At 48.5% G+C, this 72,089-nt stretch overlaps 1 long non-coding RNA gene across 1 annotated transcript; it reads right to left on the reverse strand.

Annotated features, from left to right (window-relative positions):
- Positions 1-28,947: 28,947 nt before the first annotated feature.
- Positions 28,948-45,836, reverse strand: LOC149371020 (uncharacterized). Its single transcript, XR_016286522.1, has 3 exons — positions 45,395-45,836; positions 39,485-39,575; positions 28,948-29,399 (listed from the first exon to the last, which is right to left on the reverse strand). It is a non-coding gene; the product is annotated as an uncharacterized LOC149371020 (long non-coding RNA).
- Between the last annotated feature and the right edge of the window lie 26,253 nt (positions 45,837-72,089).

The following is a 72,089-nucleotide window of genomic DNA, read 5'->3' on the forward strand; positions in this document are numbered from 1 at the left end:
TCGGGTTCAGTTCCAAGATGGCGAAGAAAATATGGGTTCGGTTCGGTTCCGGTTCCGGGCGAAAATTCGGGTTCGGTTCCGGTTTCGGGTTCAGGTTCGGTTCCGGTTCGACACCCTGGTTAGGACCATAATGTTTGATGATTGTAGGACAGAGTAGAGTACCTGTCTACAGGTGCCTTAAAGTTCGCTCCTCCGTCTTACCCAGCCCCTTTAAAGGGGCTGGGAAAAGGCTGTGGTTGTCGCTATAATGCGTTATTTCCCTGAGCCGCAGCAGCGGCTGGTCAGTCTCCGAGCCAAAAGAGCTGCGATGAGTAGCCCGGTGAGTAAGCGCTCGGGCAGCCGCGTCAGCGGCCTCAATACCTCGTAAGCCCTGGTGGCCAGGAGACCAAATGATTCTTTTTGGTGTTGGATCCGTGGCAGTCCGTCATAGAATACAAGCAGCTAAGGGGGAGAACTCCCCTGCCAAGTAATAATCACATGCTTTTCGCGAGTCAGTGATGATTATTCTCGAATTAGCGTGGGCGGCAGCAAGCGCTATCACTACTTCCTCAGCTATATAGAATGGAATTCGGGGCTCGAAAGGAGAGTCAATCAACGTGAATTTCCTGGCGAACGACAGCGGCCGTATAAAATCCCGTGGGCGATGGCCCTGCTACGTCTACATAATATACGCCGGGTCGGGAGCCGTGTTGTCTCTCAAGGGCCCGACCCCGCGTTTGTCTGTTTTCGTGCATGCCGGTGTCCATGTAACGGGGGAGTAGGGAGACCCAGAGCATATGGCGCCTTAGTTCTGGGATACGCTCAGCCTCTTCTGGAGTGCAGTCGTGTTGGATGTGTAAGCGGTTTAGCAGGCGGCGCCCGGGGGCCGTCTGCATGAGCCGCGTGTACTGGTTCACGAGGTAAGCCTCCCGAAGCTCCTGGTAGGAGTGTAGCATCCCCAATGCCTTGAGTTTGGCATGTAGAGGTAGCCACCGGGAGATCCAGGGCTCACTTAGTTGCCTTGCGGGTGATGGCGTCCACTCGCGCCTTGTCTTGCTTAATAGTGCGGAGATATGGCACGGCGTAGAGGATCCGGCTAGCCACGAAGGCGTAGCAGAACATCCCGTTCCTCTCGTTCGTAACGGCTCCCACAGCTGTGAGAACCTCGCGAAATACTTGCGCAGACCTCGTCTTTGAGAACCAGGCATTGGAGCAGCAAGTCGAGCACATATCCATGTATTTCTCCGTCCACAAAGCTTCCTTGATGACAATCAAGAACATTTAGTGGAGTGTTTCTTGAAGAAGGAATGTGTGTTAAAAATAACAAGTTGTCTGTAATTGTACATACATGTCTTGCTCCTGAATATATCGAAAAGCTAGAACAGCTGACGAGCTGAGCTCAAATTTCGCATTAGGAAGTAACGTAATCATCGGCAATTTTTTCCGTCCAGTTTAAAGCTAAGCTACGTAATCTTCGTCGAGAAGTCGCTTCTTGATTGGTGGAGGAAGTGTCGCGAGAATGCTGCCGAGTAATTTTTAAGCACAGATGTAAGGATTTCGAGCGGTAGAGGGACGGCTACCGTCCTTTAGTTGCCAGTGACCTCTGCTCCGGAGATCATCAGTATAACTGATCATCAGTATGTTATCTTCTTAACTGAGTATCAGTATGTTATATGTTTTAATCTTGTGTAGGTAATATTTCGTACCACCTTACGGTAATAAACCGAGTAATCCCCGAAGCCCTTCTTCTATCCGGCGGAGCCACAACTGCGCCCGGAACTTGAACTTCGCTACAAGTGATGAAGACCGCGTGACAAAGACGACCCCGCTCTGCTGGCGATGCAGCCCACTCTGACGAGCGAGGTATCCCAAACGTTCGCTGAGGTTGCCACAATGATGAGCCATCAACAGAGACCGTCTCATTCGCCCCGCCTGCACTCAAGGGAACCCAGGACTAGACCGTGGTGGAATGTCTTACCTGCTGCGTGAACGTCACCTCATTAAACGCCTGGAACAGTGATACCAAGGTAAAGTCCCTGTACCTTGCTCTTGACAACGATGCGAAAAAGTGGCATATAACTACACCAGTTACTGGTTGGCAAATTTATTGGGGTGAGAAGCTCATGGCCAGCTTCAGTAGCCGCCACGTAGCGGAGATCACCCATCTGCGAGTCCGAAATCGTGTCCAGCTGTCTTCACAGTATTCAGAGTGGTATTTTTATGACGTGTTGCAGTTACGGACTGAGGTCAACCCCAAGATGCCGGAATATGATCAGTTGCGCCCCCTTGCTCTGAGGTCTTCGCCTGGACACTACGGAGAAAATAATCATCTCCAACCCGAGCAGCTGCGCCTATCTCCTGTAGATTATCCAACGCCTGAGCCAGGCTGTGCTAATGGTCTTTACAGCCAGGAGGCTGCTGACCCCAGCGAGCAGCATCTACCCGATAACTGGGCATTGCGTTTGGGGCTCGCCCACTTGGCCCTACGACATCCAAGACAGGGCAGAAGAGACGGCCACACCCTTGTACTTGAAGCACGACACAGAGAAATGCGCATAATATAACCAGCCCCTACATACAGCGTTCATTGATTACGAGAAAGCATTCGACTCAGTAGAAACCTCAGCAGTCATGCAGGCATTGGGGAATCAGGGTGTAGAAGAGTGTTATGTGAAATTATTACAAGATATTGATAACGATTGCACAGCTACCATAGTTCTCCATAAAGTCAGCAATAAAATTCCAATATGAAAGGTGTCAGGCAGGGAGACACGATCTCGCCTATGCTATTGACTGCCTGTTTACAGGAGGTATTCGGGGGTCGGAAATGGGAACAGTTGGGGATAAGAGTTAATGGAGAATACCTAAGTAATCTGTGATTCGCTGATGGCATTGCTGTGCTTATTCACTCAGGACATGAACTGCAAAGCATGAACAAAGAATTGGTTTGGTTTGGTTTGGTTTGGTTTATGGGGTTTAACGTCCAAAAGCGACTAAGGCTATGAGAGACGCCGTAGTGGAGGGCTCCGGAAATTTCGACCACCTGGGGTTCTTTAACGTGCACTGACATCGCACAGTACACGGGCCTCTAGAATTTCTCCTCCAAAGAAATTCTAGCCGCCGCGGCCGGGATCGAACCCGCGTCTTTTGGGTCAGCAGCCGAGCACCATAGCCGCTGAGCCACCGCGGCGGCTGAACAAAGTATTAGGCAGAGAAGAACAGTGGGGCTAAAAATTAACATGCAAAAAACTAAAGTAATATTCAACAGTCTAGCAAGAGAACAGCAGTTCGCAATTGCTAGCTCGGCGCTGCAAGTAGTAAGAGAATATGTCTATTTAGGGCAGGTAGTGACAGCTGATCCGGATCATGAGAGGGAAATAACTAGAAGAATAATAATGGGGTGGAGCGCATGTGGCAGGTTGTCTCAGATCATGAATGGCAGTTTACCAATATCCGTCAAGAGAAAAGTATCTTAGAGGAAGTATCTTAGAGGAAAGTAACGGCTGTATCTTACCGGTACACACCTATGGGGCAGAAACGTGGAGGCTAACAAAGAGGGTTAAGCTTAAGTTAAGGACAACGCAGCGAGCTATGGAAAGAAAAAGGATAGGTGTAACGTTAAGAGATCGGAAGCAGGCGGAGTGGGTGAGAGAACAAACGCGGTTTACGACATCCTAGTCGAAATCGAGCGGAAGAAGTGGGCTTCGTCAGGGCATGTAATTTGAAGGCAAGATAACCGCTGGTCCTTAAGGGCAACGGAGGGGATTCCAAGAGAAGGCAAGCGTAGCAGGGGGCGACAGAAAGTTAGGTGGGCAGATGAGATTTAGAAATTTGCGGGAATACAGTGGCCGCAACTGGCGAAGGAAAGGGTTAATTGGAGAGACATGGAAGAGGACTTTGCCCTGCAGTGGGCGTAGCCAGGCTGATGAAGATGATGATGAAGTGGAAGGGGTAATGAACTATTGGTGACAATATCTATTCAGCCCATTACACTAATCGTAAACGTTGTTAATGTCACACTGAAGAAAGGGTATATATCATCATTTTTCACGGTAAATAAAACCGCCATGAGCAAATAGACTAATAGGAGATATGTAGCCCATAAGTATAAACTTTATGTAAATGGGCCATACGACGGATCTCAATCATGCGCAGACCGGCTCCACGCGTACGCTTAGGAAGTGTCCATCGAGTCAGGGCTGTAGTCACACAGCCACCACTCCCGGTCGGAAACGACATATACGTTTTGGCACAGAGGCCAGCATGTCGTGGTACATAGTATCGTTGTCCTTCAAGCAAGAGAGTGATTGTCGACTGTACACTCCAACATCTGGGGGTCGTGTTTTCCAAAAATCTATTTTATTTAAGATTTTATTTGGCCGTGATGTCAATCGTCACGGAAGCAAGGACAGGTGGGTAAGCAAACGGCCAGTCAGAGCTGCAGCTGCTCTGGTAGCTGCAGCGCCGCTGGTCCGGTGCCTCTTAAGTGGAAAACACCTCGGCACTTATCCTGTGACGCCATGCGCCTTGTCCGGTTGACCATACCATGCAATGATTTTAGAACACAAAGCTCAAGAAGCGAGGGCCGCCAAGCCGTTGGCAGCCGTGTAAATTCATGCCGTGGCATGGTGAAGCGGGAAAGGTGCCTTACGTCACAAGATGAAAGCACAGGCCCTGAGAGCTGAGAGCTAAGCATCAAGGGTGTGTTTCTGTCACGATCCACGTGGCGTCTTATCAATCAGTCCACGTCATTCAGAGCAGGCACCAACAGTAGAAGCCTAAAGGAATGGAAAATGAAATGTATTGCTAGAAAAACAAGTTACAGACGTCTTCCTACAAATGGTTTCTGTTCCTTCGGTGGGTCGGCAGCCATTGACGGTCGCCGTCACTCCACTTCTCAACTGCACCTATCATACGAAGTGCCTCGCGTACCTTGGCGGCGTCCTGCATCAGGTCAGGGTCACGTGTAACCTTGGGAGCGGTTGACACGACTGCCGACTGGGGGGCAGCCGCCTCAATGTTCGCCATCACGCCAGGTACATCAACAGCAGTTGCCGCCATGGCGACCAGCAGTGTGCCTCGTCGGAGCACTGGGAGCCATCAGAATGGAGGCGGAACGGTGAAAGCGTAAGTTAGACACCTCGTTGGGAACTTTGAGAAGGCCCACCTAACTAAATAAGGCGCATGTGGTCCACTAGTCTCTTACAAAGACAAGGACACGTCGGCAAGAATGGCACTCCGTAAAAAGACAAAGCGCAAAGCGAAGAACTATGCTGAAACAAGCAATTCTATTGTTCAAATACTATATGGTCGTTCTTTTCTGCGATGGATAAAGATGTTAATGAGGCACGCGTACAAAAAAGGGCACAAAGCATTCAGCAGCAGCTGCAAATTAACAGTAGCTATGAAATTAAGCAAGGTACGTTTATCTCATATTGGCTAAAGCCATTTGGCATTGCTGTCATATAGTGAAGGCGCGTTTTTAAGTTCACTATGAACGCAAATGCATCATCGAGGCCAAATTCATCCCGTAAGATGGCACAATGAAAGACGAACAAAGAAGAAAAGGATGTTATAGTTGAATATTGAACACTTCCGTGCATATTAATCAGTTAAAGAGTGCGACCACCACTCTTCTAATGTGGCAGCGAACCACGTTTGCGCAACATCCTTCGGTTTTTATGTTTTGATGATAGTGTTCTCGGTCATTTTGCCTTTCTCTGTTTGAGACAATTTGCTGCACAAGGATGCAAGGAAACGTTTGAAAAAGAAAAAAAGCAGCCAATGTGCTTGTCGAGGTGGCGGCTCTTGGATGCTGCGGACACACGACCAAATAATAATGCAACACTCAGAACGCACGTTACACAAGGAGCGAATAATTTAGCAGTTATTGCACCTAGCTTGCAGCAAAAATTTGATTTGCAGATATCGGAGTAGGAGCTGAGAGATTTTTAGTATTATACTGTCTTAATGTTAAAGGATGGTATGGTACGCGATATGGCTTCAATTACCCCAAGGTACTCATATGTTATGGGAGAGGTCGAAGTATCAAACAGAAATTGAAGAAATCAAATACGTGTACTGTTCTTAACCTGTATGGAGAGAGAGTTAGGCGGTCTCGATTTTAAATTTTTCTTTCGTGGTGGCATTAGTGAACAGTCCATAATAGTGAAATGTTGACGTAACAAATCTGGCATCCACACGCTCTTTTTGCAAGACATACATAATGCGGGAACCAGATTTTGGTAAAGAAATTTGCAGTGAACCTATTAGCGAGTTTTTGATTAAAATTAGTTTCAAATGCGCTAGCTGTACTCCACTGACGCAAATACACATGAAAATTTTGTAATAATGACATTCGATGAAGTTTAAAGTCAAGCATAATGATTTCAAAGACCTCTTTTCTGGAGAAAGTAGGTGACTTCAGTTAGGTCAAGTCGATATGCACCGTAAAAAAGATAGTTATCTCAAACACGGATGCTCCAGTCGAAAGTTTATGGTTAACGGGGGTTTAACGTCCCAAAGCAACTCCGATTGTGAAGAACGCCGCAGTGAAGGGCTCCGGAAATTTAGGCCACCCGGGGTTTCTTAATGTGCTTACATCCCATAGTACAGGGGCCTCAAGAATTTCGCGTCCATGGAAATCCGACCGCTGCTGCCGGGATCGAACCCATGTCTTTCAGGTCAGCGGCCGAATGCCTTAATCCCCGAGCCACCGCGGGGTTGCAGTTTAAAGTAAATTATGCTTAGCGGTGTCAGGCATACGATACAGGGACTTCCACATATTTATAATGCCGATACCTCGACCCTCCCAGATAGCACGTTTCATTTTCCTGTTAGTGAACGTGTCACTTTTACCGTCGGGTACATCAGATGACAACATTTCTCCGCACACTTTCCGCACTGGTCGCTTAGTATAAGATCATGTATCCTTACTCGCATAGCAGTGGGTGGAAGCAGCTGGCGAGCAGTCGAGGTGCCGCATTTTGTGCATCCGCCATGCGTTGTAACAACGCACGCATAACCGCACTCTGGAGCTACTGCGCACGCCATTTAAGCATGAAATGCTTTTGGCTTCCATTCCGGCATTTTTTGACTTGCCTCTCGCTGCCAGATCAACTCCGAGACATACATCGAGACTTATGCCGATGCCAAGCCGAAGCAGGCGCCGAAATTTCTACGGCATATGCTTTGAGATTCAGGACAGGATATATCCGGTGTGCCGAGATGGGTTCAATCAGGCACGGAGAAAGGAGCCATCGAAGGAGTCATTCCAACAAAGATGTTAGACGGGTCTATGCAATAGGTTTCACGGATAGTAATAGAGAACTGATTGAAGTATATCCAGGAATAAATTAACTAGGAAACGTTTCGCAAACGCAAGAGTTTGTGTACTTAGTGGGTTCCAAGAGAAGGCAAGCGTATACCAAGTGGCGGCAGAAAGTTAGGGGTGCGGATGAATACGATGGAATGGACTGTGGGAATGCGGTGGCCCCAACTGACAAAGGACAGGGAGAGAACTTTCACCTGCAGGGGGCGCAGTCAGGCTGATGATGCTGATGATTGGAAACATGCATTAAAATAGGCTTCAAAACGTGCGCTTTCTTAATCTGGAGAGGGTGTAGGCGGGAGGGAGGCCGAATGAGAACACGCTCACATCAGAAGATATATAATAAGTATGAGCGAGTAAAGATACCAAGAGTCACGTGAGAAATCACACTATGTGCCTGCAGTATTCCGCTACGTGGCGCCACACTGTACCCTCGTACTTCACTGTCAGGAGAACAAGGCAGATACGTTGGTTATAAAGTTACACGGCACAAAGAAGGCGAGTTGTCTCGGAGAATGGAGAAGAAGTGCGACGCGGCTGCGCGAAGAATGCCCTCAGGACCCGAAGCGAACTCGCGACGCCCCACGTTTTGCATCCAGCGCTCCTACAGCCGACGCTGTACGTCTTGTGCTCACCGGGCCGGGACAGAGCCGAGACCATGGATATCATCTCGGACTTCATTTCTCCGCCCTCCGGCGGACCCTGTCCAGGGGGCTCAAAACCGAAAGCCCCGTCGCTGGGTTACTCGCCTACGCAGGCGCCTGTCACCGCTGTAGAGGCTGGCGGCGTTGCTTCCTGCGCTGGCTTGTTGTCTGGGGTGTTGCTGTCAGCACGGGCGCCACCTCGAGTCGCGAGGTCGACAGCGTCGGATGTCTGTGGCTCGTCCTGACGAGGTCTTCGAGGTCTGAAAGAGAGTATTTCAGGAAGGGAACGCGATATGAGTGCTGCGTTAGTGAAGCGAAGGGTTCAGCACTGCAGTTGGCTAAATACTCAAGCAGTCAGTTTTGAAGTATCACCAATTGCCGGCTAACGGCATGCGTCCCCAGTAATGCCAGCGCAGTACAGAAGGACGGAAATTACGCGCGCAAGCGGCGTGCTTGAGCACAAAGCCCTTCACACTTTGCCGCCCGACAGAAAGTCATGAGGCTGGTCTCTCGCACGGTGTGATTGAACCCGCCAGTGCAATCGAAGTTCACGTATCGGACTGCGCATATTATTGTGTATATTTGGTGCAGTGGCCAGGGTTGCGTCCTAACGGCGCAGAGTGGCAGCGCCCGTAGAGCTAATGTTCAGTGGTCTGCAAGAGTGATGGCACAGACGACAGCTCACCTGACCGGCGTACTGGAGGCGTCGAGTTCCTTTCTACGTTGCCTCCGGCGTCGGCTGCCGGCCTCGGTGGTCGTGTTCGCAGTGCTGTCGGCCTCCGCGTTCTCCCCGGCCTGGGATGTGCCGGACCTGGAGGAGGACGACGACCGGGAGGAGCTGCTGCGGCGGCCGTTGCTTCGGTGGCGGCGACGCTTCGATGGCTTTTCGGACGGCCCCGTCGCCGAAAGCGATGGCGGCTGGAATGCGGCCGTGGCAGCGGCATCAGGCGCAGCGGGTTCGCTCTGCGAGCCAACCTGAGTCTCTGCGGGTAATAGGGCTCGCCTTTCATCCCTCAGCTTCGCAGCCTTGTCTGAGGACCCGTCGTCGCTGGGCCGCATGTCGCTTTTCCCGCCGCTGGAGCGAAGATGCAAAGAAAGACGCAACTCCCTGGGTTCAGTGGAGTGGCTGTGAGCAGAGACGTTTTGGCTGTGCCAAGGCTCAGACGAACTGCTTCACGAGCGCCGAGCGGGTGGCACGTGCTACTCTTTTTTTCGTCACTTCATGGCCCGCGGCAACCTTTAGATTAAAGGACAATATGAAATAAACCTCGCTTGTCCTGCCTTTTCTCTAAATGAAGTGTACATGTTATGAGCAATATTTATTCTAATCTTCGGGGCCGATAACGCAGATTAGGACTAAACGCGACTCAACTTTACAAAACTTCGCCTTCTTTTAATTTCAATAAATATTAGCCAAAAGTGTACGGAAGTTTGCTACATTCCTGTCATTGCGCTTGGTGAATACAAACAGGCCAGCTGAAGCGGTACAAAGAAAATTTCATATTTTAATATTAGAAATGCCGCAAATGCGATACTGCACGCCCAATTATAAATGTAGCTGCAGGTTTAATTATACATGCAGTAATTCCTTCAAGACCAGGAATGCATGTGTTTCTAATGGAATTTATGAACGAAATAATATCAGGGTCAGATTTGAGATTTCAAGTGGTGGTGTCACATAAGACTCAGCTGATTTTACTGGTTAGTTATAAGGGACAAAAGTTTAAGTTAAGAGACAAAGTTTAAAGTTATAAAAGACAAAATTTAAGAAATTGGAACTAATCTTGCTAGCGAGTGTAATTCCGCTTTAGTGAGTTACATTGACTATCAAATCAAAAGAGAGGATGTGCTGTATATTTTCTATAATATATTCATACATTGCCGAAAGGATTTAACGCTGCGAATTGATCAAAAATTTAAACCTTAAAAGAGTGACATAGCTCTTTTTATGCACATGTTTAATTTTTTGCAAAATTTCTTAAATTCCGCAAAATGCTCTTGATTTTGTGATAATATGAAGCGTGAAATTAAGTTTTTTGTTTAATCCGTTTTAGAAGGTCACCAGAGATCCCCTCTTTTCTGGCCTTCCTGTGTTTTCTAACTTCTACGAGTGGAAATGTCCTGTTAAATACATGTGGTGTTTCCTCAATAAATATCTCATGTGTTGCACTTTTAAACGCATCAAGCAGCTAACTGTAGACATAAGTGAACAGAATTTCGTAGTGTTTTCATGCTCGTTAGCTCTGCGTGTGTGACCAGAAATATGAGATTGCCTTTTGAAAGAAAACAATGTTAAAGAAAGGATGATCGATTATTCTGAAATAAGAGACACCGGATGTGACACTGCTTATTAAAAAGTTCGTAAAGCATCAACGAAGTATTGTTTCCGTCTTCTGACTTATTCGAGTCGGCATGCCAATGAAGTTTTCGCAAATATACGAATCTGATCTGTACTGGGTTGGTGTTCAAAATATTAATATCCAGATCACCACGTACTACAACATGCAATTTGTTTCGTTCTTGAATTCAAGAAAGACTCAACAAATTAAAAAAGTAAGGATACATTGCCATGATGGGGCGGTAAATAACCATTATATATATCTGTATTTTTATGCGGGATGCTTAGACATTCAATGCGTTCTTTTACGAGGAAATAGTTGAACGAGGGATAAAAATGTAAGCCTTCTATGACGACCTGCTAACGGTCTAATATGCTGATTTGAACTGAACCAATTTTCAGTAAATTCCAGAAAATAAAAGTTAAATGGCAGCAACTTCATATCAGTTTCAATTTCTTTTTTTTTAAGCTTTGAGCATTTAAATGATAAACATACGAAGGCTTCTCAGCCGAGTAATTTATATTAGTGAAGAACTCTTTAAATGAGTCAGCATTAAAATAATTCAAGGTAAGAAACGAACAAAGCCTACCTGAAAATATGCTTTTACGGTGGTAGTGAAAATATTTCAATGAAATAGTTTAGGAGGTTGTAGCGCCGGTTGGAGCTCTCAGTCCGGAACCCCATTGGCGCAGGGTGCTGTCCGGGCTCTTTCGATGAGTTGCTTTTGACTGCATTCGTCCGAGCTGGTCAGAGCTGCCTCCCACCCCTTCTGCGTTGGCTGGTTATTAACAGTGATCGCCTGATTTCATTGGCAGGCCCATATACCATATGGTACAGGTCCGCCTTCTCCCCGCAGAATACGCATTGTGAGTCAAATGACTCCGGGTCTATTGCGTGCAGTCTTCGTGAATTGTTGTAAGTGTTGGTCTGAAGCTTTTGGAGGTGCTTTTCCTCCCCTTTGTCCAGTGCTTTAGCCGGCGGAGGGTAGACCCGACGGGATAATCTTAAGTGCTAAAGTATGTCGGTGTAAGTTAGTAGCGGGGTAGGAGGTTCCACGGCATCCGTACTGGGTGCCCGGGGGAGAAATGCTCGGGCTGAGGCATGTGCGCTCTCGTTCCCTGGGATGCCCTGATGACTTGGTAGCCATATTAAGTGTTTTTGTGTGGGTTGGTAGCCACTGGTGTAGCTATCTTGCGGCATTTTAACTGCTAGCGGTGCGACCCTGCCCCTAGGTAATGGCGACACGCTGTTTGTGAATCTGTGAGAATGTATGCCTCATACTGTCGTGACCAAGACATGTTAGCAAATGTGTCCGCGTTTCAGATTGGTCTAAATGGTCCTGACGTCACTGCGCGCGAAATTCAAACGGGCCCAATCGTACTTTGGCTAGTAATTATGCGATCAATTAAAGGGATGGTATAGTGAGGCTCCAAGTAAGTGGGACTGTGTTTAGTTAATTAGTTAATTAACCAATTCGCCTAACTAGCCTTTCTAGTAGGACCAGAATAAATATTAAATAAATAAATAAAACCGAGTAGGAAATTGGTCGAGTTGGCCAATCGGACCAGGGTCTCCGGAGTGCGAGACGATGCCGCTAACCACTCCGCCATGCCAGCTCGATGGTTTGGAACGAACAAAGGCGCGTCTAGTGAATACGCTGCCTTCGTTCACCCCCATCTTCCTCCCTTCCCTTACTGCGAGGTTCAGGTGTCCACCGAGATATGCGAGACAGATACATTTCCTTTCCTCAAAAACCAATTTACCGTCGAGCAAGGCGTAGAGCCGAACGGGCGATGGTGTTCTGTGGTCTCCCTGGCAGCGTTGCAAGACGCTGTCGCGTTCCACTCTTACAGGCGAAACTTAACGTTTTAACCACACGTCGGTGACACAAGCAGCAACACTGCGCTTAAGGCTTTCGCCTCACCGCACTTTAGGTCAGCAAAGTGCCCCCCTAAATTTTTTCTGAGCTAGTGTGTGTTGCAGCTATAGAGCAATCGCCACTTCTTCCGCAGCCAGTATGTACTGGCTAGCCAGTACTAGTCCATAAACTGTTTTATTTTGGTGCACTATCGCGACGACCGTCATTCCCTGCGCTCGGGCCCCGCACCATCGACATAGAACACTCCCTCACGCCCGCCGTAGTGCCTTTTCATGGCTTCGGCTCGTGCTTGTCGTCTTGACTGCACTGTAAAAAATAAAACACGTTTATAGGCGTTTTCAGGTGTCTATAACTCGCACCCTTCCACCCGACCCACAAAGGAGTTTTATGCGTTCATACCACCGTACAAAGGGTACTTAATGAAAACGGTACACCCAAAGATGATGAAACTGAAACAAAAGGTGTTAGGGTGCACATGTTGCATTAACCTCCCACCTACAGGCATTTTTGCGTTCTTAGCACCCTTACACCCATGGTATAAAAATGCATGCATTGGGTCCAGTACTTATTGCTATTACAAGCAAATAACCATGTTTATACAGCTTTTTATGTATACATAATGTAGCTTAATTATGTGCCCACCAATTTTCATAGCAGTGGAGCCGGCATGCACTTGCAGAAAGGATGCATTCAATGTGAAACAACACCATGGTAGAAACATTCAGAACATTTATTGGCATACATAGTAAGTGCAAAAAACACACCCATAAAGTGCCGGTTGGAGTTTCTTCTCTATGCAGCAGTAACAACATTTACTGGCGTACACAAGTGCAAAAGTAGCAGTTTCCCCCATCTGCAAGTAGCCATAACTGTGGCTGTTAGGATAACACCATCCCCCTTCAAGCAAGCAAAGTTTAAAAGTCTTTTTTGTGCATAGCTATGAAGCGCTTTGCACTGCGATTAGGCTTCGATACTGCCACTCCAAGCAACAAATGCTCAATGACACACAGCAAACTAAAAGCCCCGTTAGGATAACTTATATTAAAAAGCCAGAAAGCTGCCCTGATGGCAGTTACGGCAGTTGGAGTATCAATGACTCTCATGAGCTTGCGTCCTTCAACATAGAGGAACATATCATCTGCCTGCTCCAGATCCCCTCCAGAGAATGCCTGCCACACATGGGGTGAAACACGGTACATGGGGTGACACACGGTACACACGTACCACAGAACGCGCGATGTACCGCAGGGAGCTTGTACTGGCCCCCGAAGCAGCATCCAGGGGGTGTAGAGCTGAGATAGGGTTTAGCTGCCGGTCGTAGAAATTGTACCGCTGCTGGAGCGCCGTCTCCATAAGCACAGCCTCGGAGAGGAACTCGGCGATTGTTCTGGGCGGGCTTCGCACAAGACCACAGAACAACTGCTCTTTCACGCCGCTAATCAGGTGTCTCAGCTTTTTCTTCTCAGTCATGGTCGGGTCTGCTCGGTTGCAGACGCGCGTCACTTCCTCCACGTACATCGCTACGTTCTCGTTTGGTAGCTCAATGCGAGCAGTCAATTCACGCTCGGCCCGTTCACGGCGATCGCTGCTGGTGTAAGCCTCCAACACCTGGAGACGAAAGTCCTGCCACGTCGAAACGTCTCGCAGTTTTCGTACCAGATCCGAGCGGCATCTTCTAAGCTGAAGTAAACGTTCCGGATCTTAGCACTGTCGTCCCAGCCGTTGAAACGCGCAACGCGCTCGAACTGATCCAGCCAGCCTTGGGCGTCCTCCTAGTATCCGCCGTGAAAGGGGTTCGGGATCCGGGGATTTTGCAGGCTCACGAAAGAAGCAAGAATGAACAGGGCGCTGTCTGACCTTGCTGCCATGGGCATAGCCATGGGTGCGCTCTCTTGAGGCAGCAGTCCGAATTCCAGAGACAAGCCGTGGAGCCTACGGCTGACACGATGGACGGGTGTTCGCACAAGATGAGGCACCGGGCTGGTGCTTCGGCTCTCCGAGAAAGGATGGAGCATCAGCCGAGAATACCCAGCACCTCCACCAGATGTCACAGGCCAGACGGAGCACAGTCGTAGACGTAGAGGGGGACCGTAGAACGTTTAATCGCCCAGACCAGAGCCAGCTCGAGCACGCCTCGTGCGAACGCGACCGCTTCGTCCTCGTCACGGCTTAGTGCGCAGGTAGCTCTAGCCAGGTCCGTGGCAATATAAACCTTATTCTTGCATACGGAGATAGGTCATTAGGTCTCTCAAAACAAAACTTAAAGCGTGCTCCCTCCCAACTATGAGAACGTGCTTGCACCACTCTAATTCGACCTAAAGTTGAAATTGCTTTAGCTCTTTGGAACCCTCCTCTGCCATACTTAACAAATAACATCAAACATTGCAGATCGTATTATTTACTCTGATTATTCCCGTTATACCAGCATCGAAGCCTTGAATTAAAGGGACCAAGAAAAGAATTAAAAGCCGCTTGCAAATGTTAGAAGTGATGCTCAGAAGCATTGACACCAAGTATGAGTCTTCGGAACTCAGCCGGCAATTTATTATGAATTTTTAAAAACCGTGTTTTTCAAAATTCGCGGGCCGCTTGGTGTCTTCGTAGGGAGCAATTCTGAAACCAAAACCGGGAAGATAGACGTCACTAGTCCCATGACGTCGGCAGGCCACCACACGCTGTCATTCGCTAGAGCCGCCGCAGCTTCGACGTCACGGGCACACTTCCGGTAGCGGTGAAAATCGTCTGCTCGAGCTGCCGCGCGACCCCCTGGGGCAAGCGCGAGCGAGGGCATTGCCTTCGCGCATATGGTTTTAATTTACCTCTGCCGCCTCTTTCTGTCGCGAGTTCGGGAGCCACTAGCAGTGCCTTTTTCGACCGCCCAAGATGAATACGCCTTGCTGTGTCGTCGGCTGCAAACCCAGTGACTGGCGAGGTGTTGAACTCAGGCATGTTACTCGTAGAGACGTGCGTGAGCGAGCAGCCTGGATGGAGCGCATAGGACTGCCAGCGTCGCACGCACGCCGAAGACTCTGCGTTTGCGGTCGACACTTCACACCTGACGCTTACTACTATAACCCAGCGCTCGTTCGACAGTCAGGCATGAATGTCAAGCACCTGAAACTTCGACCGAAGTCGCTGCCGACACTGTTTCTTCCCGCCGGGAAGGTGAGTTTCCAGCTTACAGCGATCGGTATGAACGTTTACACGATATGATCTGCGATGGAAGACAATTTTATCTACGAGAACTTAAGAAAAGGTGCCGCATTTACTTAGGGCACAGAACGAATTCGAAGCGTTAGCTGTCGCGGAGGGCCTTGGCCTGACGGCTACGTACTGCTGCGGTTCACATTCGGCTGCTGCTTCGACATGCAGACTCGGTCCCGACCTTCTTTGACTCTCCCGTCCGTTTTACGACCGTAATACCGTATGTTCCTTGTGTTCTAAGTCGGGCGGCGCGATTTTGCGATCCCGCAGCCGGGTGTCCAACATCATTCGAGAGCTAGGCTCAGTATATGCACGGTGTTTCACACCAAGACTTGGCAGCATCGGTGTGACGGCCGAACCAGCGCACAAAAAAATAAAACATTGTGTGAGCCGGGAACAGGTCCGGGTCCATTCTGCCAACTAGCAAAGAAACCCGACGCGCGCCGCAATCCAAGAAAGTGCCGAGACCGGAGAGACGCTGCCGACGCACGCTGCTCCTCGCGAGTGCGACAACCGGAAGTTGTAAACCGAACGTCAGCGAATGACGTTTTCATGGGCGGAGCCCAGTCCCGGAGCTGTTTTCTTTATTTTTTTATGGTGCCCCGCGCGTACGAGTTGAGGGGGGAGAGGAGGAGGGTGATTTTTAATCGCCTATAACTTCGTTGTTATTGATGCTAGCTCAAAAATTCTTGCGCTGGAGTGACGAGTGATGGATTGCCTATCTTTACATAATCTCAATAAATTTGTTTCATAGTCCCTTTAAGGAATTACGCCTCCGTCGAGAAGTTGCACGATTATCACTTTTTCATAACTGTATGGTCCCTGTGCACTTCATAACGGCATTTTTTTGCTTAGTTTTCATTTTCACCTACGCGACCACCCTATTAAAGCTAAGCGTTTCCGTGTCGTACATTTGTCATGTGGCACATTCAACTATGCGCATTCATTCATACCATGAACAATAACTGACTGCAGCGCTCTTGTAGCTACTGCCACTGATCCTAATAAATTTTTCACTCTCATGTCTACCATAATTATTGCTTTACTTCTTCGCGAACGTTATTATATCATTGCACTGTGTTCTGTATGCATTGTATGTCAACGAAATTTCTTGTTGTTTGATTTGAAAGCTGTTGTATGTATTAATTTGTAATTAACTTTTGACTGACTGCAGCTCCTTTCATGGTTTTGTTCCTCTTTATTTTGTTTCACCTTTTTACTTTGAGGGACAAAGTCCAGCTACCTATAATCTTTAATGCAATATCACGCCATGTGATTTCTTTTTTTCTGTTGTATTTGTGGTTTCATAGTTAGATATTACGATTCATTTCCTGTACCTCCCCCCCCCCCCGTCCTTATGTAATACCCTAAGTCGTGAGTTCCTTTATGGGTGTTTAGCATAAAGAAATAAAAAAAAGGAAAACTTTATTTTTCCCAGTTCCCGATGTTAGGGTGAAGAATAGATCCAGTTTAGGAGTGAATATGGTCTTAAAGTTGGAATGATACTAGTCTGAATTGTAGAACACATGCACAAGGTGCAAATTCACACTAGTCATTTGCATGCTTGTTTCCTTTGTTTTACTAAAAAATTCTTAATTTCTTCTTTTACGTTGTAGGTTGATGTGGTGATGGCGACCAACTTTTATTATCGGTCACGCTATGCTGGAAATACGTGCTGGAACGAAAAGAGGTAAATGGCACAGCGAGTAGTGCGTGGCAGAGTGCTGCACTTTGTCCTTAATTAATCTCGATGAGCGACAGTGATTAATGAAAAAATGCTTTTAAAGAACCAAGGGAAAGAGCAGGGTTTTTCATAATGGATCAGGCGACTCAGGTAAAGGAATTTTTGTAGAGAATTCTCGGTGGCGGCGTAAATATTACTTGCAATCGATCGAACCAACAAGTGCTCAGTACAAGCCTCTGCATTTGCCTAAGGAAAGCAGACGCCATCTCTTCGAGTCATTCGAAAATCGCAAGCCAATCGTTCACAGGTCCGTGCCGTGGGCCTCAACTGTATGCGGTGTGGACCTGTCGTTATGCTCTGCCCACTGCCATTCACTACAGAATTTCTTGAGTGGCAAAAAGATTTTATGTCTGATGGCTTACCTTAGCCCGGAAACGGTCGATCGGTCCTTCGGATTTCGCAGTGGGCGCAGGTATCGTAGAACCCGTTGAGGACATTCGTTGTAATATTGGGCCACCGGCATGGCTCAATATAGGGGTGGCAGCGGCGGCAGCAATGGCATAGGAATAAGATGCAAAGAAAGAGAGTTAAGCTACTACAGTAAAGGCCGCCGCGGTAGCTCAGTGGTTATGGTGGTTGGCTGTCTACCCCAAAGACGCGGGTTCGATCGCGGCCGCGGCGGTCGCATTTCGATGGAGGCGAAATGCTAAAGGCCCGTGTACTGCGCTGTGCCAGCGCGAGTTAAAGAACCCTAGGTGGTCAAAACATCCGGTTCCCATCACTTCGGCGTTCCTCATAGCCTGACTCATTTTTGGACGCTGAAACTGGTTTTGGTTTTTTAGGAAAGGAAATGACGCGGTAACTGTCTCACACATCGCCGCGTGGGCCTGCGTGGTTTCGCGCCATACGAACCGTGCCCACAGAACGGGGAACGACCGCTTGAGATAGCATATCATCTGTCGTCGCGCCAGAACCACATCACGTCAGACCACCGGGAGGCTCGAGCCACGTCGCCGAGGCGCTACCGTTCTCCAAGCCCCCGTCAAGCCGCAGGCTACTCCGGACGCCGTTCTCCCAATCCCCGCCAGGAAAACTGATTCCAGCGGCCTCTGGAGGCAAAGCCGCTGATGCCGGGACTTGTGAAGGTCCTCCTGCGCCACTACCACGCGACGATGTTTCTCTGGGAGCGAGCAGCGACAGCATCCGACGCGCTACCTCCGATTTGTGCGTTAAAATTGATCGTGTCGACGTCACCGCCTTGCTGGATACTGGTGCCGATTGTTCTGTCATGTGCCTTGCCCTTGCCCTAGAACTGAAGAATGTTTTGACCGTGTGGTCGGGGCCTAGCATTCGCACTGCTTAGGGTCACCTGATTATCCCCACCGGCAGATGCACAACTGGTGTCGATATCCGTTCGTTTGTGTAAATCGGTGAATTCGTAGTCGTCCGTGAGTGTTCGATGGACTTGATCCTCGGTCTCGACTTTCTGCAGACGAACGATGCTGTCATTGACCTGTACGAAGCACGGGTCACGTTCTGGACAAAACGGGCCGTGTTGCGCACTGACACACACGATTCACGCTTCAATGCTCTGCGATTTGTTGACGACGACGTAATGGTAACCCCCCGGCCCAGTGTGCTAGTTCTCGTGAGGAATGATTTATTCTACGACTACGATAGCCACGTACCCCTGCTGATAGCCACGTACCCCTGATAGCCACGTACCCCTGCTGCTCGATAAGGGAGTAGCCGTCGCTCGTGGGCTCGTCCAACTACAAGACGGTTGTGCTAGTGTGCTCCTTACAAATTTTGCCAACGAGTTGCAGCACCTCGCCAAGGGCACGGCTGTCGCCATCCTGCATGACTTCGCCGTGTTGCCTCAAGTGTGCGCCCTGGAGACAAGCCCTCAAGACCAGGCCCCACCATTACCTGCCCTTCCGTCCGTCAGAATCAATCCGGACTTGGAGCCTGAGCAGAAGACTCTTCTCTCGGCGCTTCTTCCCGACTTCGCGGGTTGTTTTCCCACAAGTTTTAGGGTCGGTTGCACGCCTGTTGCAAAGCATTGAATCATCACCGACGAGACTACACCACCTGTATGCCAGAACCCATACCGCGTTTTCTCGACGGAACGCGAAGCCGTTAAAAGGTAAGTGCACGAAATGCTCGCTGACGATGTCATTCAACCGTCGACAGACCCATGGACGTCACCGGTGGTCCTCGTGAAAAAGAAAGACAACACCTTGAGGTTTTTTGTCGATTACCGTAAACTGAACAACGGGACCAAAAAGGACGTTTACCCGCTCCCCAGTATATATGATGCACTCGACAGACTATAGACCAGATTTTTTTACCCTCGCACGAAGGCTGCGGGCGCGCTCCTACTCTCGACACCAGTCGCCATCTGTCGGCGCGCGCGGCCCGAGGGACTGCGGGTCGCGCCGGCGCCGCGCGTAGAACGCATGTTTACGTGTTCGCTTCTGCCGTTGTTGCTCCATCAGCTAACGTATGAGGGTGTGTGCTGTGCGTCACTACTCACATTTTCCCTCTTCCAGACATTACTGCGGTTATCTTGTGCGCAGTTACTCTTTACCGTGACATCCGAGGGTAGTCGACCAGGTAGTGTACGGACTGGAAACCGGCACTTCTATGCAGATTTCTGCGCTGTCGTGTCGTTTGTTGTTGCCTTTTACGTGCGATATCATCTATGATAATTCTATGCATCAGAATGTAGATCTATTGATTTGACTCAGTGGAGTAGTAACTGGATAGGCGAGCTACAGACTAGGTTGTCCGGACGGAGCGCGTGTTTTCGATCACCAGTACGTGTTCGGCATCCTTGCGCTGAGCTTGCTCTTGTTCCCATTAAACACATTTCATGCACAGGATTGTAAGCACGACCGCTACCGATTTCAGTTGCTTTTTCCGCACGCATGTCAGCGGGATCTGGGGGGTAAAGGTTTATCTATAGTATCTTTCTGCTGTTGGTATCTACACTAGTGTGGTTTGGTTTATTAAGTTTTTACGTCCCAAAACGACTCAGGCTATGAGGGACGCCGTAGTGAAGAGCTCCGCAAAATTTCGACCACCTGGAGTTCTTTAACGTGCACTGACATCGCACAGTACACGGGCCTCTAGAATTTCGCCTCCATCGAAATTCGGCCGCCGCAGCCGGTACCGAACCCGCGTCTTTGGGGCCAGAGCCGAGAGCCGTAACCACTGAGCCACTGCAGCGGTGCGGTATCTACCTTATTCATTGGAAAATACTATGCGCTATTTCATTACATTTTCCACACTCAGCCAAACGGCTACGCAACGCTCTCACACGCGGCGAGAGCTCCTGAATAAAATAACGCGACTTCGGACCTCAGAATTAGTGAAAGCTTTATTAGCTGCTCATATCTATTGAAGCTTTGATAAATTAAGCGAAAGTACGTTTTTACGCACCAGGTTGCATAAACCATGACAAAATTTGTTTTCTGTAGGCGCTGCGACTCAGTGAGCTCACAGCGTTAATTTGTTGATAAACTGGCGCGGCGACAAGAAAGCCCTGTTTGTGGAAGGGGGGGGGGGGGGGGGGGCTTTATGGCCGGCCGGCAGGAAGGAATAAGATTGCATGGGAATTGGAACTGCATGCTAGCCGCACACCTAATGCTTGATATTGAACAAAAAGTTTCTTTGCGGTGGAGCACCAAGACGGAATTCGATATAAGCACGAGCGCGTTCTAAGCGCCGGCACAATTAACCTGAATGTCAAACTAAATGTCATTAAAACGCGTCAATGCTATCGCTTTGATAACGTAAATACTTCCTGCAACAGCCACGCAGCGGAAGTATGCTCGACAATGTTTTTTTTAGTGCGCGAAGCGCGGATATATGCAGGCGCGGCCGCGGAACTGCCGCAGCCCCGCAGTCCCCAAAGAAACGCCCGCACCGCGGCGCGCCAGTCGGTGCAAAATGGCCGCGCCCGGGAGAGGCTCAAAATTCTGGTCTATATGTGATGCCAGATTTTCTTCCTTACATCTCAAAAGCGGCTACTGGCAGATAGAGGTGGACGAGCGAAACCGCGAGAAATCTGCTTTTGTGACGCCTGATGGTCTATACGAATTGAAGGTGCTCCCGTTTGAACTTTGCTTCCACATTTTTTTGCTTTGCTTCCACTTTGCTCCCACGTTCCAACGCATGATGGACACTGTCTTATCTGGGCACAAGTGGCAGACGTGCCTCGTATTCCTGGACGATGTCGTCATTTTCTCGCCCACCTTCGAGCAGCACTTAGAGCGGCTGCGCACAGTGCTCCGGTCACTCCAATGTGTGCAACTTACGATCAAGCCTGAAATGCTATTTCGGTTTTGAGGAGCTTTGCTTCCTCGGGCGTGTTGTCAACGCACGCGGTATTCTCCTAGATCCCGACAAGACCGCTGCTGTCTCCAGTTTCCCAAGCCCCACTGACAAAAAGACTCTTCGACATATTTTGGGGCTGTGCTCTTACTATTGACGATTCGTCCAAGATTTCTCCTGAGTAACTGAACCCTTAACAGCGCTGACCAGAGACGACACATCCTTCTTGTGGGAAAGCGACCAAGAGGATACTTTCGTGGAGCTCAGCCGCCGCCTACGAAGTCCAACAATACTCGCCCATTTCGATGACGCCGCAGCAACCGACATACACACCGACGCTAGCAACGTCGGTCTTGGGGCAGTCCTGGTACAGTGGCAGGACGGCGCCGAACGAGTCATCGCTTACGCAAGCCATACACTTTCGCGCTCGAAATGCAACTATTAAATGACTGAGAAAGAATGTCTTGCTGTAGTCTGGGCCATCAGTAAGTTCCGCCCATACCTCTACGGATGACCCTTTCGCGTTGTCAGTGATCACCACTCGTTATGCCGGCTGGCCAGCCCAAAAGATCCATCTGGGCGGCTGGAGAGGTGGAACCTCCGTTCACAGGAGTACGACGTAACGCTCATGTACAAGTCGGGGTGGAAGCACCAAGATGTGGATTGTTTTTCACGCGCGCCAGTGGACCTGGCTTCCCCGGAAATCACTGAAGACTTCTCTTTCCTTGGTACTGCTAGCGTAACCGATATGGGTAAGCTTCAAAGGGAGGACCCAGAGTTAGCGGCGCTCATGGCTTACCTGGAAGGCTGTGATGGCGCCCGTATTCCTCGTGTTTTCCTTCGTGGGCTCCAATATTTCACTCTGCAAAACGGCGTCCTCTACAAGCGCAACCTTGAAAGCAATGCTGTAACATTTCTGCTCGCAGTCCCGTCACAGTTGCGACCTATGTATTGAGCGCTTGCCACGACGAACCATATGCCGGCCACCTGGGAGTCAGTCGTACCTTAGCAAGTATTCGGCAGAGATGCTACTGGCCCAGATTACTTCCGTCAGTGCGGACATACGTCACAACCTGTCGCGACAGCCAACGCCGTAGGTCTCCTCCCCTCAAACCCGCCGGATTTCCTCACCCCATAGCGCCTCCGAAGACGGCTTTCCAACAAGTGGGAATGAACTTACTCGGCCCTTTCCCGAAGTCATCCACTGGCAAACGTTGGATTGCTGTTGTGACGGATTATTTGACACGGTACGATGAGACAACGGCGCTTGCAAGCGGAACTGCTGTCGAAGTAGCTATGTTTTTTGTACACAACATCGTGCTGCGTCATGGCGCTCCTGCGGTTAACATAACTGACCGTGGAGCTGCTTTCACGGCCCGCTTGGCTCAGGCAGTCCTAGGCACCTGCCATAGGGGTACAACAGCGTACCAGCCACAGACAAATGGCTTGGTGGAATGCCTTACAGGGACAGTGAGGAGAGGTCTGTTCATATTTTTTTTATAGCAAAATCCGATTTTTCGGCATTTCATGGCTTTGTTGCCACTTGGCCGGCTGCGAAAGATGCACTTATTTCTAAGAAATTTGGATTCGAAGTTGAAAAAGTTTTTCCCGCCGCTCTGATCCAAACTTGGGACTCTCTTATGACGACACAGGACTAAGTGACGTGAAACATGGCGTGCTCATGACGTAACGCAGACTCCGTGATTTCTGGTGGCCAGCAGAGCGGCCTAGCAGCACCCAAAAAGAAAGCTACCGCCGGCTGCTCGTTGAAGGCATCTATCGGCTATTGCGGACCTCGCTACCGTCGCTTCGTTTACGTTTGCACCGGCGTTTTGCCAGCGTTACGAAGGATCCCGTTCTCGAAGTCGCCAACGAAGTTCTCGCAAATAGACACCTTTAGCATACCATGTACCTTGTTACCGTTAGCGGAATACCGGGAGCCCGCCTGCCGCCGGTGAGCAGGCGCTGATGCTGCAGGCGCGCGCGTAGCTGCCTATAGCTGCCGGGTACGTGGCGCCATCTGGCGGCGTCAAGGAGATTTGCGCATGCATTGGCTGCGCCTTAGTGATTCGTGACTTCTCGCGTCCTAGTGTTGCTAGAACCATTGGTTCTAGCAACGCTGTTTTGTCCTATGACGTCATCACGCTTGTACTTGCGACCTCAACCACAAACATGCGCGGGGAACCTCCCGTCTCAGCAAGCGTTTCCTTCAGGACAGGTAGCTAAATCGGCACCCCCACATCCGGCGTTAAGGGCGACCCACATGGAGCGAACTTGCGCTGCGGATTTTGAGCGGCGCGGCGGAACGCGGACGCACCGCCGCTGTGCCGCACCACAAGAGGCGGAAAACGGGCGGCTGCCGCTAAACCGCTGCCGACAAAAACAAAAAAAAAGATTTGTAAGCTTACTCTAAAGCCATTGTTTATTGGAGGGCGCATTCTCACTTTTTAGTTCAGCGTATGCTATCTCCCCTCTCCACTCCACCCCCACTCGGTTTCACCCTGCGCGCCGAGCCACCGGCAGCTGCTGCTAGCAGAGACGCAAAAATAGACTCAGCCTATCGTAGCGCCATCTGGTTCTCGGGATAGGAACCATTATTGTAAACTAACCGGCTCTCCTCTTAAGCCTAGAAGTGGGAGAATCGTCACTCTAAATAAACAAATAAGGCAAATTTATAACTTATAAGTTTTATTATAGGCAAGGCGAGACGAAGCGAAAGACCGGTGCTCCATTTACGGCCAGTGAACGCAGTGAAAAAGGCAGCAACAACGAGAATTCAGTCCAAAGCGAGGGGTCCGGCTTCGAAAGGCGCCGCCATGTTTGTCGCCGCGCGCGGGCGGAAGCTAGATGCGGGAAGAGAGCGCCCTCATTGGTCCGCGCTGACAGCCCGCATTCGCCGCTTCCGGTGAGCGGCTGACCGCCGGGCGAACGTATCTAGCACTGCTTGGTCGGCGGCAAACGGCCGCCGTCGGCCAAACGGCCGCCGCCGGGCGGCCGTACGCAGGTTTTCCGCGAGAAAACCGCTCCATGTGGGTCCAAACGCGCCGGCGACGGAGGAGGAAAAGATGGTCACTGAGCCCATTAGACCTCCCCCGCAGAAACGGAGTGGTGGGGAGACAGATCCGCTTGTAGCATTAGAACAAAGGTTAGACGCGAAGTACCAGGCGAGATTCGAGAGGCTCGAGACTGGCATGATCGAAATTGTGGGTCTCCTAAATAAGATTCAGGAACAACTTACAGTTGCTGCCGGGAACGCAGCCTCTGGCGCTCTCACGGAGACGCAGCCAGTACTTCACCAATCCGAATATGGCCAGAACTCTATCAAAGAATGATTCGATTGTGTGGCAGTGGAACTGCCAAGGGTTCCCGCGTAAGCGAGCGCTCGTGCAACAGTACCTCGAGCAGGAAAATGAGAAACCTTTAGCCGTAGCGCTGCAAGAAACGGGCAAGGGCGCAATTAAACTTACCGGATATCAAGCGTTTGCTAGCGACCGCGGGGAAAAATCTCGGGTTACTACATTCGTCAAAAGGAACGTAGCGGCAATCGCACACGAAATCAATTCTCGTGACATTGAGGCGGTTCTCGTTGAAATTCTCACGGGTAGGAAGGTGGAGCCCAGTATTTTCCTCTTAAACATTTACAGCACCCCCAAGCAGCGTAAAGTTAGGTTCAGGGCGCTCTTTCGCAAAGCCATCAAGGTGGCAGGAACAAACCCGCTGATAATTGTAGGGGACTTTAACGCGGCCCATCAAGAGTGGGGATACAACAGGGGCGACCCGAATGGAGGGCAGCTGTGGGAAGACTTTCACGAATTGGGCCTCACACTGCAAACGGACCCGGGCTGTCCGACCAGGGTGGGAAACAGCGTGAGCGTCGACACTACCCCAGATCTAACTTTCACCAGAAACGTTGCAGAGATTAAGTGAAGAAACACCGACATCAACTTTGGGAGCGATACGTCCTCGCAGTAACCCTTAAACGGGGAGCCAAAGTAAGAAGCAGTAGAAAACCCAGTGTAACTCAATGGTATAAATTCAGACAACTCAGAGAAAACTCCGACGTAGAGCAGAACATCCAGGATATTAACGAATGGGTGGAAGCCCTCATGCGCCAAGTTAAGGCCGCTACCACGACCCTACAGGAGGAAGACGCACCGGCAACCGCCGACAGCAAACTCTTGCACATGTGGGAAGCTAAACGAGGCATGGAAAAGCGTCTCCGCACACAGAGGCGGAACAGAAATTTGAGGCGAAGAATAGCCAGGCATAATAAGGAAATTGAGGAGTACGCAATTAAACTTTCTGAGCAAAACTGGTGTAGTAGATGTGATGAAATGGAAGGCAATATGACCCTTTCCAAGACGTGGGACCTGCTGCGACATCTCCTGGACCTTGATAGCTCAAAATCACAATCGGGCACTAGATTGGCGAAGGCCAGGCACGTGTTCGAGGGAACGGACACGGAGCTCGGGGCAAAATTAGTGAAGAGACCTACATCGGCGACACAGAATCCCACCCCTCCCGCAATACAAGGGCCCTCCTAACGAGACTCTCGATGCGCCCATAACAGAGGCGGAGGTTAGGGCCGAAATTTTGACTTTAAAGACGCTATCGGCCCCCGGCCCAGACGGGGTTACGAACAAATTATTAAGGAATCTGGACGACATGTCGATAACGGCGCTCACGAAATACATGCAGGAGGTATGGAGTGGCGGCCGTCTCCCTCAGCAATGGAAAACTGCAAACGTGGTGCTAATCCCTAAGCCGGGTAAACTGCCCGGATTAGAAAATCTCAGACCAATTTCCCTAACCTCGTGCTTAGGAAAGCCTATGGAACGCGTCATCCAGGCTAGACTGACACGCTTCATGGAGCAGAACGACCTGTGGCCGCACGAGATGGTCGGGTTCCGGCCGGGCTTGTGTACGCAGGACGTGATGCTTCGCTTGCAACATGACATCATAAATTCGAGATCCAAAGACGCGAAGGTGATTTTAGGTTTAGATCTAACCAAAGCCTTCGACAATGTTAAGCATGCGGCCGTCCTTGCGGGGCTTCAGGACATAGGTGTCGGCGAAAGGGCGTATAATTATATCAAGGATTTCCTGTCACACAGGACGATAAAACTAAATTTTCAGGATTTAGAATCCCCCACGGTTTACCTGGGAAGTAAGGGAACGCCGCAGGGATCGGTGCTCTCCCCCTTCCTTTTTAGCGTGGCAATGAGGGCCTTCCCGCCGCACTCAGGAATATAGACGGCATAAAATTTAGCTTCTACGCAGATGACATCAACATATGGTTGAACAGTGGTAGTGACGGTAGCATAAAAGAGCGGCTGCAGGCAGCGGCAGACACTGTAGTGTCCTACGCGGCCGAAAGGGGCCTTGTGTGTTCGCCTCAGAAATCGGAACTTTTTGTTTACAATCCGAAAGCGCTCCGGTGCAAGCGCGACTGGAATTTTGAAATTAAGGTCGAGGGCAAAGCTGTACCGAAAGTTAATCACATCAGGATCCTCGGACTTTTTATCCAAGAGGACGGTTATAATGAAGGAACTATCAAGAAGCTCAGCAACTACGCTGCGCAAGTAACAGGGATCTTCAGGAGGGTCGCGCTGAAGGGCAGGGGCCTCAAAGAAAGTAGCCGCTTGAAACTGACGCAGGCGTATATTATTAGCCGAATATGCTATGCCACGCCATTCCTCGATATTAGGGTAAACGAGAGAGAGAGAAGATCGACGCAATTATTCGGCGTTGCGTCAAGAGGGCGCTGGGCGTACCTATCTCCACCTCTACAGACCGCCTGTTGGAAATGGGGATGCATAATACTTGGATTGAACTCGCCGAGGCGGTGCGAATCGCCCAGCTCGAAAGACTTGATTGAGTACAACGAATACGGGCCGGACCATCTTAGAGTGGGTCGGCCGAAAAGTAGATAGGGGCATATGCGACAAGGTCGCCCTACCGCCACAATGTCGCGAGAATATCATCGTTCCCCCCCCCCTCCCCCGCAACATGCACCCAGAACATCAGAGGGAAAGACGGGAGAAGAGGGCGGAGGCGCTGGTTAAAAGGGCCGGGAATTTCAGGGCAAATGAGGTTGCCTACGTGGACGCAGCGAGTGGCAGGTCGGGGGCGGCGGTCGCCTCAGTAGTCGACGGCCGAGGTGCACCAGTCGCCGCCGCCTCCATAAGCAGTAGAAACATAGATACGGCCGAGGAGGTCGCAATAGCGCTTGCTTGCGCCGGAACCAAGGCTAGTTTAATTCTTAGTGACAGCAAAACAGCAATCTGACACATCGGAAAGGGCAGGGTCTCGCCAGAAACGGCTCGAATTCTGTCCGCAGCCAAAATTGATCGCAACATCACCTTAATTTGAGTCCCAGCACGCACATCCGTCCCCGGTAACGAGGCGGCCCACATGTTAGCCCGAGATCTCTACTTCCGGGTAACTGTAGAACCACCCGACACTCAGGGGATGGACGAACGTTTGCAAACATACGCGGAAATCGCCGTGCACTACAGGTTAGGCAAGCGTCTAATGCCACCACCAGATTCAAACTTAACCAATACAGAGGCCATCGCCTGGAGACGATTACAGGCCGGATATTTCGTTAACCCCGTCTGGTTATTTCAAACCACGTTGGACGATAAAAAAGATGACAAATGTAAGACCTGCGGAGCGAGGGGGACCCTCGATCATATAATTTGGCAATGCCCTGGATCCCCGGGTGCTGAGGACAATATTAAGAGAGAAGCCTGGGAGGCCCTTCTGCGAAGCGAGGTCCCCGCCGACCAGAAACGAGCTGTCCGCCTGGCGGTTGAAGCCGCGAACAGACAATGTATATTCGCCAGTCTTTAGTCGCGGAGGTCCCGTCCCCTAGGCCTGCGTGCCAGGGACGGGGAGTAGGGAGCCTCCTACATCGGTGGAAATAAAAGTTGTTATCAATCAATCACTTGCGAGTTTGGCCTGTGGCGGCGATACCTGTATCTTGGTTCTTGCTCTTTTATGCGTTACAAGAGCTTTGCTGTCAGTATAAGTGGCGTTTTTGTAATCAGGAGCTGGTATTCTGTCGATACAAGCCAACTTCAATTTCTCCTCAGTGTCCCTTTAACAGAACCCTGACCGACATGCTCTCACTGTAAAAAATAAAACACCTCTAAAGGAGTTTCCAGGTGTCTATAACTCGCACCCGTGCACCCGGCCCAGAAGGGTGTTTTGTGATTTCAATACACCTTTAACGTGGGGTGTTTCATGAAAGAACCAACCCGAAAATGATACAACTTGACTCAAAGGTGTTGAGGTGTATCACACGCTATTACCACCGAGCCACAGGAGTTTTATGCTTCTTACACCTCTACACCCTTCAGGAAAAAGCATGCAATGGGTTCATAATTTGTTCCCACTTTTATTACTTTTCTTAACCGTTCTTTAAATTTACCATTATAATGCCTACGTATTGCAATATACCTGTATTACTGGAGCTCTTCATAGCAGTAAACAGGCTGTATGCACCTAAGAAAAACGTTTATTGACAAAACTCACAAAACTGCAGAAATGTTGAATGTTTTTTATTAGAACAAAACACAACCATAAAACAATGCACAAGAAGCTTCTCCAATGAATTCCTCACTGCCATTCAAAGAACTTAAAATTTTAAGGTACAACAGCACCATACCTGCTGTTATTGGGTTTATGGTGCTGCAAGAATAAGGTTCCATTGCACTTACTCTAGCTCCTAATTTTTCAGAGCAAACAGAATGAAAAATTCATGCCTGTGCAGCCTTCTATACCAGCCTGAAGAAGGCTTGGACTGTGACGCTAACTCCCAGGAAAAAGCAAAAAAGCAAACTTAAGGCAGCTTATGCTGAACACCCATATTCCTGACATTATGGCAGTTGTGGAGTGAGCCGCAGTGGTAAGCCTGCTGAGTAGTCATCCTCCCTCGACGAACAGGTTCTCAGCCACCTCAGGATTGTCTTCGGTGAACAGCATACATGGTGTGAGTCTGCATTTCAGACAAAAACAGTAAAATATTTCATATCAGTTTACACTGCTCAATGGTCCTTATAAATGCCAACATATTGATCATTAACAATGTGTTTTATAATGCATGCTAACGCTAACAGAAAGAAGAAAATCTGTCCAAGTTGCAAGCAGGCGCGAGCTGTTATTTTTTGAACCATTCCAAAGAGGCCACTGTGGTTTAGAAAAAATAGCTCTAAACGGCATTATATAAACAATGTTTTAGCTAAAAAGCTAGATGTTATGAAATGGAATGAAGGTGGTCAGGCCATGCAATTAATTCTGCACGAACTGCTACAAGCTAGTGCAAACCACTGGCCTGCCTGGCGGGTAAACTGATTATAAAAGGCACAAAACACCATGACAACAAAGGCGAAAATAGAGCACTTCAAAATGCTTTACAATAAACCAAACGACAAGTAATGTGCAACATTCACTGTAACAGAAAGCACAGTATCTGATCAAAGTCAGCAATACGACCCCTTCTATGAGAGTGGTCGGCTGCAACTAACGCAAAGCATGCATTCATTATTACACCAAGCAAGTGACATCTTGAAAGGCAGGCAACAGTGCTAAGTTAACATATCTCCCATGTCCGCAGCCAGTAAACTCAAAAATCCATTAAGAAAAATTTGCACAAGGCCACTAAACTACTACAAGAAAAGGAGCTCGGCCAGTTGGTGCATGAATCTGTGCAAAACCACGCAGGATAACAGGACACAGACAAGACAGGTGCAGCGATAACAACTTCGGAATTCCTTGTTTAGTTTGCAATGAATACAGGAAGCATCATCCAAATACAAAGAAGGAAAGTCATGGAATCGTCATTTTGTCAAATCTGTCGTGATTATTTATCCAGGTAGTTGATTTCTTTTTCGTTAGAGTTAGTGATGATGTGCTTAAACAGGTTGAACAATTCTTATGTACTATGCACGTCTCTTACATTTCCTCAGAATTTTACATTGTCGAAAGTGTGATATACACTCACAGTCCGATACGTGTCTTGGTAGCTTGCTACCATATCCTTTCTCAGTATTCCGACATGTTGCATTAGATAAATGTTAACACGCTGGCCTTATTTCCCAACACAGGACGCTCCGCGTGACGGAGGGATCTTGTAAACTAAGCCACTGTCGCATGCCATGAATTTGTCTCTGTGCTTCGTCTTATGCTGGGCTGTTTTTGAAGCACCTTTGCTAGGAGCATTGCACACTACGTTCAGCTACTTTCTGTGAAAAAGCAAATGAAGCCACTGCAAAGAACTTCCACAAGCTGCAAACAAACGTCAAGCCAACAACTTGACCAAACTAGGGCTGGTTGTGAAAAAGAGTGAGGGCCTATGCCTGAATGCCTTCTTTATGGCAACAACGCAATGATAACTGGCCTTTCAGAGTAATTGTCTCTGAACAAGGATCGTGGCAGCAACCCTTAGGGCAGTATCTGCAAGAATTGCTCTCCTTGCTCACCGTGGAAGACCTTTTCCTGGTAAAGAAGCCAGAAGTGTCCGCATTCCTCTTGAACAGCCGTCTAGAAGGAGTGTCTTCTCATTGTCATCAAGGACTAACATTACACGCTGCCACATACCACCTTGTTTGAGACGGTAAGAGAAGGCATTGATTCAATGGGAGCAGCACGATTCCAGAACCAATGCAGAATTAATGCTGATAGATTCCTCGAGCTGCTAACCATCTATTATTTTAGTTTAATGACCTGCACACACAGTGGCAAGGAGTATGCACCAGTTCCTGTGTTGCACTAATTCTCATTGTCCTGCTAGCCTGTCAAGATAGCCAACTATTAAAAAGCTTTGCATGAAACCAATTTGATAATGACCTTCGAATTCTTGGACGACTTCCAAGTAATCCACAAGCTTCATAAACAAGGGCAACACAACGGCATTGTTCACATATTCAAGACCTTCTCCGAAGTCCTTGCTGGAGGTACAGCTTCTCGATCTATGGCTGCACATCAGAGAGGCCCATATGTGCTGGTGTTATGTTCCACAGTCGAAAAAAAGACTGTTGCTACTGGCACACTAAAAAATGTCTCAAACAGATTGTGTATTGACTGTCGGCAGGAAAGCGTTGAGGCCCAACTAACATAGTTACCTGAAGCTAGTTTCCCGGATGACCTCGTCTGCAGCCTTCGCTTGAAGATAATGAAAGAAATTTGCTGATCCACCCCAACGAGGCTTCAGAAAGAAGAATGGAAGTTAGCCGTGACGGCATATGTGCATGGTATCAGCCACGCGCAAGAGAAAGTGGTCAGGCGAGCTGGTATGAACTTACTAAACAAGGTGCCTAAGTCACTGTCGCATGCTGCGGATTTGACAGCCTTCTTTTATACCAGGCTGTCTTTGAAGCACCCTAGCTGGGCGTGTTGCATACTAAGTTCACATCAGCCTGCCTGACCACTTTCTTTAGTGCGTGGCTGATACCATGCACCTATGACCTTAATCACCGTGTTGCCCACTACCCTACTGGCTTCCACGTACTCCTCTGGCTCCCTGCACACCATGTGGGCCTGGGTGAGAAGCTGCTGCCTCGTTGAGTGGTTCCTTACCGCGTCTTCTCTTCAGGCAACTGAGCAATGTGACCTATGAAATCACGTCCCTGCACTCCCGCACTCTTCTCCCGGCCCCCTCCACAAAGCTCGTGCACGTCACCTGTCTTAAGCCCTACCATTCACACCACCTTAGGGCGCCCAGGGGCTGTGCTTCCTTCCGCGAGGCGGAGGGGGTAGTGCTACAGTGCAAGTTGCAAGGCGAAGAGGACGTTGTTTTGACACTGGGCAGTTGACGACAACAGAGACGCTGCAGCTAGCGCTCGGGGTGACTTGGTTTGGGGTGCCTTCTGAGTGCAACCTGTCGCGCCTGCTGCTGAGCTAAACCCCATAATAATATGCTATGGCAGCTATGTTCCATTCTTTCTGAAGCCTTTTAGAGGTAGATAGGCAAATTTCTTTAAACTGAAGCCAAGGCTGCAGATGAGGTCATCTGGGAAATCAGCTTCAGGTAGCCATGTCAGGTGGGCCTCAAGGCATTCTTGCTGACGGTCAATACACGAGCTATTTAGGATATTTTTCAGTGCGCCAGTAGCAACAGCCTTTTTTTCGACCCTGGGAAGTAACGCCAGCACATATGGGTCTCTACAAAGTACAGCCATAGATCAGGAAGCTGTACCTCCAGTGGCGTTTCTTTGGTCAGCTCAAAGTTAGCAAGAACTTTGGAGAAGGTCTTGAAGATGTCAACAATGACTTTGTGTTACCCTTGGTAATGAAGCTTGTGGATTACTAAGAAGTCGTCCACAAATCGGAAGGTCGTTATCAAACTGGTGCCATGCACAGCTTTTTAATAGTTGGCTATTTTGACAGGCTAGCAGCACAATGAGAATTAGTGCAACACTGGAACTGGTGCATACTCCCTGCCACTGTATGCACACATCATTAAGCTTTACATAGGTAGAACGGAAGTAGATGGTTAGCAACTCGAGGAATCTATCTGCATTAATTCTGCACAGGTTCTGGAATTGTACTGCTCCCATTGAATTAATGCCTTCTCTTATCGTCTCAAACAAGGCAGCATTTAGCAGCGTGCAATATAAGTCCTTGATCAGAATGAGATGACAATTCTTCTGTACAGCTGTTCGAGAGGAATGGGGACACTTCTGGCTTCTTTACCAGGAAAAGGTCTCCCACGGTGAACAAGGAGAGCAATTCTTACTGCCCTAAGGGTTGCTGCCTTGATCCTTGTTCAGCGACAATTACTCCGAAAGGTCAGTTATTGTTGCGTGTTTTTGTAATAGCGAAGGCATTCAGGCATAGGCCATCACTTTTCTTCATAGCCAGCACTAATTTGGACAAGTTGTTGGCTTGACACAAGTTTTTAGGTTTCGTTCTTCACTGTTTGGCGCTTGACCTTCTTTTGCAGCTTGCGGAAGTTCTTTGCGATGGATTCATTTGCTTTTTTGCAGAAAGTAGCTGAACGTAGTATGCAACGCGCCCAGCAAAGGTGCTTCAAAAACAGCCCAACACAAGATGAAGCACCGAAACAAATTCACAGCATGCGACTGTGGCTTAGTTTACGAGATCCCTCTCTCATGCGGAGCGTCGTATGTTGGGAAATAAGGTCAGCGTGTCAACATTTGTCTAATAGAACAAGTCGGCAATACTGAGACAGGATATAGTAGCAAACTAGCAAGACATGTGCCGAACTGTGAGTACACTCCACACTTTCGATGATGTAAAATTCTTAGGAAATATAATTAACAGCTCATGCCGAGATATAAGAGACGTGCATGACACATAAGAATTGTTTAACCTATGGAAGCACATCATCACTAACACCAACGAAAAAAGAAATTGACTATCTGGATAAATAATCCCGACAGATGTGACCAAATCATGATTCCATGACTTTTCTTCTTTTGTATTTTGGATGATATTTCCTGTATTTATAGTGAGCAAAGCAATAAATTTTTCAATTGTTAGTCAGCGCAGTACCTGTGTCTTCCTGTTAGTGCCCTGTTACCCTGCACGCTGCTTTGCCTAGACTAATATACTATCACACATTAAGAGATGAAGTCTACATCTGGAAAAAGACCACAAGGGGTTCCAAGCTGTTTCCTTTCTGGTTCGCGTTCCCTTTCTTGGAGGCATACATGCACTACGTAGTGAACAAAAGTACAAAGTAGATAAATAGAATTGATCATCTTGCAAATATCACTACTGTAAAATGGTGTTAACAAATGGCCACATTCATCCTTAGGACAGATCTGCATTTCATCTGTTATTACATATGAAACATGAAACTACCAAGCAGCCAGGTGAATGAATACATTTTTCCCAGAAATTTACCAAAGGTACACACAGTGATACCATTCCAGTGGATCAGTTGAGTATGCTGCTCAGGAGCAGCAATATTCATATGGGGTGAATGCTAGCAGCATAAAATATTGGCAACGCAATACAAGTTTGCATACAAGATGCGAAATAAATGGCATGATATGGAACCATTCCAATTATGCAAGCAGAAAAAATTGCATTCAACCTACACTGCAATATTAATCGAGCTACAAAAATAATATAAAGGCTCCTTCAAATCAGCGCACAGTTGGCATTTATATGCCATTGGGTCATTCCATGCCAACTGTTCCAGGCTTAGCACTGAATCTTCGATTTCTTTAAAAAAATTCATGGCTTATTGCATTACTTAGGCAAACATTATCCCAGCTTGTTTTAGGCGGAGTAATTTTTTCCCGTCGTAGCCGCCATCTCATGTTTGAAAGTGATAGCCAAACGTAAGCTTGCAAAAAAATTTGTAAAAAGAAACATTCTTACGCAGGACTATGAAGTTTCTGTTATATAAATTAAAGGTATTACATATCCAATGCAGTAAATTGAACTTATTTTGTTTTAAATAAAACATGTAATAAGTACAAAATATAAAAATTTGAAATCTTTTATCAAATTTTATGTTCTCACAGTAGTTATTCTATTTTCTAAGCTGTCGAGAAGGCAAAGGCGATAAAAATGTTTGAGAGAGCAAAACACGTAAGGCAAGCTAGCGAAAGCATTCTAAAGTCGAGAAAATTTGCTTTTTGTGACATATTCAGTAGTCTACTACATAATGAGGTGATCTTAATTAAATTATGAAAGATAGAAAGTTAAACAGTACTATTTAATGGCATTTATTTTTAGTTTATTTGGAGCTCTTTTTTGTTTTAAGCGAGAAAACAATCTTACACGTTGAGTCCCTGCGTTCAACATCGACACTGCTCAGTGCTTCCTTTTCACTCCAGCACACTTTGCCACCAGCTGTAAATTACACAAAACCAGCACTCCGCTGCCCGAATACAATGGTGTGCTGGTCTTCGATGCCACCAGCTTCAGCAATAAAGAAACCTGCTGAAGGATAGATTTACAAAAAGTAAAAATGAAGTGGCCACATGGCAGGACGGCTCTCGTTCCTCGACACAAACAGTACTCAGCCGGGAAGCACTTTAACGGCATTGGTGGAAGTGTGAGGCCCCCTGCAGCAACTGAAAGCATTCAGAGACCATAGAAAGGTCAAATACTGATCCTCTATAAGCTGTTTACATGGGCGGAGAAAACCATTAAGAGTGTCGTAGCCCTCTGGGTGCTCCAACAAATGATTCAAGAAAATAAAGGTGAACTGACTAGGCAGTTTACAAAAGTGCTACCATTAAAAGGAATACGCATTTTTCACCACATCAAGCCTTTATCTTTCTCTCAATGGTGCATGCTGGACTTAAGTCATGCTCGAGTTTAAACTGACAAAATTTGAGCGAATATGCCAGCAGACTTCTCAAAACCAAAATATGAGGAGCATCCACATGGAGCACCGTGCAGCAAAGCTTTGTGTCTTCTTGATGCTGGCTCTAGCATGCACCGCAGTGTCGAGCAAGCAGCCAGCAATGCTGGGGTTGAAGGTAGAGACTCAAATTGCGAAATTATTTTCTCGCCTAAAACGAAAATTGCTCCAATTAAAATTTTAGAAATGTCACAGCCTTTAGAAAGTAAATGAGGCCAACCTCACTGTGCAACTGGTGGCTGAATATGCCTCAAAAATAGAATTTTTTTCAGCTGACTGACATGCCTCGCGTTTTTTTCATCTCTGAAACACTTTTATTCCATCCTTTGCCTTTTGGATAACCCAGAAAAATGGTTTAAATGACTTATGAGAGCATAAATTGGATAAAAAATATCAATTTCCAATATTTTTGTACCTTCTTTCATGTTTTATACATGAGTCCAATTTATTGGATATGAAAGCACATCCTTTATTTACATGAAAAAGTTTCAGTCATGCGTAAAGCATTTATTTTTAACATGTTTTTTTGGAAGACTTAGCTTTGCTATTGCTTGTAAACATAGGACGGTGGCCACGACACGAAACTTCTTTTTCTCCGCCAAGAACATGCTGGAAAAATCTTTGTCATGGTAATAAAATAAGCCATGATTTTTTTGTTTCTTTAAGAAATCAAGTGCAGTCGAGTGCAAAAGTCTGGATAAGGTGGCGTGGAATCACCTTATTAAGTATTGCACAGCAGCAAAATGCACAGCCTACTTATCACCAGGCATATAGCAGCTTCCATATAGGTCAATATATTGGCTGGACTTTAAGAGGCTTCTGTAACACTAGAAAAATTACAATTGCAAGTTACAAAGAGGACACCAATCTGAACAGATGTATAACCCTGACACTGAGAACTCCCACTCCCCTACTTGGATGGTGGTGGCTCAGCGGTTATGGTGCTCGGCTGCTGACCCAAAACACGCGGGTTCGATCCCGGCCGCGGCGGCTAGAATTTCTTTGGAGGAGAAATTCTAGAGGCCCGTGTACTGTGCGATGTCAGTGCACGTTAAAGAACCCCAGGTGGTCGAAATTTCCGGAGCCCTCCACTACGGCGTCTCTCATAGCCTTAGTCGCTTTGGGACGTTAAACCCCATAAACCAAACCAAACCTACTTGGATGGTGGCATTGTTCCTGTCAGTCTACCTAATATAGTCCCCGCAATATCATAATGAGTCGAGCATTTTGCCTTCTGTAGACGTGAGCAGCAAAGGAGACTTAATGCTGCTAATAACAAACATAAGCATCCTAAGAGTTTGGTAAGCTTGCAAAATTTAAGCTTGTTCGGTTCCAAAAAGATGCAATAGCAATCTGAATGGTCATTCATTCAAACCAAGCGAATGCAATTGGTAAAATGGCTTCACAATGTAAAAAGTTACTTTCTTGAACTAGTCGGTATATGTTCGTCAGCATGAAGGGCACAGCATGACAGTAATGGGAAGAAAGAACTAGACAGACTCGGCGCTGACTGACAATCTAAAGATCGCCACAAAATAAACAAGTGAAAAAAGGGCACAACCAACATTTCTTTTGCAACAGTTTGCCTGCTTGCAAAACATGTGGCACTGCATTAAAGATTGTCTGCAAAGGGCAAAAATGCTGGCGAATAAAAACAAATAAAAAGTGTTTAAAAATGTAGAAAAACCATTACTCTGCCGTCTAAACTGCTGAGGTAGCCTAGTTCTTTGCATGTGAGCACAACAGTAGGTTTGCTGATGCATTTGTCTTGCTCCTGACGGATCAAACGCATCAACAACAATCTCCCGCGTGTGCTGGTCCTTATGTAAGTGCACAGTATGGTAGGCTGAAAGCAGAGGCGCAGTTTTCACACGACAGCCAATATATGACCATATTGCTTTCGGGAGGTGGTTTTAAGGAGCTCTTGTGTTCGCTCAGAAAGTCGTTTAGGCATCTCCTGTTTGACTGATACAACCCGTTCCGCGGGATAGCTCACTTCTGTGCGCCACATTTTTGGGGCACTTGTACATAAGAGAATTCTTGGTTCTTTTCGCATTCTGCAGGTGCCATCCCTTCACAGTTGACACTCTTGCAGAGACGTTGCAATTTGCTTGGAGCTGAGAATACTACTCGCACACCGGCCCTAGCTCCTATTCTTTTCAAGTTGTGAGACGAGATTGTTGTTGATGCGTTTGATCCATCAGGAGCAAGACAAGTGTGTCAGCAAACATTCCGTTGTGCTCACACGAAAAGAACAATACTTGGGGACAGCTTTCTGTGGCTATGCAGTGGAAGCTATGAGGGCAAGGCTTTTACAAGCGTGCCTCTTACCACACCGTCACGAGGGACAGAGATAGGTGTTTAAGCTGGCGGTGCGTGCTCGTACCTTCCACTGCATAGCCACAGAAAGCTGTCCCAGACTATAGGCTACCTTAGCAGCTTAGAAGGCAGAATAGTGATTTTTTCAACATTTTTTATTCTTTTGTTTTTATTCGCCAATGTTTGTTTTGCTTTATGTAGTCAATATTTGATGCAGTGCCACGTGTCGGTAGTGCTCGTTTTTCATCTATTTATTGCCCATGCTCTGCGCAGTTGAAATAATTGTGATGCCAGCTACTGCTACCTCAAAAAAAAAAAAAGAACAGTGGGGTTATGAGCCACACAGTTAGCTATTCTGCTTTAACATAGACCGGACTGGCATAAGTGACTGTACAGGAAATAGAAGATGTATTAAATCCAAAAAGCCATTCAGCTTGCTCTTGCCTACATCTGTAAGTGTGCTCTTGGTGCCAGATGTCCCACAAACTAACCCTCTAGGCTTTCTAGCCACCGTTATCAATGGCTTTTAGTTGATTCTAGCTGCAGCTAACTAACTTGAATGCTGATGCTACAGTAAGGGTCTAGGCTTTTTTTTTTAATTATCACTCTTGATTGTCTAAGTATTCATACCTGCTTCTGCATTGGGCTTCTGACTGGCTTATTTAAATGAGTGTACCTGCATTATATTTGTCATACTGAGACCCTTACATATGCCCACATATATTTAGTTACAAAAGCAGGTCTTAAAGTGAGCACCCAGTGAGTAGGGGTTATGTTTTAGGACAGGATTTTATTTTGCAGCACTTTTTGTAACAACCCATTTTCCATTATCAACAACTGATAACGACAATGTTTAGAAATTCCCAACTTCATGACACAAAAATAAAGATGCACCAAGAAGCTCTAGTTTTTGTCCTAATCCCATTCACATCATACAAAACAAACCCATCCACACATTTGGCACTTCATTTGCCGTCTCTTGGAATCCACTCCGTTGGTCCTCTAGTGTAACGGAGAGGATTCCAAGAGAAGGCAAACGTAGCAGTGGGCGGCAGGAAGTTAGGTGGGTGGATGAGGTGAAGACATTATGCGGTAGCACACTTATTATCACCAAATGCTAGTACGAAGTTCGCAGGGATATGGTAGCCGCAGCTGGCAAAGGCAGTCCTTTGCCCTGCAGTGGGTGTAATCAGGATGATGATGATGACGAGAAAACTACGTTCAACAACACTCAAACTGGTTTGCAATAACCCTATGCTGACAACGAACTAGCAAGGATGTACAAATAAATGAGGGCATGGTTAGGCTATGTACCCTGTTTCATGAAGCAGCTTGATGAAGGAAAGAAGGGAAAATGGCCCAAAAGAGAACCAAGCATACAACATAAAAAGAAGCTTGCAGCAAGAACTAAAACGCACCTTTGCTTCCATACTGCTCATGAATATTGCCCAGTGGCAACAAGGTGCAAGCTGTGGCTGTGGACTCCCATGTGGATGTAGATGTTTCCCCCTGCAGACATCCATTTAATACCATCACGATTAGAGGCCGCCAAAATTCAGAAATTAGGTCACTATGGCCAAACAATGAAGCTTTTAAAAACTTGAAAACGCAAGCTAAATATACCTAGCTGGCACAGCACAGGATTCTTTTATCTGGATGACGTTGTAAAAACAATTGAAAACCAAAATAGATAGCAGCGTCAACAAATTTATGCAAAAACCTGGCCTGATGCAAAAACGACCAGCGGTCAGCGCCTGCAGCACACAAAATTGAAAGCTTATCTCAGACGTCCTGTTGACGCAACGCATTTTACGCAGAGATACAGAATAGACCTTACGCACGGGCGGAAAAATTACGACGTGCAGATAAACCGTAGGACAATGAATTTGACGAAATAGCGTTAAACGGCTTTAAATTTGACAGAACACACATACTAGAGCTCTTAAGTAGCATGAGGCAGTACTCTGCAACATTCGTTTCGTCAAAACAAAAACAGCTCTGAGTAGAATGATTCTCGGCGAACTCTGTTCAGTGCTGCTTCTCTCCCTGGATACACGGAAAGAGCTGCCTGTCTGCAGATCTCGGCACTTTGGTAATAGAAGCGGCAAGCCTTGAGGCCGCTCTTCCGTAAAATATGCTTTGAATAATGCAAACCAGCATGCATGAAGACATAGGATTGCTGGCAATTTCCTCACTGGCGTCCCAGAACCCTCCTCGCAGCGTCGCCTCTCGTCCTCCGCTCTTTTCTCCCTTCTCCTCTTTTTTTCTTTCACGGCTGTTGCGCTCTTCGGTCTATTCCTCCGGCGAGTCTGCCTCCGCGCACCGCCGCCGCGAATCTGCGCGTCTTCTGAACCGCGGCCTGGTCAGCGCGCCTCTCAATGTGCTGACGCATGAACACGTAGGTGGTGGTGGAAACGTTTATTGCCAATGACGTAAATCGTAGGGGGCGCCTGGTTTGCCGCAAAAGTTTGCATGATTACGAGAATTGGTCTGGGTATCGGGCATGCAGCAGTATTGGGTATTGAGCAGTCCGGGTTTGTAGTTGTCGCCAATGTGCAGCCTGCGCTATGGTGAGGGACGGAGCGGGGGGTGCGTATTCCCTTCTTTTGTCTCGGTAATACGAGAGAATATCACGGAAGGAGACCAGGTAGTGCGCGGGCCGCGGGCGAACGGACCGTCGTGTGAACCGCCCTTTAACGCCATTTTAAGTACGTGCGCAGTCGCCTTCTTTGCGCGAGGAACGTGCCGGCCACACAAATGGCTCGAAGGGCAACGCGAAAATCGCGAGCCGGCCGCCCTAGAAGCTCGCCAGGAGCAGAACAGCTGTGAAAGACAATACGAGCAGAATCGCTTTATTAAGGCGAAAGCCTTTAATGCCTCATACTGTCGTGAGCTGGGAATGCACTACCTGGTCTCCTTCCGTGATATTCTCTCGTATTACCGAGACAAAAAAAAGGGAATACGCACCCCCCGCTCCGTCCCTCACCATAGCGCAGGCTGCTCAATACCCAATACTGCTGCATGCCCGATACCCAGACCAATGCTCGTAATCATGCAAACTTTTGCGGCAAACCAGGCGCCCCCTACGATTTACATCATTGGCAATAAACGTTTCCACCACCACCTACGTGTTCATGCGTCAGCACATTGAGAGGCGCGCTGACCAGGTCCAGAAGTAGTAGTAGTAGTGAAAACATTTATTTATTTTTTTCAAAAGGAAGAGTTAGGGAGTAGGGGGATGGGGATAGATAGATGTGGAGCTTCAGTGGTCGGTATTCCCTAGTCCAGGATCCCGTTGGCCTCCGCCGCTGCCTTGGCCCTCGTCACCAGCATAAGCTGTGTGCTCGGGTCGGAGTCAGCCAGGAGGGCCTCCCACTGCTCTAGACTAGGGCTATTTACCTTTGGTAGTAAAGGGCTTTTTTCGCAGCCCCAGGTGGCGTGGTACGTTGTGGCGTAGCCCCCACACCACACGCACTCTTTCGCGTATCTGTTCGGCCACATTTTGTGATACATGGCTCTGCTTGGGTAGGTGTCTGTTTGTAGTCGTCTGAGCGTGGTGGCCTGCTCTCTGTCGAGGATATCCGCCGGAGCCGAGTACTTCTTGCGCGCTCCCAACAACGCCTTCATTGCCTCCCCGTAAGATTGTGGCGTGCTGAAGGGTTCGACCGGCAAACCCGCCCTCCGGTTCGTGAACCCTCGGACAACGGTGTCTGCCATGAGATTTCCCTCAACCCCAGTGTCAGGGACCCAAATGATGGTGTGTTGAATGCTTGTGTTGTTTGATCCATGTCTGTGTTGTTTTTGTTCGAAGAGGATACTCGCGGCTTTTCGGCCGATCCTTCCATCTCTGTATGCCCTTGCTGCAGCCTGAGAATCCGTCGCTATCCAGTAACTCAGTCCCTGCCGATTGGCTTCAGTCAGGGCTAGAGCTATGGCGATCTCTTCCGCTGCTTGTGTTGTCCTTGTGCGCACTGATGCACCAGTAACTATATTCCCATTGGCGTTCACTACTGCTGCCGCCCTAGCGTTTTCCTTCGTTCTGTACTTGGACGCGTCAACATACAGAGCCATCTGTTTTTTCTTTAGGAACCTGTCCAACTCCAATGATTTCGCCGCCCGTCTTCCTTCGTGGTTCTTGGGGTCCATGTTTCTGGGCACTGGTTTAACCAAGAAAGTGCTCCTAATTTGGCTGTCAATGTCTGTCTTGTCTTCGCCCTCGTCTTCTGCCGGGTATCCTAGCTTGACCAGTAGTGCGCGGCCAGCGGCTGTTCTTTTAAGTCTTTCCATTTGAAATCTGAGCATGGTTTCGCTGTGCTCCTCATACGTGCCGTACACCCCCATGTTCATCAGCTTCTCTGTCGAGGCGCAGGTCATGACGCCTAAAGCTTGCTTATACGCCCTTCTGATGCATGTTTCCATTTTGTTCTTTTCCCCTTTGTTAGGTTGTAGGTACGGAAGCGCGTACGTCATCCTCGGTATGATGAGCGCAGAAGTGATCCGTAACGCATCTCGCTCCTTCACCCCTTTTCTCTTGTTCGTAATCCGGCTTAACATCCTGCATATCTGTTTCGTGGAGTGTTCCAAGAGCTGGATGGTATGGTCCCGTTTGCCTTTCTCCTGCAGCCACATTCCCAAGATGCGAAGCTTATTTGTCCTCCTTACGGGTTGTCCATCTATCTCTAATTCTATCGTTCCCCTGTCCTCTTTATTTTTGTGAAGTCTAATAAATTCTGATTTTTCTGGGGAACACTGCATGCCGCTAAAGAAAGCAAATTGACCGATCTCATCCGCCGCTCTTTGCAATATTTCTTGCTTGTTTCCCGTCGATCCTTTTGTCGTCCACACTGTGATGTCGTCCGCATAAACTGAATGTTCGACATCTTTGATGTTTTTCAGTCTCCTAGTTAATCCAATCATTGCTATGTTAAAGAGCAGAGGTGAGATGATGGATCCTTGTGGCGTCCCTCTGTTTGGCGTCGTCTTCTTTTCTGACCTTATGTTGTTGATGCCGATCGTTGCTGTTCTGTTAGACAGGAAGGCCTTTACGTATGCGAAGATCCTCTCCCCACAGTTTGTTGCCGAGAGTTCTGTGAGAATGGCATTGTGGCCGATGTTGTCGAAGGCCCCCTTGAAGTCTACGGCCAAGAGTACGCCTTCTCGAGTGCCCGATATTTGTTTTAGTACCGTGTCTCTTAACTGGAGCATCACGTCTTGCGTGGAGAGCCCCGTTCTGAACCCGAACATGGTATCCGGAAACAGACCGTTGTCCTCCATGTAAATGCTCAGTCTAGTCTTGACCACTTTCTCATATAGTTTACCGAGGCATGAAGTTAGGGAAATGGGCCTAAGGTTCTCCAAACTGGGTGTTTTCCCTGGTTTAGGTATCACGATAATCTCAGCGTGTTTCCACTCCGCCGGGACCGTGCCCCTTTCCCAGTGCTCGTTGATTAGTCCAGTCAGGCTTTCGATTTGGTCATCACTGAGGTTTCTGATCATTGCATTTGTTACTTGATCTTTTCCCGGTGTTGTGTTCCTTGTGAATGACCTGGCAGCCGTGTATACCTCGTAGTCTTTTATCGGTTCATCCAGCTTCGAGTTCCTTGTCCCTGAATATACCATGGTGCAGGGTGGCACCTGCGTGCTTCCGACGTACCTGGACCAAAGAAAATCTGTAATCTGGGCGTCCGTTCCCTGAAAATTGTGCGTGATACGTTCTATCGTTTTGCTGTTTTCTCTTTTCGATTTTGTCGGGTCTATGAGGTGCCTGAGCAGCGCCCATGTTTTAGCGCTACCCAAGTTGCCGTTTAGTTCATTGCAAATTTGGTGCCAATTATCTCTAAGTAAGTTTGCAGTGTGGTCTTCTATCTCCTTATTGATTTGAGCTATTCTGAGTCTCAATTTCCTGTTATGTTTTTGTTTCGTCCATCTTTTCGTCAGCCCCCTACGAGCCTCCCAAAGATGTAGCAATCGTTTATCCGCACGTGGAAATTCATCGGTGACCTCTAGCTCCGTAGTATTGTCTCTGTGGACCTCCCGTAGTCGTTTGGTCCACTTTTCGATGTCCGTTATCGCAGTTCTTCCGGCTTCATTCTCCAACTGTTCACGGAATTTTTTCCAATCTGTGATTTTTGTCTTTCTCTGGATTGTGCTGAACCTTGTAAGTTTAATTTGAGTTTGAATTACGTAGTGGTCACTTCCGAACTGCTCCCCAGTGTTAGACCATTCGTAGTCTAGGATATTTCCTATGATGGTCAAATCAGGGCTAGTGTCTCTTGAAACGCTGTTTCCGACCCTAGTAGGGTATCTGCTATCGGTAACGATTTCCAGCCCGTGCATGTCCACTCCATCTAGGATGGTTTTTCCTTTCTTTGTATTCATCTTGTAGCCCCACTCTTTGTGCGGAGCATTGAAATCTCCCACAATCACAAGGTGGTTTTGTTTTACCAGGCCGATCACCGCTCTAATGATTTCTCTGAAGTCATGTCTCTTCTTGCGCGGTGGTGAATATATGTTAAGTACGAATAGGCTCTTCTCCCCGCGCTTCTTAGGTATTACCTCTATTAAAAGGTGTTCTATATCTTCTTCTGGTGTCGTGTGCTTGTGCGTAGTGACCCCCTTCTGACATAAAATGGCCACTTTTTTAAATCTTTCATCTACTATGGTGTCGTAGCCGACTATCTTCGGCGAAGTGTTAGTTTCTTGCAGCGCTATTACAGTAGGAGGGTGTTTATGCTGCATTACATGTATGTTGAAATCGGTTTTTTTTCTAAATCCTCTACAGTTCCATTGCCATATTGTAAATTTTTCTTCTGCGTTAGCCATGATGTGACACTACTGCTGCGCCGCGAAGATCTTCGCGCTTTCGTTTAGGTCGACCTGTTCCGGTGCTCTCTTGTTTTGTCTCCTGAACAGTTCTGCCAATCTCTGATCGGTCGCGTTCAGTCTGCTCATGATTTGTTCCAGCGTCGTCAAGACTGTTTTCTGTTGCTCCTGTATTTGGTGTAGTGGTATAGTAGCATCTATTTCTTCCCTTACTTGCGGTTGTACGGCTGCTGGCCCCTGCGTGCTTGTTTTCGTCGTGGGCGATTGTACTCCGTGTACTTTTCCTCGGTTTGTATCATTTTCTTCTCTTTGTTGTCGCTGTTCTATAAACGACGCGCAGATTCGCGGCGGCGGTGCGCGGAGGCAGACTCGCCGGAGGAATAGACCGAAGAGCGCAACAGCCGTGAAAGAAAAAAAGAGGAGAACGGAGAAAAGAGCGGAGGAGGAGAGGCGGCGCTGCGAGGAGGGTTCTGGGACGCCAGTGAGGAAATTGCCGGATTGCTTACCATTCGAGGCAGGTGCGTAGCCGTGCCGAGCTGAAGTACGTCTCCAAACCACCGCAACGCTCGTGTTTTTCATTAACGCCGACTTCAGGACAACGTTTCTACATTACAAATGCATTGTGGTGCATAAACACGCTCACATTATAACTTCGCCCTTGCTTCCTGATATCAAACCTTTAAAACGTGAGCGAGCGTCGGCCTTTCTGCCAATCTACAACAAAGAAACGCATTCGGCAGAGCCTCCAAAGGCTGCTTCTGTTCCGATACGTGAGATACGAGTACATGGACAGCAGTGAACGAACCTACGCACTACTCCAGTTATATATGCACAAAAAACACTTCAGTTCAATGCGGTACCTCGGAAAATGCGGTCGAAAACGCAGTTCACGTCAACCACTGAAGCCCGCGCACCACGACGCCGCGGCCACACCACGTGACACACAACAGGCGGGAACATGGAGGAGGGAAAGAAGGGCGGAAATAAATCAACAAAGGCCCGAAGGTACCGATGGCCGCCTAGCGGCGGAAATGCAGTTTCAGTTTCAGTTTTGAATTCAGTTTATTGGGCTTTTTACAGTGCGTACGTAAGCTAGAATGTATTTGCAGCACCGGAACAGCGTACGCAACGATTGCCAACAGTTACCAGCTACGGAAAATGCGAAGTGATTAAATTAGATATATTTCTTCGGATTCAAAAGTTACCATGAATTGGCCCCCTCGCCGTTTTTTTCTTTTACGTTCACTCCAGCGGCTGCAATTCGATGGTGGAAAAATATATATTAAAAAAAGTGTAGCCTATATCGTCGTCGAAAGTGGAGGGAGCATGAAATGTATGGCAGGCAGGTCGTAGCACATTTTAGGACGGCGGCCTCGCCGTCAAGCGACACCTTCGAAGCGCCGCACAGGGACGGTGCCAGGGCATTCGTGGTGAGGTAGCTCAGAGAGGTAGAAGATGGGCGGGAGGGCGCTAGGTTATGATGGATAGGCATAATGCCCCTAGGCCTGTGGCATTGCTCTTCATAAAATTAAATTAATCAACAAAACGCAGCGGTGAATGAGAGGAACACAGAAGGCCGAATGCGTACTGCAAGGTCTGATCGCGACAGATGTTTCTGCGGTCAGGTAGACCTTCGGCTCCCTTGGCGCTCTCATGGGCCCGCACAGCGTGCTTCCACTCGCGGCGCGCCTGTTACAAGATCAGCGGGAGGATGGAAATGTTCGCTTAAGGTTCTAAAAGTTCTAGCTCATGTTCTATGTCCTGTGCGCTGCTGTGCGTAGACGATGTTCGCTAGTTTGTACAGAACGGAAACCGGAAGCACTAAATGCCTAAATTGTCCGTGTGTTGTGCGAATGTCAGTGCTCGTTAAAGGACCCACGATTGCCGAAAATAGTATGTAGTCCTCCACTACGGTGTCTCCGATAGCTCAGGTTTAGCTTTAAGACATTAAACGCCGTATACCTCAGCATTTTTTTTGTAATGGGTTTGCACAGGTACCTTCTGCTACTCTTTCAGTTTTTGTTCTCCTCCCTTTGATCTTTGAGCTTCTCAAGCTCTTCTGGGAACCTAATTAACTTCAGGTCTCCATAGTTACCTTTCTTCCAGTTGACACAGAGGTTGCTTCAAGAAATTGCTAATCTGGGTCTGGTTGTTTGTGCGTAGTTTCGTGTGTAAAGTAGAATGATTTCGCGTAGACAGTACTCCGTTTGAAACATATACAGGGTGTTTCACGTAACTTGAACCAAGGATTTTAAAAAAGCGGTACACCGCAGCCAGCTGAAACCAACGATGCACTGTTCGCCATTATGTGGCGCTCCTCAGAATATTTTTTTATTGCGCTTAATTTGTTAATTAACTAAGATGAATTATGCAAATTTTCAAATATTCACTTTAGTGCCAAAACCGTTACGTTAGGTTGTAGAGCAGATTTATAAACAACCAATCCAGTTCATTGTAGCATCGTATCTCATACGGGGTCCTTTTTTCCGGCATCTAAAAAAAGCCCGCGCGTCAGCACTTTCTGCAGCGGCGCGGCGGCCGTTCACTTCGCCACGGTCAGCGGGCACGCTGCGTTTGCTCGAAACGCCGTTGAGAGCGCTGCAATTTGGTAGCGCACGAGCGTAGTCACATGGTATTTTTTCATATTTCGCGGGCTTTCTTTAGATACTGGGAAAAAGGACCCCGTATGAGATACCATGCTACAATAAACTGGATTGGTTTTTTTATAAACCTGCTCTACAACCTAACGTAACAGTCTTGGCACTAAAATGAATATTTGAAAATTCGCATAATTAATCTTAGTTAATTAACTAATTAAGCGCAATAAAAAATATTTCGAGGAGTGCCACATGATGGCGAACAATGTATCGTTGGTTTTAGCGGGCTGCAGTTAACCACTTTTTTTAAATACTTGATTCAAGTTACGTGGAACACCCTGTATTATCGCAAGACATTAACGTAATGATTTTTCTATTCACTGCGATGCAGTCGTAACAGCTTCACCTTGATATGGATTCAGTACAGGGGCACGTTATTATCAAAACAAGTAATGAGCACCCACATTCGTGGCATAGATATTATTCCAGCAATTTTTATTGGCATTTGTAATAAAATCAATAACTTTTTTTTTCAGCTGCGAGTGAACCAATATTTTTCTCGCCACTGCATGCATGTTGCGAGTATGTTTTTGCAGGCTAGTTGGTGCCTAAGCATTCTGGGTTTTTTTGCGCAAAAGACACGACACAAAAGAAACGAGGTAGACAGGACAAGCGCTTACTAACAACGAGTTGTTAGTAAGCGCTTGTCCTGTCTACCTCGTTTCTTTTGTGTCGTGTCTTTTGCGCAAAAAAACCCAGAATGCATGTATGTTCTCGGCTGCGAAAGATGTAAACCATGCCTCAAAGTGCAATCCTCAAAAGCGCATACTATCGCCCCCGTCAGAGCGTTTGTACTCCCTTCATAATTAGTTAAGTTGGGATCGCCATGTGGAATGTTGCCGTAACAATCGCGTCGATGCATCAGTGAAACGTGGATAAAATGCCGAAAACGCATGTTACTGCTTCACACGTGCACGTGTTGTTGTCACAGGAACCACGCCAACATATTTTGTCCCATAAAACACACGAGCTACAGCTATATTTTGTTTTTTACATTTCCCTTCCCCAATTAGTCCGGCATGCATAACTGAGGTGAAGCCAGCTTTACATTTTTTAAAGGAACACCCTTGCTTGCGTTGGGGGGTTTTTTGGCCATATGCATGCACCGCCCCTAAAATGCTAGGTTGCAGGACGGGTGCAGGACGGGTGCACGAGTAACAGAAACTCCTATTTTTTCGGGTGCGAGGGTGTGTTAGTCAGTTTGTTCCCTTTAAAGGTGTGAAATATGTATGTGGATGTGGAGCATAAAACGTGAGAACAAATTCTCCCATACGTAACATTCGCTTACAATACGGCCCTGCAGGAGAAAAAGCGGCTCAAGCCCTTCCAGCTTGTCTTCGGTCGTCCAGTTATTACGTCTTTGGATACGATATTGCCCGTCGACCCTCAGTGTGACCGAGAACTTGGTCTTGACGTCGCCGATTTCGTTCAGCGGAAGCGCGTCAACTGGGCAGGTAGCAAATAAACCGTCAACAGCACGTCGACGCTGACCGCTACAATCTCGGACGGCGATTTGTTACGTACGAGCCAGGCGACCGTGTGTGGGTTTGGACACCACCTCGTCGCAGTGGGTGTTCTGAAAAACTACTGCGCCGATACTTGGGACCTTACCGTGTTCTCCGCCGCATTAGCGACGTGACGGACGAAGTTTCACCGCAGCCCCAGCCCACCCATCGCGCAGTCCACCGCATCCGGATGTGCGCGTCATTTGTATGAAGCCGTACCACGACCGTCTTGCTGATTGTATTTGACGCTGAGTGCCGCCGGTTTTGCGTCGTGGTAACTGTGTTTAACTTTGCGAGTCTAACCCCTTTTCCCCACTGTGAAAGCGGGCCGCATCGAGGCGATGCTGAAAAGGAGGGAGCAATGATACAGCTCAGAAGTGGAGGAAGAAGAAGTGCTTCGCCGTCTTGCTTGTGACCGCTCGACAGACTGGAACAGCTCTTCTGCCCCCAGCTGTGTGGCGTGAAATATTCGTGACAATATTGTTGAAATGAAACTCCTTCGAACCAAATATTGCCAGGCAAGCTATGATGCCGTAAATGCATCGCGTAGAGCGTATGGTAGTAGTTCGCAGTAGAGTGGACGGACAGTCGAGGACAGAAGAGTATAGACCATGCTGCTGCGGTCAAAAATACTGACGCGTTACCGAGTGAAAACAAATGGATACTCGATTTCTATTTCCGTTACGCAACATCACAAAACAGTTTGAACGCGGAAGTGTGTTCCATATTATTCTGTCCGCGACTGTACGTGTAGCGCCCACCACATTGAAACGCCACGTCAGCTAGAAATCTAGGTAGAAAAACTGCGACATGCGGTGAGGATAATGAGCGATAAAAAAATGCGCGCATGGGTTTTGTGAGTGCAGCGTTGGCGACGTGCATGAGCTAGCCTCTGAATCAAAGAGCACAGGCAGGATGCTGCAGTAACGACCAATGTGTGAACACACTCAGGTCAAAGTGATCAAATTTTCCTCATTCTCCCTTCAAAATTTTCCTTCTTTTTGTTATTATGCCGTCGCAATCCCGCTTCTGTCCTGAGTCTAGAAGGCACTAGTGTAGCTCGTCTTTGCAAGCGCGGTGCCTTGTCGCGTGCATCCCCTTCGAAGAAGAAAACATCAGTTACAAGCTCCAATCTATTAACTGCCTCTGTCTTGCAGCGCCTGTGTCTTTCTTGCAGCGCGGATAGCTGACGGATTTGGAACCGGTCATACATGACTCCACCCCTCCAGCAACTGTGAGTGTTTTACGCTCTCTGTTGGCGGTTCAGTTTGATTAAGCTTGTGAATTTCCCCAATATTACTGCCTGCGCCTTTTCTCCAGCCCTGTTTAGGCCCCGTGGCCCTGTGCCAACCGGTCATCTATCGTGCCTCCCCGTTAGTATGGGCCGCTAGTTTTGAGCTTACCTCCACATTTGACGCTTGACCTAGATTTGTCCAGAAACGCGTCAGGTTCATCATCTATGACATTCGGCTGGTAAGTCCAAGGTCGCGGGATGTAGTCCCGGCTGCTTCGGCCGCATTTCGATGGCGAAGTTAATATAACCAGTGTTCTGTGAGTGTTCTGAGTGAATATAAAGGATCCCCCAATTGATGAAAGTTATCAACAGCCTGCCAGTAATCCGTATCTCCCAGCGCATGCTGAGCGTTGCGATGTTAAAGCCTACATAAAACACCAAAGCCTAAAGTTCCGGAGTATACGAGAAAAGTTATGGATGGTTGTTGAGCTGGACGCCCGTAGCGTCCTACCACGCTCCTCAAAACCTCATCAGACGTTTTTTGCGCTCCGTCAAAGGGTTTATATCTGTGCTGATACATGTTATCCATTTACCAACACTTGCGTAGAGCAAGTCGCCAATAGCGTTCTTAACTGCCGAGAACTTCGTTCAACACGTGGTGCTTTGAGCACTGCGGACGACACGAAGTGCAAAAACGTCAGTAGTTTTGTTTCTGCCCGTACCAGAACATTAACCAACCGTATTACAGTAATCGCACGTCCAAAATTTCCCTCCATAAGAAAAAAACTTTCAACTATAAGAGATATACAAACCATGCGACAAAGCTACCTGGCTGCAAAGGCTAAACCACGTCCTCGCAACTTCGGCTAAAAAGCCCTACTGTTGCACAAGGAAGGGATCAGATGGCCTTGAGTTTAGAGCGTCTATTCGAAAACAAAAAAAAACGGGCAGAGTGGGTTAAGGAACAAATCCTTGTTAATGGCATCCTAGTCGAAATCAAGAGGAAGAAAAGGGCTTGGGCAGGGCATGCTGTGTGAAGGCAGGAAAATTGCTGTTCCTTAAGGATAACGGAGTGGATTCCAAGAGAACGTAAGCGTAGCAGGCTGCCGCAGAAAGTTAGGTGGGTGGATGCGATCAAGAAGTTTGCTGGGTGGATGCGATCAAGAAGTTTGCTGCGATACGACGGGCGCAGCTGGGACAGGACGTGGTTAATTGGAGAGGTATGGGAAGGCATTTGTTATGCACTGGACGTAGTCAGGTTGATGATGATGATGATGTTGGCTACGTACATTGTTAGGCAGGATGACGTGTGTGAGTGGCTCGGAGTAAAGTTTAAAATCAGTTCTCGCTGCTTCCTGAACTTCGCTCCTGTGCTTGAACGTTAGCACGATGTTGGCTCTCGCCTTCTTATCTGCAGTACACGCATGTTTCATGACAATTTGTAAAGCCGTGCCATTTAACAGAGTAAATAATCTCATGCAGACATCAGCCTAAGCCATAAATTCGCTTAAAGAAAAAAATGTCATGATTTATTCCCCGCCCTTTGTTAGCGTTCGTACTCTCTTTGTACATTTAGCTCGCCGCGGGCGCATATATTACTCTTAATTGACCTAAAAGCAGCTGCGTTTAGCTCAGTTTATTGTTATTACACCACTGTCTGCTTTCAGCATGTTCAACCTAAGACCCGAAGTGTATATTCCGTCTTCTGTTTTTCTCAACACTATTAGATGACGGTTGTTTGGATGCAAAAGCGTTATTTAAATGTCTGCTGTTGTATTTCTACCTGTTGGATTCATGATAGAAAGTATCCAGTAATTTTAAAACTGTCGAATTTCACATCTATACGGGTTAATTAGTCTGGTATTGATCAAAGCTGTTTTTCTGCATCTCGACTCGGTTGCTACGAGCGCTAAGCGATAATTAAAAGTTATTTACCATGCGCGACTCCGACTACATGTTTCCTCCACCAGCGTAAACGTGCACGCGCTGATAGCCACATTTTCAAAGCAGTTAATTAGGCTAGAAAAAGAGGCGAGTTTACCAGTACTTATTTAATGAGCGCACAGGATTTTTGAGAAGTCGAGAAAAAGCTTTCTACGGCATGAAACCTATTTCTATGGCAGCCCCGCTTCTGGCTACGTTCTCCAATAAATTGGACAAATTTACAATTCCATTGGTTTTGGGATAATATAACCGAACGACAAGCTCGCATAGGACGCTGATGCTTCGAGATTAAGCGAAGGAAATAAAAAAAAAAGAATGGTAGAAAGTTTCTATGTCTGACGTACTGTAGCGTGGTTTCTTTGTAATCCATGCAGGTGAACTGAATGCGGATAAACTTCCTTCATAATGGGAGCATTAATGACCCGTGATCAAGTGGAGATCACCGTCCTTGTTCCAGATACAAAGAACAGTACGCTGTCTGCTCTCTTTGGGTTGTCCTGCACTCGCAGTAGCCAGAACCCCCTGTGCCAATTACTGGCACAGCTGCAGCCATGCAACCGGATCCTCGGACACGTGGGCCTCCAGCTGCGAGAGGACCTGGAAGACGACGTGGGTGATGTCCGTCTGACCATCTCACCCTTGACGAGGGATTCCCATCGCAGCAAAACGGAGAAGCAGAAGCATTTCGAGGTGGCGATTGATTTCCTGGCCTGGCTCCTCACACGTCACCGATGTCTCGTTCACGTCGAGCTGAACACAACTGTTCTCAAGAGTGAGCTCCTAAGAGCAGCCCTAAGGGGAAGCCAATTCGTCAGGAGGCTCTACGTTCACGGTCTCGATGAAATCCCGTCTCATACGGAAGACTATGTAGGCGGACTATCTGACATCATTGCGTCCCTGGATAGAAATGAGAAGCTCGTGCTGGTGACCTCGAACATCTACTTTGAACTACGCGTACCTTTGCAGATCTTCGGCCTGGGTCCCTGGGAGGCTGCGCTCACCACCCTCGATGTGACGCAACTACCACTGAGTGAGTCGAGCGCCGAAAGTTTGATCGCGCTCCTCAAAGAAAACACCACTATCACTAGTCTTGCCGTCGGGCACTTCGTCTTCACGCTGAAGAGTTTCACCGAGTATCTGGGCAAGCAAAATGCGTCCCTGAAGATCCTTTCTCTCCGCTCGGAAGCTAATTTACCCAGAGGGATTCTGACGGCGCTTGTGAGTGCCATCTCTATAATGTCGACTCTGGAGGAGCTTTCTCTAGCCGCAGACATCAATCATCCAGAAGGGATTGCATTTATCGCAGAGGTGATCGCTCGGAACCGGAGTCTGTGCACAATGACGGTGAAGAGGGCTCCTTTCGCTAAAGAGTGGCATGAGGCCGACAAGCAAGCGGAAATGATGAATCCGTGGCTCCCAGAGTTCAAACAAAATTCTGTTCTCCAGAAGCTGACAGTGGAGTCAATTGGCTTTGCAGATTCAGACTGCTATTCGTTTGTTTATGCGTTGGCTGGCATACCGTCCCTTACCGAGCTCAAATTTCTCGACCTTCCATCGTGGGTTGACCTGGGAGTGCTGTGTTGCACGATTAGTGAATGCAACATTGCTCATAAGGTATTTATCGAGGACTACAAACTAAGCCCCAGCAATCTCAGAGTGTTTGCCGAGTGCTCAGAAGTTACGACCGTAGCCATAAATGCAGATTATTTTCCCCATCAAAAGTTTCTTTGCACCGCATTTGTCGTTCTCGGCAAATGCAGCCAAATCACTGCGGTTGACCTCATCATAAATCAGGACATATTATTCGACAGTAGTGTATACTACGCCTTGGTTGCGTTCGTCTCAGGGGCTAAAAACCTCAAAACACTATGCCTGTCTGCAAGCATCTTTTCGTTCGAGGAAGAGTGGGATATTTTTCTCGAAGCCCAATCGGCGCTGGTCGCGGCCGTAGCGTCGAACGCAAACCTTCGGCAGGTCTCTATCGCGTGCCAAGAGCTGTCTGAAAGCGACTGTCAGTTGCTCGCCAGAGCTGCCCTGAACAGTCGAAATCTGTACCATTTGGCAATGTCAGAGTGTCCTAGGTCTGGAGAGCGCTTCATACGGCAACTGGCGCCAGCTGTGGCAAGCAATTACAATCTCCTTCATGTTCAGGTGGCCGCTTTTCAAACAGTGGAAGAAGAGCAGATTGCCGTCGAGGAAGCAACGAGGCGTAATGACAACCTCCTCACTCAGGCGGCTCGATTCGTGTTGGGAAATGACATGGGCTATTGCGCGCGGGCCCTGGAGTTCGTGTCGGAACATCCGATGCTCTTGGACATGGTCGGACAAGGAGCAGCCGTGAGGAATGATGAGGCCAAGGAGATGGTCAAGCGAGCGCTGTCAAGCATAGTCGGTCTGGACGACTTCATGAGGGCGGCCGGCGTAGTAAAGTACAGGGTGCAGTGCAACGGCGGACAAAACGGTCAAACGCAGCTGGAGGAGTTGGACTGCTACTCCTGGCTCCACGTGAGGAAACACCTTAAGGTTGCGGACATCGTGGAACCGCCTCTGGGGCTTCCACCGGACGGGAATTAAACAGACGGATGCTGAACTCTGCTTCCTGCGCTCATTTTCTTCAGTGCATAGCAAGAGAAGTGTTTCATCCCTCAGCTTCGCAGCCTTGTATGAGGACCCGTCGTCGCTGATGCAAGCGAAGACGCAAAGAAAGACGTAACTCCCTGGGTTCAGTGGAGTGGCTGTCAGCAGACACGTTTTGTCTGTGTCAAGGCTCAGACGAGCTGCTTCACGTGCACAGAGCGAGTGGCACGTGCTACACTCTTTTTCGTCCCTACATGGCCCGCGGCAACCTTTAGATCAAAGGACGATATCAAATAAATCCCGCTTGGCGTGCCTTTTTCTGAATGAAATGTACTCGTTATGAGCGTTATTTATTTTAATCTTCAGGGCTGATACCGCAGACTGAGGCCAAAGCGACACAAATTTACGAAACTTAGCCTTCTTTTAGTTTTATTAAATATTAGCCAAAAATATTATCCGGATGCTTGCTACATTCCTGTCACTGCGCCTAGTGAATACAAACAGGGCAGCTGAATAGAAAATCTCATATTCTAATATTAGATATGCCGCAAATGCGATACTGCACGCCAACTTGTAAATGTAGCTGCAGGTTTAATTGGACATGGAGTAATGTCGTCAGGACCAAGAGCGCAGGTGTTTATAAGTGAATTTATGGAGAATGATATCATGGTGAGTTCCGGGACATAAATATTGAGCTTTGACATGCTAGTGTCGCATAAGACTCAGCTGATTTGACTGGTAAGTGTAATTAATCTGAAGTAAACGTTCCCACGTTTAAGAAATAGGAATTAAAATTTGTTAGCGAGCGAAATACCGCTCTAACGAATCCCATTGATTATCAAAACAGAAGGGAGGCTGTGCCGTTTATTTTCTATAAATTTACTGATACATTGCCAAAATAATCTAGCCTTGTGCATTTATGAAAACTGTAGACCGTAAAAAAGTGGTTTTGCTCGTTTTATGTTCAGGTTTAATTTCTTGCCAAATTCCGCAAGCTGTTCTTGATTTTACGATTCTAGAAACCGTGCAATAAGTATTTTGTTAAATATGCTTGAGTAGGTCACCAGGGATTTACTATATCATTGCCTTCCTGTGTTCGATAACTCCTATGAGCGGAAATGCCCATTGAAATATATCTAGTGTTTTCCCAATGAATATTCCATACCTTGCAGGCCGATGTGTTGTTTTAAACGCATCAAACCAGCTAACTGCAGACTTAAGGGAACAGAATTTAGGAGTGCTTGGTCGTGAGTTCTCCGTGTGTAAATAGAAATGTGAGATTGCCTTTTGAAACATAAAGTGAAATGAAAGGAATATGATAGATTATTTCGAAAGAAAAGACGCCGAATGTGCGACTGCTTGGTAAATAGCTTGTAAAGCATTAACCAGGTAATGTTTCAGTTTTCCGGCTTAATCGAGTGTGCATGCCAACAACGTTTTCGCAACTGTACGATAACATTATGTTAAGTAATCTGATCTGTATTCGGTTGGTATCCAAATATTATTGTTATCCAGATTACCAAGTACTATAAAGAGTAATTCGTTTTGGCTCGTGAATCTCAGGAAAGACTAAAAAAATTCACAAAATAACGAAATATTGCCGGGAGGCGGGCGGTAAATGGCCATTATAGTGTATTCTTCGCGGGATGCTTAGTACTTCAATGTAATCATTTATGAGAGAATAGTTCTGCAAGGGATCGAAATGTACCCGTTGTTTCACTTACAATGCCATGCCACCCCCAAATTTTTCTTCCCTGAATTCAAAAATAGATTGATAAGCTGCGTGCAGCGTGATGTGCTCATCTGAGCTAAACCAAGTTTCAGTAAATGCCAGAAAGTCAAAGTTAAACTGTAGTAACTTCACTTTGATTTCAATTTCTTCAATTATGTTTTTCAAGCATTGAGCTTGTAAATGTTAAACATACAAGTGCTTCTGAACGGAGTAATTGATATTAGTGATGAAGTCTTTATATGAGTCAGCATTAAAATAAGTCATGGTAAAAAATGAACAAATCCTACCTGAAAATATGCCTTTACGGAGCCTACACTACACGAAGTTGTGAAAACCTTCCTCGCACACGGTCGTGATGGCACGTGCAGCTGGTTACTTTCGAACGTAGACTTTTCCTTCTTCCGATCAGCAATGGATTTAGCAGGCCATAAGAGCTTCTTCTTTAAGAGCTTTCCATAAGAGCTTTCAGATGGTCAATAAACTGTATATTTTTCGTATGCTGCAAAAGGTGACACAGATTAGAAGTTCAGTTGGCTTTAGTGCTTTCAGATTGTCAATAAACTGGATATTTTTCGTATGTTGCATAAGCTGACCACGACTAGCAGTTCAGTTGGCTTTTGTTGGTTTTTCTGAAAACGTGATCAGTACGGAAGGCACGTTTTCCGAACGAGTTGGTTGACTATGAAAACCTTCAAAATAGCACTGAGTCGGGCAGGCCAAGTCGAGATTATTCGCTGGGACATTACCCTTAATCAACAAGTCCTCTTTTATGTGAGGTGTAGTCCAGGAATTTCTATTTTTGTGGCTAGGACTATCAATGTAGGTCACTCAGTTAAAGCTTCAGGTTCCTAAATTCACCCACGCTATACTTTCTTTCACTCCCATGAAATTTACTGCGCATGATTTCAGTTCCTTTCCCATAACTGCCTGTCATTTTTTAGCAACTCGTCAGAAGCAGCGAACACGTGTTGTACGGAGGCTTCAATGCTTTTTACTTTGTTTTTCAAGGATGTCAACTCATCCACCTTTGTCGTGAGGGCTGCCAGAACTTTACTAATCTCAGCAAGTCGATGCGTCAAAGCGGGTGAAGGGGTGTTAGACTTTCAGCACTTCGAAGTGCCTATAAATTGCATGTTCGGCATCTCGAAGATTTTTGCGTCTCCACATTTTTTGTTTTGTACGCATGCTCACCGATCCCTGAACTCTTCCAAAGGCGATAATACTGACAACATTCCGTGCGCTGGATCACATCTTCACCTCCTTGAAGAAACTGATAGCAAGCGAGGCACATATCCTTAGGCATAGTCACCATACCATGAATTCAGCAAAAAAAAAAGACACTAAACAACAACAGTGTTATTGAAGAAGCAGGGGTAGCAGGCGTGGCAGCGGTGGCAGCAACGGCATAGGAATGATAAGGCACAAAGAACGAGACTAACCTACTACAGTAAATGCCGCCGCGGTGGCTCTGTGATTATGGTGCTCGGCTGCTGACCCAAAAGGCGCGGGTTCGATCCCGGCCGGGGCGGCCGAATTTCTATGAAGGCGAAATTCCAGAGGCCCGTGTACTGTGCGACTTCAGTGCACGTCGAAGAACCCCCGGTGGTCCAAATTATCCGGAGCCCTTCAGTACGGCGTTCCTCATAGCCTGAGTCGCTTTGGGACGGTCAACCCCATGAACCGAACCAAACCTGATACAGTAAATGCAGACTCTAGTTGCTGCTTACTGCTTTCGCCACCACCCTGGGAAATAGAATCACTGGAAAAGTTATTCTAGTGGCGCTAGTGTGAAGGGGTCCTGCGGCGTTGCGTGCTTTTGTGGGCAAAAGTACAGGTAGCATGGTCCGCGTGATGCTCCCGGAAAATGACGGTTAGTAGATTGCCCAGTGACGTGAGCAACCCACGTACGACCTGACAATTCGCTGACACATTAATAGCAAATGCCAACTTTAGGTGCTATTCTATTGGTTACTATTAATTAATATACTATTACTATTAATATTCCCGTTACTGAGATAGTGTTGCCTGCCATTCAGCGGTGTTGCGGCCACCCCACATCCTACGACGTTTTTAGGCTGCGGCAGTTTAAATTTGGCGCGTTTTGGTCCTGGGTAGTGAGATTGAAGTAAGCCCAGGTCCTATGGAGAAGGCTCAGGAGAAATAGCTCGAACTTAATTGTGACACTGTTCAAAGGAACGAGACGAACAACACGAACATCCTCTGAAGTGGTAAAAAGATTCTTGTCATTCATATGGGCTTGCAAATTGAAATGCAGTCTTAAACTAAACGTGTGCAAGAGCTTGAACTTAAAAACCAGTCTATGTCTACATTAGTGTCTACATCGGTCATCCCATGCTGGAAATACGTGGTGGAGCGAGAAAAGGTAAATGACACAGCGAGTAGTGCATGGGAAAGTGCTGCACTTTGTACTTTACTAATTTCGATGAACGACCGCGATTAATGAAAAAAAATGATTTTAAAGAACCAAGGAAATGAGCAGAGTTTTTCAGAATGGACCAGGAGACTCAGGTAAAGGAATTTTTGTAGAGAATTCTCGGTTACTGCGTTAATATTACTTACATTCCATCGAACCAGTAAGTGTTCTGTACAAGCCTCTGCATTTGCCTAAGGAACGCAAACGCCATCTCTTGGAGCCATTGGAAAATGGCAAGTCAGTCTTTCACAGGTCCGCGCCGTGGGCCTCAACTGCATGCGGAGTGGATATGTAGTTATTCTCTGCCCCCTGCCACTTACTACAGAATTTCTTGAGTGGCAAAAAGATTTTATGTGTGATGGCTTACCGTAGCCCGGAAACGATCGACTGGTCCTTAGTATTTCTCAGTGGGCGCAGGTATCCTAGAATCTGTTGAAGACATTCGTTGTAATATTGAGCCGCCGCGGTGGCTCAGTGGTTGTGGCGCTAAGCTGCTGACCCCAAAGACGTGGGTTCGATCCCGGTCGTGGCGGTTGCATTTCGATGGAGGCGAATTGCTAGAGGCCCGTGCACTGTGCGGCGTCAGCGCACGTTAAAGAACCCCCGGTGGTCAAAATTTTCGGCACCTGTCACCACGGCGTTCCCATAGCCTGAGTCGCTTTGGGACGTTAAAGCTGGTTTTGGTGTTTGAGGAAAGCCAATGGCGCCGTAACTGTCTTACATATCGGTGGACAGCTGAGGTGGCAAGTCATGAAGGAGGGACTGCCTGTGTCCACTGAGGTTGTTCTTTCCTTTGGCGCTACTTCGCTTGGACGAAGCAACAGGAGTGCGCGCTGTGCAGTTCAAAAATTTCTTCTAGAGACACAGCGACTCCCATGCTAATATTAATTTATTTATTTATTTTCTATTTGTTTTCATTTTTCTGATTATCAAACAGTTCATTTATTATTATTATTATTATTTTATATTATTTTTTTCTGCCTCTCTTTCAGTCAATACAAAATTGAACCATTCCATCTGTTGCATTCAAATTTGCCCATAAAGCCGTCGTCCCATCTTCGATCTCCCAGCTAACAGGACCCCTTTCGTTGCGTCGTCCAATCTGTCAGTCTATACCCTATTAACACTCATTTTCCTCTAAAACTGCTAATCATTCCAACAGTTCACCGCCTGTGTCTTGGCCACTCCCCCGTGGTGGGTATGTGCCATTCTACTTGAGGCCAACCAACCAACCAATTTCGACCACCTTCGGATCTTTAACGTGCACTGACATCGCACAGTACACGGGTGCCTTTTGCATTTCGCCTCCATCGAAACGCGGCCGCCGCTGCAGGTTTCGAACCGGGGTACTCCGGCTCGGTAGACCAGCGCCCTGACCACTGAGCCACCGCGACATTAAACGCCCGTAAACAGTCAACCATAGTTATATTGTTGGAATGAAACTCCTCCAAACTAAGTATTGCCATGCGAGCTATGATGCCGTAAACGCATCGCGTAGAGCGTAGGGTAGTAGTTCGCAGTAGAGGGAAGCGACAGTCGAGGACGGAAGGATCTAGACCACGCTTCTGCGGTCAAAAGCTCTGCCACGTTACCCTAGCTAAAATTAATGAATACTAGATTTCTATTTACGTTATGCAATGTGACGAAACAGTTTGAACAGCTTGAAGTGTGTTCCATAATATTCTGTCCGCGCCTGTACGTGTAGCGCTGGCCACGATGAAACGCCGGGTGAGCTAGAAATCTAGAGAGAAAAACTGCTACATGCCGCGAGGATAATGAAGAATAAAAAAAAAGGCGCGCATGGATTTTGTGAGTGCAGCGTTGGCGGCGTGCATAAGCTAGCCTCTGAATCAGAGGACACGAGCAGGATGCTGCAATGTGTGAACACACTGATGTCAAAGAGGTGTTTTCCTCATTCTCCCTTCAAAGTTTTCCTTCTTTTTGTTATTAATCCGTCCCAATCCCATTTCTGTCCTGACTCTAGAAAGCACTAGTGTAGCTCGTCTTTGTACGCGCGGTGCCTTGTCGCGTGCATCCTCTTCGAAGAAGAAAACATCAATTACAAGCTGCAATCCCCTCCATTGGTCAGCAATTAACTGCCTCTGTCTTAGCCACTCCCCCGTAGTGCGTATGCGCCATCATTATTTGTGTCCAACAAAGCGCTGGTTTACACCCTTTCTTGCAGCGAGGATAGCTGGCGGATTTGGAGCCGGTCATACATCATCGCTCCACCCCTCCGGCAGCTGTGAGTGTTTTACGCTGGCTTCTGTTTGATTAAGCTTATTAATTTCTCCAATATTACTGTCTACGCCCTTTCTTTCAGCCCTGTTTAGGCCCCGTAGCCCTGTGCCAACCGGTCATCAATCGGAACTCCATTAGTATCGGCCGTGAGTTTTGAGTCTTTTACGTCCACATTTGACGCTTCACCCAGATTTGTCCTGAAATACGTCAGGCTAATCATCTGTGGCATTCGGCTACTGAGTCCAAGGTCGCGGGATGTAGTCCAAGCTGCGGCGACCGCGCTTCGATGGCATAGTGAAAATCACCTTTGCGCTGTGTGATCTGAGTGATTATAAACGGTCCCTCCGTTGATTAAAGTTATGTACACCCCTCCAGTAAGGCGTATCTCACAGCGCACATTGAAAGTTGCGTTGTTAAAGCATACACAAAACACCAACGCCTAGCGTTCAGCAGCAAAGCTGTTGTTGTTGAGTTGTACGCCCGTAGTGTCCTACCACGCTCCTCAAAACCTCATCAGATGTTATTTTTGCGCCCATCAAAATGTTATTTGTTGCTGCAATACATGTTATCCATTTATCAACGCTTGCGTGGTGGAAGCCGCCAATAGCGCTCTTAACTGGCGAATACTTCGTTTGCCACGTGGTGCTTTGAGCATTTCGGACGACACGAAGTGCAAAAACATCAGTAGTTATGCTTTCTGCCTGTACAAAAACATTAACCGAACAGTAATCGCACGTCCAAAAATTTCTCTGCTTAAAGGGAGACTGAATAACTTTTTTTGAAAATCCGGCTGGCAGCGGCGTCCTATAGTTTTGCATGCTGGATACTGGAATATCGCATCCAAATAAGGCAAAAACAAGCGCGAATTGCCTCTTTTAGAAGAAATATGCCGCCTGTGCCGCGAGGCACTCCGTGCGGCGCGCCGCCGCCCGTGATTGGTTAAGAGGTCGTGACGACACTTTGAGGACTGGAGAAGATGCCGATGCGGATCCGGCGCTGCGTTGAGTGAAGATCGCAGCTTTCCATTGGGTTGTAAAAGCGAATATGGCTACTATTTTTTTACTGACCTCAAAAGAAAAGTATACTACAGTTTGTTCATTCCACGTATCACCTTAAACCAGGAAAGACGCAAGCAAAAAATTCTACACCTAGCACAAGCACACGCCAGCGTGAAAGACGCGTATGCAGACCATGCGTAAAAGGCGCCAGTACAACCTCGGCTTGTATTTTCGGAAAGGAAGCGGTGCGAACAATACTCAAGTCAATTGTCACCACCAGACGCCTCCTGGCTCGCTCGAAAGAGCGTCATCCTAAAGAAAAGGTCCAAAGCCCTGTGTACAAAAAATCCTGTTCTCAGTACCCGGCGTTGTAGATTGGGGCAAGAAAGTATTTCAAGGAAACGATGAAGCAGCACAAAGTTAATGTCAAAATGAGCGAAGCGCAGTGGCCAAGCACTGCGAGGCATGTGACCACAGGATAATGACGCAATCATTGTGGGCTGGAAACCAAGCGAAACAGGCGCACAAGGCTGTTGCTTCACTCGTGGCGCGTTCAGCAGATGCAGTGAAATATTGTCACGTTGTAGTGACGGCAGTCCAGCGGTCAGGGAGACACCAACCAGTCTTGGAAACGAAGCTCTTTATTTGGGCTGACTTGCGCCCGTAAAAGAACTGAATCACTCGGTGGCGGCGTAAGCAACAAGCGCGCTCGTCAATCGTCGAACTACGAATACCCGCTCCTCGCGGCATCGTTCAATTTAAAGCCGGCAAGGAAACTTCGAGATAACAGGTCGAGATCATCTAGAGTAATCTAGAAACACGTAGATGCAGCTGTTCATGGCTGTGAACAATCGAGATTAGTCCGGTCGCTTCTCGCGTCACGAACAAAAATGATAACAGCCCTATCCTGCAGCCTTGAGCGTGAACGAACAAACACTACAAAGATACGTGGCATTACCCCCCTTCAAAAGAAGCATCGTCTCGATGCTTTAAAATGAAATTCAACGCGGAGAATGCTTCGAGAACTTAGAGTCCTTTAGCGTTCCTAATAAGGTGTAAGGGCAGCGGTAAAAGCTTCAAGTCTGGCCGTGTCGTCGTCGTCGTCGGTGTCGTCTTTGCTGTTGTCGTAGTTTTTGTCGTCGTATTTGTCGTCGTAGTCGTCGTCGTCGTCGTAGGGATCGTCGTCGTCGTAGGGATCGTCGTCATAGGGATCGTCGTCGTCGTAGGGGTCGTCGTCTTCGTAGGGGTCGTCGTCGTCGTAGGGGTCGTCGTCGTCGTAGGGGTCGTCGTTGGCGTAGGGTTCGTCGTTGTCGTAGGGTTCGTCGTTGTCGTAGGGTTCGTCGTTGTCGTAGGGTTCGTCGTTGTCGTAGGGTTCGTCGTTGTCGTAGGGTTCGTCGTTGTCGTAGGATTCGTCGTTGTCGTAGGGTTCGTCGTCGTCGTAGGGGGCATGGTCTTCTGTTTTCGTCGATGGAGGATCTTAGTTCTTGCGCTCAGAAGCAACCTCACCTCCAGAGGCTGCTTTATTCAGTTTAACCTTCGGGGGCTGGGGAAGCGTCCACGCTCTGCGTAGCCTCGGCTAGGAGATACTTAGCGCGGTGACGATGGCGACGGAGAACGCGATAGGCGGCTCGGCGATGAGTATCCTTCCCGACGCAAAAAATTCTCGACTTCGGCTGGTCGCTGGCCAGGTCGGGGTCGTGGGGCGTCGTAAGAGAACCCTCGGATGCCCATTCTCCTGTATGTGCAGTACCGGAAAATGTGACCGGCTTCTCCGCAGTGGAAGCATAATGGGCGGCGCTGGTCGGGTGTTCTCAACTCGTCGCATTTCCTCGGCCGTGTGCGACACTCGTAGGACGGGCGAGTTGGGGCGAGAAGGCGGGGCTCCAGCGCAGCTGGCTAAGGGCGATAGGGGCTTGTGTCCCGCCGTCGAGGTACAGGACGGCGCACTGCTGAGGCGTAAGTCATGGCTGGAGGCTCCATAGGCTGCGTGGTAGACTGGAGTCAGGTCTTCTGGTGAATAACTCAAAGTGCTGGCGTCACGACTTGCAGGGGATGTCCGGTACCTGGAAGGCTACCCAGCACCTCCACCAGATGTCACGTTGTAGTGACGGCAGTCCAGCGGTCAAGGAGACACCAACCAGTCTTGGAAACGAAGCTCTTTATTTGGGCTGACTTGCGCCCGTAAAAGAACTGAATCACTCGGTGGCGGCGTGGAAAGAGAAGTTTATTTTTTTCTAAAGGAACAAAAATACGAAACAAAACAGTTGAACTGAAGTCTGATCTTTCAAGCACATGCGCAGTGACGCAGCACTGAGCATGTCAGTATGGCAGTAAGAAAGCCAACACTCGACCGCCGCGCAGGACGATAAAGTATGTCGACCATTTGCGCAAGAACTCAGCCTCGCTCATTGACAGAGCGTCCACGCATGCTTGTTCAAAGAGGCGCGTGCGGAGGCGCTGCAGCATTGGAAACAGTTCTTTGCGGACGCCCATTTAAGGAAGCCGCTCCACGCTGACGCCACAAAACGAACATGCCAACACACAGGAGCATATTTTGAAACACTTCGGGAGAACTAGTGCGCGCTTCCAGGCGGGTTAAAAACATGCGTGACACTAATATCCAAAAGGTGCGCGCAACTACACACTCAAACATTGCGTGCTGCAAAGTTTCAAGGAGACCGCACTGCGGGCATCGGGCGGAGGGCGCCACGCCCCACGCCGCAAGGCGGTCTCTTGTGGGCAGGACCCGCCAGCCTCGCAGCCAGCCGAAGTCCCTGACATCTGCAGGAAGCGCAGCTGAGGTCAGTTGGCGCCAGCGTGCCCGTCTCGTTTTCTGGAGTTGTTCGCGGGTCAGCGCAGCGACCGTTAGTGCTTCACACATCCTGGAGGGCGGGGTTTTATCAACATACAGATCGGGCACGCTGGCAGTCAACGACGCCAGTGTGCGACGCACGTTAACGAAAAATTCCGGCGGCTGCTCGGCTGTAGGGCCAACCACGTGTTGTGTAAAAAACACGTTACGCGCTGTACCCAGAAAGTATGTGAGGAGTGTTCTCCCGGGATAGTCTGGGTTGCGTACAAGATCTCGTACTCCTCGCAAGGCGAGCACATTGCACATGGTGCGGATACAAGGTATACCGAACCCACCCATGTACGATGGAAGGCGCATGAACATTCGTGACACAAGTTCGGTTTTGCCCGCCCAAACGAAAGAGCCACAGGCCGAGGTTAGCCTGCGAGCAAACGTGCGCGGTGGGTTTGCGACGCGGGCGACAAAAAAACATGCGGCTAGGATTGTGGACTTTACATAGCTGCGCTCTGCCATTGAAAGGCGGAAAGTTGACGCCACCGAGAGGCGTTTCTCAGCATTCGTGCGGAGGTTAGTCCAGGTTTCGCGGGCTACTTCCCCGCTGGCGAGGAATACTACTCCCAGGACTTTCACTCCCTGCACCCACTCCACCTCGCCCGCAAGGTTCGGTGTGAAGGTGCCAAACCTTAGTGCCTTGCTTTTTCCCCTGTTCAATAGGGCCCCCGATATCTCGCTGTACTCGAGAAACAGCCGCGAAAAAGCGGCGTAGCTATCCTCGTCCTTGAGGAAAAGCGACACGTCGTCGGCGTAGGCCGAAACCTTGATTTGGCCCTGGCCAGGCAGAGGGAAGCCGCGTATGGATGGGCTGTCGTTAATGCGTCGGATGAGTGGATCCAGGCATAACACGAAGAATGTTGGGGAGAGAGGGCATCCTTGCCTTATGCCCCGGGTGACTGAGAAGGGAGCGCTCTGGTGGCCGTTCACGGAGAAACGAGCATTCAGGTCTGCGTAAAGTAAGCGCAGCCTGCTGACAATTTGCGGCGGGAATCCGAAGGCTGCGAGGACTCCGAACAGATACGAGTGTTCCACCCGATCGAATGCTTTCGCCTGATCAAGCGAAACAAAGCACCCGCTGAAGCCCGTCCTGCTGGCAAATGTGAACAGGTCTCTTGTGAGTGCCAGTGCATCAAACGCAGAGCGGTCAGGCACGCTGCTGGTTTGAGCCCGGTGGATTAGGTGAGGCAGGATCGTCCGCATTCTTGTGTTCAGTAAAGATGCGACTATTTTATAGTCTGCGTTTAAGAGGCTTATGGGCCGCCATGCTTGCGGGTCGGAGGGGTCACCGCCCGCTTTCGGAATGAGTATGATGCGGCATTCGCGGAAAGAGTTTGGCCGTAATCCATCCGTGAGGAAGCCATTGACCATCCTCAGCAGCGCTCCTTGGATCTCGTAAAAAAACGTGGAATAAAAACATGTTGGAATGCCGTCTGGACCGGGGGCCGAGGCTGCATTCATACTTTGCAGGATGGCTTGCAGCTCTTGGCTTGTGGCTGGTGCGCAAAGGTTTTCATGCAGCTCTTCAGCTACTCGTGGCAAGTTTCCAATAAATCTTTCTAAAAGTCCGTCATAGCCTTCTTGAAGATTCAGCCAACTGCCCGTTGAGAACAGGTCCGAGAAGTGGCTTCTGAAGATCGTGCAGATGTCAGACGTGGTTCTGCTTTGTGGGCCGTCTGGGAGGGTCACAAAAGGCACAGTAGCGGGAGCGAATTCCTCTGCCGTGCCTCCGCGTACGTGTCGCAGCACAGCCGGGTCTGATATAGGTCGCCCGAGCTGTTGTGCGCGACTAGCTGCCCGTGATGACTGGAAGAGTAACACGTGGTAGCGTGCTTTAAGTAGGCACAGGTAATCGCTCATAGCAAAGGTTAACGGGGCTCCCCTTTGCACTATACGGATGCGCTTGAGGGTGTCATTCAGTGCGTGCGTTACACGGCGTCTGCAGTCTTGACCGGCCGCCACCAGGGTTGCCTGCCAACGAGTCTTGAGTGTGTCCCAAGAATCAGTTGCAACGAAGCTCTTGCACGATGCGGCCAACGCCGTACGCAGCGACGCCACGCTTTCCGGGTCTGCTAGTAGGCTCGTGTCCATGCGCCACGCAACAGTACGTGGGGTGTCCTCACCAAAGTCGAGCCTGACTGACAAGGGGTGGTGATCGGAAATCACCGGCGTGCCTGCAGGGAACGAGAGAACCTCGCAGCTGATGACAAACGAAGCGAGCTCTGGTGGAAAATAGAATTTATCTATCCGACTGGCTGACTGTGCTCTCTCCCACGTCGCTCCAAAGGCATCCCCGTGAAGCTGAACCCACGCGTCAGACAAGCGGAACTGAGTCACGAGATCGCGGAGCGCGGGGGCACCGGAATAACGGCGACCGTGACCCTGTCCGCGGACGTCACGGTCAATGTTAAGAACACAATTGAAGTCACCGACTATAAATGTGGGGTAAGGATCAAGGAGGAATGAGTCTAGGCGCTCAAAAAAATCAGAACGACTAGACTGCCGTGCTAGCGCGTATACAACCAACGCACGTACCCGCCGCTGGTTTAGTGTGAAGTCGACAGCAAGAGTGCGGCCGTCCAGCCCGAAAGTGCAATGAGCACCCGCTCGCAGGCAGGGGTTTACAAAGACGACACCAACACCGCACATATGAGAATCAGTCAACGAAAAATAAGCAAAAACAGAAAACCGGGTGGTGAAATTCAGCACATCAAGTGAAGTACGGAAGTTGCATTCCTGTAAAAACAGGATGTCGACGCCCCTAGCCCTGGCAGAGTGCACCACCTCTCTCTGTCTATCTACGGATTGAAATCCCCGAACATTCAGGGAGAGGAGATGCACAACCGCCATGACTGCCAAGAGCACCGACGGCATAGCATACAACCTAAAGAGCACTGCCATGGGCGGCGCTTGACGCGCGCGGCATTTTTTTGCTAGAACGTTCGTTAACAGTCCCTTCGGAATCCGATGATTGAGGGTGGGCACGTTTGTAGTCGGGTCTTGAAAAGTCCATATTTTCGGGGTCGTCGGCGCTTGTGGCCTCGCTCACCGGTTGCTGCGTGGTACTGGCGACGCTCGCAGCTGAAGCCGATGCCGACGCCAGGGTCGCCGATGGGAGGGTGTGGCTGGCAGGTGACGGGAGGCGCGCGTCGTCCGCACCTCGAGGAGTCGTCGGCCCTGACACCTGCCCGCACGTCAAGTCGCCTGTCAGGCGAAGCGGCGTGACTTTGTCCGGTACCTCCTCCAGGTCGCCCGACGTCACACTCGACTCGTCGCTGCTGCTCACGGTGTCGTAGGTGTCTGTGCCGGGAAGCGGCGCCAAGGGCTCGGCGAAAACTGCAGCGAACGGCTCCACCTCGTTTGAAGGTGATCCCCCATGGTGCTGCTCTTTCTCAGGCACCTCCGTCGCGGGGGCGGATTCGGGCTCCCTCGGGCGGCTGGTCGTTGGGCCTGCGTCGGCAACAGGCGTCCGGACGGTTGGTGGGCTCCGCGTTTCTGCGGCCACGTTGTCCTTACTCGGTTCCTTCCTCGAGGCGGCGGCCGCCGCATAGGACCGTGGCCGCAGGCAGTCCGCTGTGGCGTGGCTTCCACCGCAGCGCCTGCAAGCCGCTCCGCATCCGGCCGTGTCGTGGCCGAACACCTCGCAGCGAGCGCACCGCGGCGTTCGACACGCCGCGCCGATGTGGCCGTCCTGCCCACAGCGGGAACACACATTCCGGACGCCTCGGTAGTCAAACATGACGCGGTGGCCCTGGACGGTCAGGAAGTTCGGCACCGCCTGCTTCATCTCGATCCGGACCACGCGCGTCCCGTTGCCGACGTGACTACGGCCCTTGAGGACGGGGTGAGTGATGTCCAGCACCTTGCCGTAAGAGCTCAGTGCTGCCGCCAGCGCCGCATCTCCCACGTACAGCGGCACACGAAAAGCCGTCACGTGGACCACGGCGGGACCCACGCAGGCTACTGGGACGGAAGTGCCGTTCACGTTGAAGGCGCCTTCCACTAGCACCTTCTCCGCCGCCGCAGCCGAGGCCAAGGCGACGCAGAACTTCATGCCTCCATGGTGCTGGAGGCTCTCTAGCCCTTTCGGGCCGACAACCGACTCGATGCCGTCGACGATGTCGTCAATTGTCGCGTCGGAAGTAACTGTGAACTGGAAACAGTGCGCCTTTGGGGGCGGCGCACGGAACACCGGAGGGGCAGCAGGTCCCGGGCCTCCCATGACGTCACGGGTAGCCTACTGGGCTGCTGCTTGCACGAAGGTCAGGAAGTTGCCCGAGCACCGGCAAAGGCACGGCGCCTGGGCTGGGAGGCTGGTTGCGGATCCTCCGGGTCGCAGTGGATCCGGGGCCCGCCTGCACTTGTCGAAACTTCTCACGCAGCCAGCGCCGAAAAAACTTCGCTGGTCCTGGACGAGCTCGGGCGTAGAAAGAGAAGTTTATTTTTTCTGTTTTAACATAGAAAATACAAAACAAAACAGATGAACTTAATTCTCTGATCAGTCAAGCACATGCGCAGTGACGCAGCACTGAGCACGTCAGTAATGCAGTAAAAATGCCGATACTCGACCGCCGCGCAGGACGATAAAGCAGGACGAGCTCGGGCAGCAACAAGCGTGCTCGTCAATCGTCGAACTACGAATACCCGCTCCTCGCGGCATCGTTCAATTTAAAGCCGGCAAGGAAACTTCGAGATAACAGGTCGAGATCATCTAGAGTAATCTAGAAACACGTAGATGCAGCTGTTCATGGCTGTGAACAATCGAGATTAGTCCGGTCGCATCTCGCGTAACGAACAAAAATGATAACAGCCCTATCCTGCAGCCTTGAGCGTGAACGAACAAACACTACAATGATACGTGGCAATATTAACCGCTCCCTCGGAAACGTTCGCCCTTCCTAGATCTACAGTTTAGGTTCGGTGAAGTAGTGGCCAACTATATGTGTGTTTACCGAATAAGGTTGCGAAACATGGTGTTTTTTTTTGCAAAAACTTGGTTGGCATTCATTTCTCTCCTAAATTTGCACCCGAAATCAGAACGTTGAACTCTTTCATTTTAATCGCTTAGCTACGATTAAACGAGATGCCGCATATGAAGAGCTTCGATGCTTGCTTGCTTGCTTGCTTTGCTTTGCTTTGCTTTGCTTGCTTCCTTGCTTGCTTGCTTGGACACGTCGAACCTTGTATAAAATCACTAACCGAGCCCTGCTGAGCACGCCTCAGGTGGTCTGGCCGCACCTAAGCTGAGGAGGGCGACACATGCTTGAGCCTCTATAAGGTTTCTGCAGGAGCTAAAGAGAGCAGTGAGCATGTTTCTACTTATAGAAGAGGCGCTGCTTCGGAATAGTGACACGTCTCTCATGCACGAGAAAATCGAAGGAACGGTGTCATGGTTCAGCCGCGCCTTTTCGAAAGAAATCTCCAGAGATGACATTACGGACGAGCTCTGCATGTAGCCGCTCTTATGAAAGTGCTTCGAGCAGAGTACGCTTGCTTTGGTCGGCTTGAAGTCTTCGTCACAGCAGCGAGCACTTGCGCTGCTAGCTTATGGCGGAAAACAGTGGAAGATGACAGAGTCGCGGCCGTAGTTGTTCGTGGACACGAACGCAGAGTAGTACCTCGTATTGAACCTGATTCTCAAGGTCGGCTGACACGCTTAGTACCTCACAACGCACGCAGTACGAAGAACAACGCATTAAGCACGAGAAACAACGCGCGCTGAAGTATCCCCGGCTCCTCAACGTGACGTCACGTAGGCCGACATGAACGCGGTTTCGCTCTCCGCTGTTCTCCTCTGCTGCGCTAGCGCGAGGCGCGGGAGATTTAAACATCGCGCTTTCAATTGGAGATTGCGCCATTGTTTTAGCCAAAATCGATAAAATAATTTCACAGGCGTGATCAGCAATGACACTACTTCAAAACCTTAAAAAATTAGCTGATTCGAAAACCGCCTCAGTATCCCTTTAAGAAAAGAATTTTTACTTATAAGAGATATACAAGTCATGCGGCAAAGCTACCGGGCTACAAAGGCTAAGCCGCGTCCACGCTACTACGGCTAAAAAGGTCTACTGTTGCACCAGGAAGGGATCAGATGGCCTTGAGTTTAGACCGTCTATTGGAGAACAAAAAAGCGGGCAGAGTGGGTTAGGGAACAAACGCTTGTTAATGGCATCCTAGTCGAAATCAGGAGGAAGAAATGGGCTTGGGCAGGGCATGCTGTGTGAAGGCAAGAAAATTGCTGTTCCTTAAGGATAACGGAGTAGATTCCAAGAGAGCGTAAGCGTAGCAAGGTGCGGCAGAAAGCTAGGTGGGCGGATGCGATCAAGAAGTTTGCGGGGAAACGATGGGCGCAGCTGGGACAGGACGTGGTTAATTGGAGAGGTGTGGGAAGGCCTTTGTTGAGACCGCCTAATCCGGAATAAAAAAGCGGGCACAGTGGGTAAGGGAACAAACGCGGGTTAATGACATTCTAGTCGAAATCAAGAGGAAGAAATGGTCTTGGGCGGGGCATATAGCGCGAAGGCAAGATAATCGCTGGTCTTTAAGGGTAACGGAGTGGATTCCAAGAGAAGGCAAGCGTAGCGGGGGGCGGCAGAAATTTAGGTGGGTGGGTGAGATTATGAAGTTTGCTGGGATACGGTGGCCGCGCTGGCTAGGGACCGCGTTAATTGGAGAGACATGGAAGAGGCCCGCCCTGCAGTGGGCGTCCGATAAGTTGCAGGAGAGCCACCTGCTTTATAAAGCAGGCGGCTCACCTTTTATAAAGCAAACCTCTTAGTGTAGCAATGCTTAATAATGCAAAACATGATCAACTGGAGAGGTACGGGAAGGCCTTTGTCCTGCACTGCACGTAGTGAGGTTGATGATGATGATGATGATGATGATGATTATGGTCGCTACTGACATTGCTAGGCGGGAGGACTTGTCTGAGTGGCTCTGAGTAAAGTCGAGAATCAGCCCACACTTCTTCCTGAACTTCGCTCCTGTGCCTGAACGTTATCGCGAGGTTGGTTGTC

The sequence above is a fragment of the Amblyomma mixtum genome, chromosome 1 (genome assembly GCF_055824585.1).
Source record: "Amblyomma mixtum isolate Tamu chromosome 1, ASM5582458v1, whole genome shotgun sequence".
Lineage (NCBI taxonomy): Eukaryota > Metazoa > Arthropoda > Arachnida > Ixodida > Ixodidae > Amblyomma > Amblyomma mixtum.